Raw genomic sequence first — 71,656 nt, 5'->3', positions numbered from 1 at the left:
TCTAAAGAGAGCAAAAAGTCATTCATCTTGTTTTCCTCGTACATCAAACAAGACAGAAACTTCAATAATCAAGCCTAAAACTTTCCATTAATAGAAAATTCTCAAGAATCAAGCTCAACTAACACCAACTTGAACCTAATCAAACTCCAATAACACAATGACCCAATTCAAAATATTAAAAAATTACTTCAATTTCCTCTAAATTTCCTCTTTTTTTATTTCCAAAGTTACCCAGAAAACTTCACAGTAAAAACCGGAAAATCAAAGACCCAAATTTTAAGTCCGCAAACTGAAAAATCTTACTTATACAACAAAACCCACCCCAAATGATAGAAAACGAAGACTTGGGTCACGATGTCGAGTACAAAGTCGGGATTTTCGGGACTCCAAAGGGTGAAATCGGTATTTTATTGCCTGGTAAAAAAACCCAAAAAATTATGGCGGTAGACGACGGTGAAGTAACCGTGAAGAAAAATTTCAGAGAAGGAAAAGGAATTAATTGTGCTTTCCCAACCCCGTCATCGCCATCGTCGTCGTCGTCGTCGTCTTCTTCCTCTCACTCTCTCTGTGCTTTCTAAGAAACCACCTGGAAGTGAGATTGTCTACTTCAGTATTTATAAAGAAATCCTCTCAATTATTTATTTGTATTTTTATTTTATTTTGGACTCTATCGTGACACATTCGACGGTCACGATCTAACTTCTCTGTTCATATAGTGCGGCGGAGCATGGATGCTACTGTGCTCCTCCGATCGTTTGGCATCATCTCGAATTATGTGACTAATTAATGGGCTAATGTAAAATTAGGGTGCCTAGTGGGGCAGACTAGCGTCCAAATTTGTTGACGTGGTAGATCCAAGCCCAATCATTGCGCGTGTTTACGGCTCAACTTACCGACACGTGTAACCTATGTCAACCTGTGAGTTAATACTTCCTGGGAAAGATTAAGAAATCACCCTGAAAATGTACGGCGGACTTTGACTCTTTGCATTGAACTATTGAAATTAGAGAAATGGGTACTTTCTTAACGAATAATTCTTCATGAATTCTTGGTTATTTTCTAATTAAAAATTCATCATAAACAAAGGTATTTCACAATTTGAAGTTAATTTTGTATTAAATATTATAAAATATTATGTATAAATATGAGGTGATAGAAAATTTATAGAGAATTTCATTTGGAAATAGTCTCTTTTGAAATTGAAACCCTACCTTAAGAATCAATCTTTGGCTGAATTGGAGCGATGCGTGATAGATTTAGGAAATTCGGATTTTATTTGATGCATCCAGCTATTGCTTAACAATTATTTGTATGCAGAATGAGGTGGATCATGTAGTGTGTACTGTTTTATGGTCAAAATTTTTTTTTTAGGAAAGCTTTTTACAGTTAATCTCACTCAACGAGATAAATTTTTTTGTTGTTGTTGAGAAGCTTTTTAAGATAACGTTTTGGCAAGGCCACTATTGATTCCTCCTCTTGAATGAGTTTTATTCATTCCGGTAGAAAAAAAATTATTTTAGAGAAAATTTGAGTCGTTCTAAACTTGTAAGCCATGGGCCTACAACATCTAAGCATTTCCATCGAGCCGTCAAAAGTTAATCCACCATCAAAACCTTTTGAAAATTCTCATCCTAAACTAAACACATGGCCACTTCCAAGGAAAGAAAACATCTAAGCACACTTTTATCACGTTTTTTTTTATGCAAAATCATTTTGTAATTTGCCCCAGACAAGGAATCTTGGCCGTGAATGCATTTGGTTCATACCATTATTTCATTCAAGAAAGAAACAAAGATTATAGGGATGTTTAATAAGAGATATTTTTTTTGCAACCAAGATATATTTTCGATTGTATCATCTATTTAAGAGATATTTGCTTGAAAAAGTGAATTGCGAGTTCAATAAACGCTTGTTATGTGAAACCGAAATATATTTTCAATTGTATCACCCTTGATATTTGCATGAAAATGTAGACAGCAAGTTCAATGAACGGTTGTCATTGCAATTTGCATGGATCATGACACGATCAGAGACTCTTATGCACAGGCGCCTAATGGGTACAAAAAGGATGAGCAATCCAGTCCAATTTGCACGTTACATGAGAATCAAATATGAAAGGGCCCCACCAAAAGGTTGCCAAGAGAAAAACAGTGCTTTATATACAATACATACGCATGATATAGCTGGTTGTAGCAATTAGTCAATTAAAATTAGACTTTTAAGTTTCAACATATGCAAGGCCAACAATGCTTGGCTTCACAAAATTGTGAAAGAGTTCCTTGTCAAAAAGTTCAGGACATTTCGTGGTAGATCCACGTAAATTTGTGCTTATGCTTGAAATTATTCGTATTATAAATCGCTCTATAAAAATAACATGTGCAAAAAAAATAAAATAAAATTGTTTAGCCAATCAATTGTTGCGAATATATAAACCGATAGAGAGTTTGTAATACTTTTACAAATTCCAACTATCTGTTTTTATATAGTTTCATGACTAAATGAACACAAATTTATTGATTTTTTTAAAGATAATCTTTACAAAGTATTTATATTAATATTATGAACAATTTTGTTCACAAGTACGAAGTTTTTTTGCAAAGGAAAGCATTGACAATCTTTTGTGGAGCCCAGTATTGGTGATTCGTGTACGCAAGCAAAAGCATCTTTGAGTATTGGATACAATACTGTAAGAACAAGAGCCAGCAGCATGTCATGTGGTACAACTTGTGCTGTATGCCGCAAAAAAAGGAAATCAACGAGTTGCTAGTTGCTAGCGGATGCATACAAAATTACCAAACATAATATAAATTGAAATTATGAAATGGACCTTCTTTTGACACCAAAAAGTACACCACATGGTGAATGATCTTATATAGCATTCTTGTTCATACGGATGGCACCACCATGCCACCCACCAACTATAGAAAAATAATTGATAACTAGTTGATTTTTTTTTTTTTTTTAAGAGTGACAACTAGCCATGATTATCATCTTTTTTGGGAGCTAGGAGTTTCTCCTGATCACAAGTCAGGCTTCCACACTAGTAGCGGGTTTCAAACCCAAAACCTCCAATTTTTAGTTTTAAGGAAACCTCATAATCCACCATTTACTACTGAACCATTAGCTTATGGTTATTGACAACTAGTTGATAGGAAAATGCTTTGGGAAAAGAAGAAGGATAATAACAATTTTTGGGTAAACTTAACCCCTAATTTTACTGTTGTCGCATATTTTACTCAAGTGTATATGTATCGAACGCCCATGTTTAGTAAAGCGGTAAAAACACTTTCATATATATATATATATATATATATATATATATATAGACACACACACACTCAGTTGATTCCGCTTTCAATCTGTTTATACCAACTAGATTTTTAAATGGCCTAATCATTGCGCCTATTTTTCCGCATGTGTTTTGAATAGAAACAGGTGCTTGATTATTAATTGGGAAAGAAGGCCTTACTGGTTCTTCAATGTCATCTCACATCATGCGAAAGAAACAGAAGTAAGGAGTTCATAGAGAGAAGGAGATGGATGAGCTGGCCATTACAAGCAGATGCAGAGTCTCCTTCCACTCCAAAACATGCACGAAAACAATCTATGAATAAAGAAAACACGAGAGACTGATTAGTATTGAATTGCATTTTTACTTGATTTGATTAATCATGAGAGCATTTCTATTGAACCACAACGAAAGGAGTGCAGAAATTCACAGTTTTGTTTTTGGGATTAACAAAGAGATTAAGGAATTTTGGTTTTTGGCTTAAACCCTAACGAATTCCACTAAGGATTTAAATCTGATTTTTTTTACTACATGCGCTATTATCTTAATATCATATCATCACGAGAACTATTTATACAATTAAGCCTTTTTAAATTGATCGTTTCTAATTCATCATAAAATTCTCATCTCTGTCTGGTGGGTATGGATCTCCTGCTTTTGCTTTAAATCCCATCTCTTCCTATAAAATAATGGTTTTTTCTCGTTGGAATGTTTATTTTATTATTATTCTCGTTGGAATTGTTAAACTTTAAATTATATTAATCAATTAGTTAATTAATCGAATAAATTTGTATTGAGCTTTAAGCTTGTTTCAAGTTTCGTAGTCAAAATGGGTGTTTAGTTTATGAGGCCTATTGAGCTCAAGTTGTGAGACAACTTAAACAAAATGAACAAAAAGTCCACTAAATAAGGGAGGCCAGCCTTGATTAAGGTTATGGCTTAATATTGGAAGAAAGAATGGCAACTAGGGTTAGGTTAGGTTGCATGTTCATCGTACAAAGGATTTTAGGGTGATAGATAGTGTTGTCAATTCCCCTAATTCAAGGGATGTGTCTCTTGTTGTCAATTTCCTCAATTTGTCTTATTTGTCTTGTCAATTCCCTTAATTCAAGGGATGTGTCTTATTTGTTCTTTTTTGTTAGTTTTAGACGTAAATCAAGGAGGGATAAGTAGTCTTGTTTTCTTCCCTCTAGCACATATATATTGCTATCTCTTGTACCTGATTGTTTTATGATGAATATACCATTCACAAAATACAATACTTAATTTCAAGTTTGCCACTTAGTTGTGAGTGGGTATAAGAGTGAAGGTATTGTTTTAACCTCATTAGGATTTTTGAGGCTAAAAAGGGAAACATATCTCCCTTTTCTTCTAAGGAGGCTGGCCACCAAGAGGAGAAATTGCTAGCATTCTTTCATCTTCTAGGTTCATCCATCTTCTCTTCACACTCCATCCTTGGTGTAGACTTAAAGGCTTCATGGTGGAATCTTTGGAGATTTGATTTACTGCATCCTCAAGAAGCAAAGAGTCAAGGAGCAAGGAAATATCCAAGAGCTAGGAGTGACCTTGTGAACACAAATCTTTCTCTTTAACTTTGTAAAAAGCCTTGGTTCACCATTCACTAGCCTTTGAATTCCATGGGTCAAATAATTGTTTTTTAGTGCATGCCTACTTAAATTGTTAACATATATGCAAGTGTTGCTCAAAGAATTGTTTTTAGTGCATGCCTACTTAAATTGGATGTGTCGCTTGTGGTAATCCCACTAGTTTCTTTCAATTGGTGGCTGAGATCGGCGAGGTGCTCTTTGTTGAATGAAGGAGTCTTCTTTCCTTTCATCTCTGAGGTGTTGTTTGGTTGGGTTTATGGTGTTTGTTGGGAGCATTAGATCATGCTAATCAAGATGTACTATTGCGGCAGCAGTGGAAGCAGAATTCTCGATTATTCTTTTGGTTTATTTCTGGTTTTGGGCAGCAACTCTTGTTTGGTCTCTTTTTTGCTTGAAAGGTCCACTTTTTCTTTGTGCTTACTTATAATTGGGTCTTTGTTGTTGGTAATAAAATTTACCTTTTGACAAAAAAAAATAATAATAATGTATTACAATGGTACACAATCAATCAGGTGCAATTGCAGCACATTATAAAATCTTGATTGTTTTGGTTTGGTTGAACGTACAACAAGCTTTGAGTGGAATAGTACACTATTTTTCAAATAAAATAATAAACCTAATTGAAAAAAAAAAAAAGGGTACTTTTTTTGGTTTTTCCAAAATGAAAAGTAGTAGACCCAATTTTATACAACTATTTCGTTATTTTTAATTTTCATTTGAGAAAAAAAAAATTCTACTCCCAAAATTGCAACACTTCTTAACTTTCTCCTTCAAATTCAGAGTGCATTCTTCTACATTTTCATCATCATTTAGGAAGTAAGTAATCAAATGCCTAAACATCGAGCCTTCATGAAATTGTTCCAATGAACTCACACTCAAACACCCTCATTTATGCAGTTAACATCTTTTTGCACAAAACAAATGATGCTGAATTATTTGGGTGAAATCCATATTTAACGTAATAAACTATCGAGGGAACAAAGCAAGGTAAAAATTATCATCATGGTAATTTTGTTGGAAACTCCACTACTTCTCTAGAAAGAGTGCCTTCTTTGGATCAAATGAAGTGGAATGTTGAGTGGTCTTGGTGCAAGAGCAACAATAACAAGTATGAAGGATACATGATGTGGAGAAAGCATCAAAGAGAGTTTCATAGGTATTGTGACAATGAGGTGAAATTGACACCGTAAAGTTATATGTTAAACTTGGCCGATGGTCTCAACCAAAGGCCAATATCTCTTGTGTAAATGCATGTAACGTTCTAGCTTTGTTTGGATGGTTGAATTCATAATCTCGAGCTCAACCCAAATTTGGTCAAGTAGGCAATTTGTTAAATTCAGGCGTTAGCCGATACTCTTAACTCATTCATTTGGATTTCAAATTTCTATTTTAATTCGAGCAACAATTTGATTGAACCTTTCCAAATTACTCTCTTTGTGAAAAATAGAAGGAGATACATTCTTGGTATGTATACATATCCCAACAATCTTGATGTAATCAAATCTTGGTTAAATCTAGGGTTTCTGTTCTAGGTTTCATCCATTTTATCTTATCAGCCAAGAAATTATTAACCCCTTTTGTTCAAGTTGTTATCTAATTGTGCTAAATTCTTGACATTTCTTATAAAGTATGGTTCATCTTGTAAGGAAAGCAAAAGAGCAGAAAGAAAGAGGTTTTTTCGGTTCTTGAGCTTTCAAAACATGATTTGCCATTTCCAATGCTAACATTTCAAATACGTTGTTTTCAATTCATGTTGTCATGTGCCATACTATCCTTAGTATTAATGTGATAAGAATTTGGGATGTGTTAGATATTGAATTTTTGTTTAGGTTGCAAATAGGTCTTATTTGTTATCAGAAAGGAAAACTATGGAAACGGTTTATGAAGAGCTAGACGAAGTTGAAGCTGAGCTTGAGAAGCTTAGGGAAGAATATAAAAACAAAGCAAAACTATTTGAGAGTTGGAGGAAAACTCACAAAAAGCAGCTAAAATTTTCCAGAAGACAAGTTTCGAAATTGAGAAGCAGACTTAGGAAGTAAATGAAAAAGTTGAGGTGATCTCTGTGGCATAGCAGATGTGAAATGATTTTAAATGCAATTTGCAATATAGAGAGTCCATAATGCAACATCTCAAGGCTGCAAACAATAAACGTCGAATTAATTGTGTTGAGAAATGCCAAAAATTGGAAGACATGAACATAATGTTGGCTTTAGATGAGGCAAATATGAAGAAAATTGATCAAAAGCTTAACTGCTCATTAGCTTTTTTCTCATCACAACTAGCCAAGAAACAAGCAAAAATTGATATGATTCACGAAACTTAGGAGAAAATCACAGTTGTTAAGGTTATGTGAGCACTTGAATTAAAGAAAAGAAATTAATGGTTATGGAACTTGAGGAGGAAATCTGTAATATACAGCAGAAACTCGAATTGCAACTAAATTCCTTATGTGAGTCAAAACAGCAAGCATTGGAGGTTGAAGCTAAATCGGAAACAAAACAGCAAAAAGTGAAGAGACTGACTAATCAAATGAAGACAAAGCTGATAAACTTAGATGCCTTGATTGGGGAGCTCAAGAATGAAAGAAGAAAGTTATTTGAAGATGTGATTCAGTTGTCATCAGAAAAGGAAAACTTATTAGGGTCTATCGAAGGTTTGGGTCACAAGATGTGGAGTTCTCTAGTACAAATAAACAACTGATGGGAATGATTGAAAAGATAATACTCACTTTTGACGAGAAAGGTCCAGGAATGGATTTGAAATGGAATGATGCACTTGTTGACCCAAAACAAGAGAATGTTCGTATGCCTATCATCGTCAAGATATTTGAAGTAATTTCTGATAAAAAGATATCCGCTTAGTGGCCTCAACCATTAGCTACTAGCTATTATATGTTTCAGAATTCATGCAGTTTAGTTATATAGCATGGATTTTTGTAGCTTGTGTATGACGATCCACAAGTGTGCAAGTATTTTGCATCTAACTAGAACAAGTTTCCAAATTTCAACTAATCCTTATAAGTAAATTTAGTTTGCTTTTCCTCCCGCATCTTTTTCTTGAAATGAGAAAGAATAGGGTACACTCGAATTGTACTATTTAAGTGCTTACTACTTGCTAAAGATCCTACTTATGTGAATGTTTTTGAAATTTATTAAGGTTTTCTTCGAAAACTCGTTTTCACTATACTTTTTAAACTCGTTTGTAGAACAAAATCTCACAAATGATTGTACTTTAGTCAAACACTGAAAAAGATTGCTCGCATATGATGCATATGAGCATTCAAGTTACAGGATACCTCAATTAGAAAAGATCAAAAGGTTAGGCCTTGCGTAGTACTCACTATTTTGGTGTTAGTTAACTAACACTAGTTGAAAGGAAGAATCAACCTTTGACGGTCTTAATCAAATTTCGAGCTGAAAAGAATGTAAAGCCTGTGAGAATTATCACGAAACTTCGCTGCCTGACGTTCAATAAGCCTGAACCCTTAGAAGAACAAGAAGGTTAAGATCCTTTGGACATGGAAAGTCAAAGGCCTGGTCAAAGAATGTCATCCTCCTATCCCTAGTAGACCGACTGTCCGTGTTAGAAGTCCACTCTCGTTGGTGAATGAAGACATGTCTCTACCTATAAAGTTTTTCTAGACTCGATTCAAGTCTTATCGCGAAGATTCTAATCTAAACTATCACATTATGCATTATCAAAACGTTATGTCATTGTACAATAACAATATCATTTAGATGTGCAAGATATTCCCGTCCACCCTGGAGAGACCGAAGATGAGATGGTTATCAGAGCTGCCAACTAGATCTATTAACTGTTTTGAAAGTTTGGCTGACATTTTGACAAACACCTACTTGGCGATGTGCGCAAACGTCACACAGCCATGTTCAGAATGACTCATCAATCTAGAGACGAAAGCATTAGGACTTATCTGAAGCGCTTCCATTCAGAGCTGGCAGAGGTAGAGATGCCAGATGATAGATTGAACAATATGGTGTTTAACCAAGCCTTTTACGTCCATTCACTTTTTCCTAGAAGCTGAACAAAAAGAAGTACGATTACACCACTTTAGCAGAATGCTAGATATTAGGATGACAATACTAGGAGAACAAGAGCCAAACCAAGAGAACTGAAATAAGAAGGAACCATAAAGGCACTATTTCCTCTTGCCTACAACAAACTGGCAGAGGAGGTTGTTAAGACATATAAACCTTACCTAAACCAAAGTTGTACGCTAATTTAAACACCATTGTCTACATCCTGCACTGCATAGCATAAAAAACAAACCATTCATGCGGCACCCAAAACCACTCCTGAGAGATCATATTAAAAAAATTACTAGATCAGGGACATTGCTTGGAGTTCGCCAAGTACAAGGCAAGGAAGGAGGGCTTAGTTAAACCCAAAAACAGGGATAGGTCGAATAAGCATACCGACTATGAAGATCAACGATCGATGAAGAAACCCACTCTTAACATATACTACAACCATGGTGGACGTGAAACCCTAAAAGGTGAGGAGATAATAGGCGAACTACGAGAAATTCAACACCTATCATCGTAAGATGGACCCTTCGATAACGCCTTTAAATTAAATAGATAAAGGTACAATCTGAACTACACACAATTTAGTTCGCTTCTCAGGATATTTAGGCAGTCTATTCTGAACTCAATTGCAATATCGCGTCTCTCAATGCCCCACCATAGGTTTATCGTCAAAAGTATCCCTGATGTAACCTTACATTATATTATTTTTTTCTTCTTAGAACTACATCATTGTTTTGACTCTCATTCTTAGAGATATGTAGTCAATCATTCCTGGATTCAATCACACTTATTTATTAATCAATCCTATTTCCTTCACCAATAAAGCAATTATGAAGTTTATCTGTTTTATGTTCAATATTTGTTTCCTTTTTTTTTTTTTCCTTGGTGATGGAAGAATACCTCACTCATCTAAACAAAGCATAAACTTTGAAAACTCATATGATCGCAAGTCTAAAAATCCAAAGTAACACTGTCAGAGGAATCTCTTTTAGCCCATTCTGTGTTAGTCGGTTAACAACTTGGGGGCCTTGAACTGTAATAAGCTCAGCCATGATTGGCGGGCTACGGGCACAGGCACATGGCACCTTGACCCAAAAGTCTAATGCACCATCCGGCCTCTGAAAAGTTTAACAACTAGCAAAGTTGTGGGTTATCATTAAAATCTAGGCTCTACGCCATTCAAGGGAATAGTCGAAAAGGCGATTAGGAAATAATCCAAAGGTGGCTCTTAACTCCAACCCAGAGTATGACTACATCTATGACCAACTTATTAAGGCAAGTGTTGAATGAAAAAAATTTCACCTAAAAAATTAAAATGGGCTTCGTTTCAAGTAAAATCCATTAATGATGAAAGTTCCATGATGCAAAAACAAAAATGGTTGTGAAGATCTCAAAAGAGAAATAGTTATTTAAAAACATATCACTAAAAGATCTCACAGCTGAAAATGAAGAGTCGTCTACCTAGAGATTGACGTGTGTGAAGATTAGAGCGAATACCAAAAAACAGAGGCATTTGTCATTATTACGTTTGATTTTGCACATTTTAGAAGATGCATAAAGGAAATAAAAGCAACTTAACTTTCCCACTTTAATGTCAATAGTCAGGTCATCGCACAAGAAACTGAAGACTAAACGATAGGTAACCTAGCTTACTCCGAAATGATGGTCTTTGGATAATAATTCATCCTCAAGGGAAATAGGTTGCCTCTCAGATGGATAGTTATGGGCAATTTTGTAACCATGATTTTCTAGGGCCAAAGCAAGGTTGATCCGAATGCAGTTATCTCAAAAGTCCGATTATAGACTTATTAGCTTCGAGCGGAGCTGTATCAGATAGAGCAGCAGTGCCACCATCACTCTATTTCAGGGCAATAGGTGGAGTCCTTGCGACTCCAATGAATGACCATGCATATTTTGCAAGATAGTTGATCTGATCCGAATATAGAGTCAATCAGATCCTATAAGTCTTGGAGTTCCTACAATCTAGGAATTGGCTTAGGCCACCAGTAATCATAACTCCTCAGAGAGTGAAATATCTACTTCTAGATATCCTCCAGAATTCTCTTTGCTTAGAACGAGGATTCTATCCTAAAAAAGGTTTCTCTCCCACGATATAAATACACACATCTAGGGTTTATCTATGGTAATGAAATCTAAGTACTTCAATTTTTTATACCACTGCTTGCGTCTAAAATCATTTACTAACTTGGTCCACAACCACCATCCACAACAGTGCGTGAATTTGGGTCCAACATAAAGTGAGAGAGCTCAGTAAATAATGAGGAGAAGAGAAAAGAAAGAAAGTAATTGGTTGTCGTGGTGTGATTCGGTAGATACTTGTCTTCCCAATGTTCTTTTTATCGAGGTGAGTGGTTTATGTAATGTGTTCAAAATATTCTTAATTTCTAATAACTAAAACCATGAGTTATCATGGGATTTTACTCTATTTCTAAATACCTCTCTATTTCAGGTCAAGTATGTTTGATTTGATGTAATCGTTTTCAACTATTATATGTGTGTGGATTCTTGAGATTGTTCATGGAGCATGAGAACTTTGGTGTTAGGTTATCTGAGGAATAATTATATGGCACACGGGGACAATAGAGCAGCAAGGCCAATTTAAGGGTCATGTGGTGAGCTATATTATGAAGGAGTTAACCAATATGTGAAGGGACGATGTGATATGGAATTATGTGGTTAAAGCTTTGGATATAATTATAATATATATTTATAGAGTGGATTAAACAGCACACTTGATTGACATATTATATATTCTACTCGCTAGGCAATAATGGTTATTGCTCACCGTTCACCTTTTTATTGTACAGATGTGGTATTGGCAAGGCAAATGCTAGACAAGCTGAGGTTGTGTTACACAAAGGATTTCAAGGTTTTGATATATTTATGTACCACATGTAAAGATTTTTGGAGTTATTGTTATAAGAGAAGTTTTTTTTTTCTTTTTTTAACTTTTACACTCGCATCGGGCGTGGGGTTAATATTTCTACTGACCTTGAATCCAGGGCTTGATACTTTATCTATAGTAAACCAAGGAAAGAGAAAAATGTGTTCTCCATGTAACACAAGTCTAATAAGAAATAATCACCATCATAAAGAGTAATCAAATGTACCAAGGATATACATAATCATACTTACACTAGAATTTATGTTATAACATATTCTAATACACAAAAATCAGAACAACATATTGTGAGAACGAGTTAGAAGCAAGGCTACACCTTTCAAGCCTTATATATTTTTACTTTTTATACCTATATAATATAATATTATTATTTAAGAATAATAGATTTTATATTTTAAATAGAGTAGTTGAAAGTTAAAATACCCTATTCACCCCGTTTCAAATATAAACAAAAAACTTTCAGCACTTTTTGTCCTTCTTATTCGATCAATAGGGCCGAAACCTGTGAAGACCCAAAAGGACAGTTACATAGGGATTCTCCATTCTTGAAAATTAGGCATATTTGTAATAGGGAGGGGAATCTGCAAGGAACATAACCGCAGTCCTATAAAGTTCACAATGGTTTTGAAGACATATATGGAGTAGAGGTGCTCATTTCTAAACTTATGGCTATTCTGTTCCTTCCAAATGACATAGACAACAGCTTGGAGGCTCAACTTCTTAATGGTAACATCCAATGACTTACTCGTCTAACTATTAGTAGCCCAAGTGATAAACTCATGCCAATCTAAAGGAGGAGGAACACACCCACACTTATTAAGCACATTAGACCATATACTAGCACTATATGAACACTCAAAGAACAAGTGATTGTAAGACTCACTATCAGTCAATCAAAGAGAGCAAGTAGGCGAGCCAGAGGGATTAATGTCATTACTCGACCCATAGTAGATGTTAGAACCAATAAAAAACATATTATATAATACATGTGACGACCCTTCCTGAATTAATATATATTTTATCCTTGTATGTGTAGAAATGACGATTATAACCTCAAGTCGTAGTGATGTGAATGTACGTATATGGTTTTAAATTATTTTCCCGTTGACGTAATTAAATCATACTCGATGTCATGAGAGTGTTGACGTGATTTAGGGCCGAGTTGGGTACTTAACGAAAATATTACGAATAAACGATTGTGTAATTGGGCTAAGGAAATAGACCAATCACCACACCTCCTACTTTCTTGGGTCCAATTAGAATTTTAGGTTTGTTTTGGGGTCAATTGTTAGCCCTAAACATGCAGTCCAATTAGGGCTTAAGATCCCTTTTATCTATGCCCAATCCGGATCACACGCACACACTCACACACACGTACATACCCTCATCATTTTTCTCGATCTTTCCTTCGTCTGCACAGTCCGTACACACACACACCCAACCATCTTCATCTTGCACGATTGAACTAGTGGAGGTTGTTTTCGAGTTCCTTGCAAGGTTAGGAACCCAATCATACCTTTAGTTTTGTGAATGAACCTCAGAAACCCAGGAACTCGCAAGCTCTGGCAAGGTGCTCTACTACTCTATCATGATCGTGGATGTTTCACGAAGTTTCAGGGCTCAAGGGAGTCTTAAAACAATTTCACATAGATTATAGAGAAGTTTTGGAAGGTTTTGGATGTTGGGATAGGTCAGTTTCTCGAGTTGCAGTTTTGACCGAAATATTGAAAGATTTTCCGACTATTTTCCGTCGGTTTTAGGACTTCAAAGTGGTAAAAACATGTTTTACTCGTTCAGGGCCTCAGATCCATGTAGAGTTTGTGACGTTTGGTTGAGATTTGAGTGAGATATTTAAATTTGAAAATTTCCCAGTTTTCCGGTGATGCAGAGGCAATTGGTGTCGGAATCCGGCGAACCACCAGAGAAGGAAGGGGAATATTCTATCAACTTTGACGGAATATACCAACGGCGTCAGGTAAAGTTAACGAAATATTCTATTATTTAGCGAAATATTTCCTAATGGCGTTTAAAATTCCGTCTGTGTGCCAGGCACGTGCCTACATGTGGTCGGCGAGTGGAACGGCAGAAAATTATTTTAAAAATATGGGGATGCTCGTGGTGTTGAGTAGGCCACGATGGTATATTTAAACACCCTAATTGAGCAACGTATGAGAAGTTATTATATAGTTTTGGTTATGTACTTAAAATTAATGTTAAAATAGTGATTTCATCTATAGGTTTCGGAGGATGAGCGCAGTCAGGAGAGACTCGGGGGTTACGATCCAGCTACATACTAGTGAGTGGGCTTTTGGTTTACTATAGATATGTATATATGCATTGCGTTTTCCCAGAAATTTGTTTTAAATGAAATTACGTCTTAAATGCCATGTCAATTGCATTATGCTTTAGAGTATGCATTAGTATAGATATGCATATTGTTGCTTGATGCTGCTGACGCCCAGGTAAGCTTTAGGTGAGTATATATTGATGATAGTGGATGCATTGTTTGTGGTTATACGTAGATGCATTTAGAGCTCATTATCTTGCACCCCAGTGCTAGTGCTCCCACACCACACGCTTACCTTAGATCCAAGTTTGGTGCACAGCCCTGTCGTATATACCATATTAGGTGGTTCCGACTCATAGGTAACCTATGATTATTCGCACAGCCTTCACCTGATCGTAGCACTTGAGCGTACTTATTTGCACCTAGCCCTGTCGTACAAACCACATTAGGTGGTTCCAACACGTGTGCAAGCATATCTGATGAGTTATAGGTTCAACCGTACAGGTCACGTTAGGTGACTCTGGTTGACATCATTTTACATTGATTTATTTCACCTGGCTATTTATTTCCATATTAGGATACTTAACATGGCATATATTTGATTTTCATTGCTCTCGAGCATGATTTTTATATATGTATGTATTTTTATATTCTGGGAAACTATACGGATTTTACGGTGAGGGGTTATAATTTTTGGAAAGAGAAATGGTTTTGAAAAGCTTTGTTTTTGCCCATTCACGTTTTTTGTTTTGCACCCCTCCAGATTCTAGATAGAAGTGCGTGTTGGTGGCTCACGAGGACTCTATGGCGGTTCTGACAGACATCCATCAATGTAGGGTTTTCTTTCATACCCTGTATAATTAGTATTTAGCTTGCTAGATTGCACCTTGGCACCTACGCTTTGACTGTGCGTATCTACACTCTAACACTTGTTCCCGCACTTATTTACTTGTCTTGTGTGCATTAGTTAATTGATTTTTGATTTCTCACATCTTCGTATCACTGTCACTTCCATACTGCGCACATGGCTACGTCACCATCACGTGACGGCCAACATGCCTCGATTTAGGTCGGGGTGTGTCAATATATATATATAATTACACAGATTATATTGAAATGTAATTACAATATATAATCACACAATATGAATACAAACGAAGTTGTAAATAAATCATAACAATTACCACTAAATTGATTTTGGAAGAAGAGGCTTGTAGTAGCAATCTCCTAAGGCAGAAATACGCCCCCACACCACTACAGTAGTTCTTGCATGTGAACTTCAATTCTTGGCGAATTGATATGTGTTTCTCAGTGACAGAGTAAGAGGAAAGTTTTTTATTGAATGAATTTGTTTAACCCTGTAGCCATACACATAATGGCCTAATTTTGCAACTGTTGGATGCAGTTACAACCTTTTGAAATCATTCCTATCCTTTCGGAATTGTTGTAATTATTGATTGAAACAATTTTATCCTTTTCAGAAAAACTGAATCAAAAAACAAAATCGTGAACCCCAATACTTAGGTCATTTGCCCGAGCCCAAGAGCCCATATTAATATATACCCAATCCTAAGCCCAAGCCCAAGGTCACAAGGTCCAAGGATAGGCTTAAGCCATTTTGATTACATGTAAGGAGCCCTCACTTATAAAGTCTTATTGACTTAAGGTTTTGGCCGATGTGGGACTTGCCATCCCACATTAATTCCCAAAAATACCCCACATTTTCTATTTAAACTCTAGCAATACCCCATATTGGAATAGAAAAATAAGATACTAACTAATTTAGTAATATCTTTCCAGAGAACTGAGATATGATATGCATCGAATATGTGTCTTTCGAACTTGAACCTTTTCTAGTAAGTACTCATCGAATTTACCTAATCAAGCAGTGAATTTAATATCTTGAACTAATCATTCTTATTAGTAAATCAAATAAATAAGTATCACATATAACACATCTTGACACACTTCAAACTCATATGGTTGTGTTCATTTTGGTTTTGAACAAATCTTGATTTAATGAGACCCTTATAGAATTCTAGCCATAACAATTCTCAAAGATGCGACCCCACATCAATCTTACATAGGAAATGCTAATCAAGAATATCCTATTATATTCATCTTAACCATAATATATTAGCATTATTAAGAATAACAATTCACCCTCTTCGTTTACACGCAACACACTGTTTTCCATCATAAGAATGAGTAAGGATTATGTATTTCTTACTTTGAGTTTTCCCTAACTAGTTTGCCTATTGAACCTAGATGATGGGATCTCCAATTAGCTAGGTTAGGTTTCTGTTAAGTAATAACTCATTGAATTGTCTTTAAACTTATTCCTCTCGATGTAAATGCCACTTGATCCTTTGGTAGGCCTTTAGTTAAAGGATCGGCAATGTTCTCCTTAGATTTAAATTTGTGAATGGAAATTGTTCCATTCTTGAGTAATTGTCTAATGGTTCTATGTCATTACCTTATATGTCTCGACTTCCCATTATACTCATCATTTTTGGCTCGACCTTGTGTAGCCATGATGTCTTAATGTATACATACTACAATCACAAGCTCTGAGAATTGGCAACATTGACAGGGAATAAGCTTTTTTAGGTGTAGCTATACTAAAGTAAGTAGTCGGCCTAACCTTCGGTTACCGTAACCAAGTTTTTATTTCTCGTTTCTTATGTTATATACTGAAAATGTTTAAGTCATTCAGCTTCGTCAGCAACTGCATCTAAGGTTATAAACATTGATTCCATTGTTGAACGTGCTATACACGTTTTCTTAGACGATTTCCATGACACAACTGCTCCACCAAGTGTAAATACATATCCACTTGTGGACTTACTATTTGTGCTCCTTGAAATCCAATTTGCATCACTGTATCATTCTAATACTAGGGGATATTGCATGTAATGCAAACCATAGTTTATTGTATGCTTTAAGTATTTTAATACCCTTATTAATTAAAGCATTCCAATGATCTCTTCCAGGCTTACTTGAATACCTGCTTAATCTGCTTATTGAATAAGCGATATCAGGTCTTGTACAATTCATATTGTACATCAAGCAACCTATAACTTGTGTATACTCCAATTGAGATACGCTATCTTCTTCGTTTTTAATAAGTTTATGAATTCGATCAAATGGTGTTACTGCAGGTTTACAATCATAAACCCTTTCTACATAATGGGATTGAGTTAGAACATATCCATTTGAATTTCTTAGAATTCGAACTCCAATAATCACACCATCTATTCCAATATCTTTCATATCAAAACTAGAATTTAGCATTTTCTTTGTGGAGTTAATCACATCTTTGTTTATTCCCATTTTGATCATGTCATCAACATATAGACATACAATAACACAAGCATTTTTTGTTTACATAACATAAATGCATTTATCACTTTCATTGGTCACAAATCCATTTGTGATCATATTATGATCGAATTTTTCATGCCATTACTTAGGAGCTTGTTTAAGTCCATATAATGACTTAATCAATTTACAAACTTTCTTTTCTTGACCTTTAACAATGAAACCTTCAGGTTGTTCCATATATATTTCTTCATCTAATTCCCCATTTAAAAATGCAATATTGACATCCATTTGATGTATCTCAAGATTGTAAACAGACATAATAGCTATTAACAACCTTATAGACATTATTCTAGCTATTGGTGAATAAATATCAAAGCAGTCAAGTTCTTCCTTTTGACAATACCCTTTGGCAACCAGATGAACTTTATACTTGTTTATGGTACCATCCGGTCTCAATTTCCTCTTAAAAATCCATCTGTATCCAATTGGTTTATTTCCCAAAGGCAATTAACCAATTCCCATGTATTTTTTTTTTTTTTTTTTTGCATGATAGATTCCATTTCACTTTGAATAGCTACTTTCCAATAAGGTGCTTCATAAGATTCCAATGCAGCTTTATAAGTTTGAGGTTTTTCTTTGGTTAGATAAGTAAAGAAATCAGGACCAAAATCCTTTGCAAATGTTGCTCTTTTACTTTTTCGTGGTTCCAAATCTTGGTTTTCATTATTTCTTGTAGTATCATCATGTACTCTTTGATTAAAAGTATATGACTTATCGTTCTAAGGAAATTTGTCCTCAAAGAACTCGGCTTCTGCAGATTCAAGTATTGTATAGTGATGTTTGCAATTTCAAATTTATGAACCAAAAATCTGTATGTTGCACTATTATTGGCTTGACAAAGAAATAAACAATCCATGATTTTAGGTCCAAGTTTTTATCTCTTCAGAAGAGGTACTTGAACTTTAGCAAGACAACCCCACACCTTCAACATTTTATAAGTAGGTAACTTTTCTTTCCATATTTCAAAAGGAGACTGATTAGTTTTCTTCTGTGGAATTCGGTTCAATATTGTGTTGGCAACAAAAAGCGCTTCACCCCATAAATTATGTGGTGCACCAGAACTCTTTAACATGGAATTAATCATATCTTTCAAGATCCGATTTTTACAGTTAGTAACTCTGCTTTGTTAAGGAGTATATGGTGCTGCTATTTGATGTACAATTCCATGTGTTAAACAAAATTATACAAAGTTATTAGATTTGTATTTACCACCTCTATCTGACCTTAAGACTTTTATTCTTTTGTCTAGTTGATTTTCGACTCCGGGTTTAAATATTTTAAACATGTTTAAAGCTTCACCCTTACTATGTATCAAATAGACATAAAAATACTTGCTGCAATCATCAATGAAGTTAATAAGGTAATTTTTTTCCTCCACGAGTTGGTGTGGACTTAAATCCCAAAGATCACTATGGATTAGACCAAGTACTTCATTGGATTTTTCCACCGATTTATATAAATGTCTTGCATATTTGGGTTATGTGCATATCTCACATTTATATACTTTGTTTGTGAAACATTTGGGCAATAGGCCTAAGTTAACCATTCTTTGAAGAGAACGAAAATTAACATGTCATAATATTGCATGCCATAAAGTAGAAAACTCAATCAAGTAAGCAGAAGAAACACTAGGCTTATTATTATTAATAGCATCAGCAAAAAGTACATTCAGTTTGAAGAGCCTCTCAGCCAGGTAGCCCTTTCCCACATACACCTCACCCTTGGTGAGTACAAACTTTTCAGGTTCAAACATTAACTTGAAACCAACCTTTGTTGCTAAGAAGCGAACCAGAAATCAAATTCTTTCGAATATCAGGAACATGCAGAATATTGGTGAGTGAAAGCTTTTTCTCATAAGTGAGTTTGAGCGTCACTTTTATTTTCACTACAACGGCAAATGCAATTGCATTTCCCATGTACAGATTTTCTCCACCATCAATCGATTGGTAAGAGACAAACATATTCCGATTAGCACAAACATGCCTTATTGCTCATGTATCAACTCACTAGTCATTGGAATTGGTCAATAAAGTGACCTCAAATACAACACCAACAAACATGTCTTTTGCAATTTTTGCTTGATTGGAATTCTCAGCATTCTGATCCTTCTTGCTGAAGCAATCCTTTGCCCTATGACCTGCCTTTCCACAAACCCAACAGCCTCATTTGATTTTCTTAAAGGTTTTTCCTTTCACATTAATAAGTGTTTTCTTTGCAGCATCCTTGTGTTTGTTTTCTGATGGGGTTTTGCCTTGTGTGAGTCTCCTCCTTCCACAATATTAGCTTTTGCCTCCAGTGATGAGGCATCATACTACTCATTCTTGTGATGATTCTCTTCCACACACAGTTTGAGAATTAGTTTATCCATGCTCATGTCTTCAATTAGATGTTTTTGATAAATCTTGAAGTCATTTCAATTAAAAGGCAGTTTTTCTATGATAGAGCCAACCATGAAGCCTTCTTTCAGACCCAGATCTAACTCAAGAACAATCACCTAGAGTTCAACTTACTTGACAACAGACTTGGTGTCACTTATCTTGTAATTCATAAATTTTTTGATCACAAACTTCTTGGAACTAGCCACTTCAGACTTATATTTTTTGTCCAGAGATAGTTCCCTAGCCATCTTATATGATGAACAAATGTCATACAAGGAGTCATCCAAAGCATTCAGAATGTAGTTCCTGCACATAAATTCATTGTGAGTCCAAGCTTCTATAGACTGCATAATTTCGGCAGAGATATCTCCCTCTTCTGGTGCTTTAGGGGCCTCAGAAGTAATGACGTGACTCAAATTAAGAGTTGTCAAGTAAAACATCTTCTGTTGCCAACGTTTGAAATCAATTCCCTTGAATTTCTCAAGTTTCTCAACTTGTTGCTTGACAACACTAACTTTTGTTTGATCCATATTTCTGTTTTAGATTGTTAGAACTAATAAAAAACAGATTATATAATATATGTGTGTATATATATATATATATAATAATTATAGAGATGGAAAGCCAGTCACCAATGAAATGAAAGAAGAATGGTCTAACTGATGTGAAATATTCCAACACTCAAATTAAAACCCTATGATTGTAGTATATGAAAGTAGGGATCGTTTTAGGCCGGGGATTAGAAGGGATGCTAATCAACACAATTAAGACTCAAAAACACTAAACTAGACGCTATAGACTCTAAACTAACTTAAAACACTCAAAACAGCGACAAACACTCAAAAAGACTCAATTTTAGACCTAACAAGTGTTTTGGACGAAAATAAACCTTAACTTGACTCAAAAGACTCAAAGAAAACAGATTTTGACTCAAATAACAAGACTAAATGAAAGGGGGATTGTTTTTGACGAATTTAAAACTTAAAACAAAAACTTTGTAGAAAACACTTGGTAAAAACGAAATTAGGTGAATTAAATGGGTGAAAGGCTAGTTAAAGGGTCCTTCTCCACACATGATATATGCATATAAACCAATTTCCAATTATTATTCCTTTAGACTATGAATGACAACACCCCAAGTTAGTTGCATCGCACAACTAACCATCAGATTTTCCTTATTTCATTGAATTAGATGGAATACGCATCTACTATGAAACGCATGAGACTCATACCAAGGATTTACTTAACAGGATTGTGACTAGCAACCTCCACTACTTGTGAATATAAGTGAATAACTATTACGTGAAACCCCCGTATACTCTAGCATCAAATTCATGCATGCAAATTAAATGTCGACCCCCAACCCACATGCATAAACAAGTTTTAATAACTTAGATAAGCAAATCATTCATGCCTTAAGAAACAATAACTGGATGTAATCAATTCATATAAAACATATAATAATAGCTTCGAATTCACCTCTAACTAAAAAGGAGTTAGTTCCACATGTTCGCAAAACAAACATAACTAAACTTAAACATTAAAAACAAAGATAGAATACACCTAGAAACACTCCAGGTGGCTCCTCTTTCCTTCCTTGCTGCCAACAATGGGGATTTGTGTGAATTTAGGCTCTTGAGGTGTGGTGGATGGTGTGGTGTGAATTTGTGGTAGAGGGTGGTGTTTTTGAGTGTTGTGGCATCAAGTATTTATAGGGTGAAGGGGAGGCACAAATTTGGGCTGAAAAGGAGAGGAATTAGGACTCCAAATCACAAAAGAACAAGGATACTTTCAATTAGATTTCAAGGAAGACAAAGAATGGTCCTTGTGGCAGATTCTAGAACTTCTAGAAGGGTTACATGTGGCATAAACATAATGCACAAAAATAGGGCTTCTAGAACTTGATATTTAGGTGATTTAATGTGAAAAGGAATCCTCTTTGAAGTTGGAATTAAGATAGGAAAAGATTAGGATAGGATAAGATAAGATAAGGTTGGATAAGGTTTGGATAAGATAAGGAAATTTGGATAAGGTTCCTTATTTCTCTCTTTCCTTATCTTATTTGCATTTGGACTTCTTTCCCCAGATTTTTAGCTTTCCTAGCATCTCTTGACTTCAATTTCGTCCATCCACATTGCTCCATAGTTAAGCTATCCAATCCATGCCCAAAACTGCTCCAAATAGCCTCAAAATGCACTTTCTTGCTCCTTTTGCCATTAGGACCTAAAAACATACGAAAATAGCTTACAAGACTAAAATAAATAGTAATTAGCTCACTAAATGCAAGGAAACAACATAACTAAGTAGCCTAAATATGCTCCTATCAAATTCCCCCACACTTAGCTTTTGCTAGTCCTCGAGCAAAATAAAATAAATAAAACAAACAAAACAAAATCTAAGCCTTCCAACAATGCCTTGGGGATTTCCAATGCAACATGACATATTAAAGATCACCACTCACATAGATTTTAGTTATCCCTACCCTCGAGCATATACTTAACCATAGTTACCACACACTAGCTCCCATTTAATCAATTAAAACAACATTTTGAATGTAGTAACATGCCTTAGAGAATTCCCCAATTCCTCACTAGATACACTCTATTTTCACACAGATTTTCTGACTATACTCCCTACACTAGGTATATGTGAGAAGATTGATGTAAAAATGTAGACTAATACTCACATATGTATAATCAAAGAAGGCACTTTCGGGAATTATTAACATGTATATGATCTCATGAATGGAATGCCACTACTTAGACGCGAGAACCAAGGATACCATATGCTCAAACCAATTTTAAACTGCACATATTGAAACACATAACAATCAAGATCGAAGTCTAAGGTTTGTAACGGGGCTAGGGTATTGGCTAACAAAGAAAGGTAAGGATAAACAAAAGTTCTTAAAGCAATAGTAAGCAAAGTAATGAAATAAACACTTAGAATTCACTTTTGAATGCAGAAATCAACTTTGAACACCAAGGGACGATTCACATAAAACTTAGGATCAAATTCAAACTTTTGGACCCTTTCTTTCAACAATCAACACTTGTGAGTTCATTCTCACATATTTTCAACTCTTTTTTTCTTTCTTTTCTTCAACTTTTTTTTTTTTTTTTTTTTTTTTTTTCGTGCCCCAATCTTTCTTTGGCACACAAACATACTACTTCATAAATTCCTACAAAAATCCCTTCCCCCACACTAGTTTTTCTGCAATTTTTAGATCAAACGGAATTCCCTCTAAGTTATGCTTTACTATACTTTAAGAACAAGGGTATGGATAGTCCTATTCTAGGCTAGGTAGGGATAATGTGGGCTAACAAAGACAATAGGCTAACAAAGGCTCAAAGGGGTTGACATACAATATATATGCAAAGGGTAAGGCTTTTTGGCTCTGGTTTTAACTAAACAACTTCATCTTGTTTTATGTTATGCACTCAATTTTATGCTTTGAATGAAATGGGCATGAGTTCTAGTATTTGGAACTATAGTGATAAAACGCATTCTAAGTAGCAACCAAGCAAAGAATAATGAGATCATGCAACGACTTTAAAAAAACAAGAAATCAAGATTAATAACTCTCTAAAGAACGTTTAGGTTCAAGTCTCTCAGGGTTGTAGAGTTAGTTTGAGTTTCTTCCTTCAAGCATGTTACAAAAACTGATTTTTTTTCTTTGTGATTACATGTGAATTTGTAAATGTCAACTACAACTAAGCATAAACCAAAGAGTATATCAAACTTCCATCCATGTTTGTAACTTTCTTTAATAGTCATGCAATTAAAAACCAAATCCCCATCATTGTGTTGGAAGATATCCTAAGACACAAACAACATAAAAACAAAACGACTCTAAAGACAACTCTTTTTGGGTTTTTAAAACACTCTTTTTCGATTTTTTTTTTCAAATTTTCGGATTTTCTGTTTAAGACACATAAAAACACTTCAAAACACACTAAAAACACTTAAAAACAGTGAAAAACAACTTTAGAAATGATGGGTGATAAAATCCCACGAATTTGCATGAAAAACACTTTGTTTACCCCCCCACACTTAAACCAAACATTATCCTCAATGTTTTAAGCATAGACTCACAAACAAACAACCAAATAACACAACTAACAAACACGACAAACATGGCAAAATAAAGCAATAAAGAGTAGGGTTTAGGAACGCAAATCTGGTTGTGGGAGCCGGAGATTCCTAGGTCTTCTTTATTTAAATGCATGGGTTGCCTCCCAAGAAGCGCTTGCTTTAACATCTTCCAGCCGGACAATACCTCCTTTTAAACTCCCCTAGTGCCCACGGCATGGAGGTGATCTTTGAATGGGAGGTGATACTTGAAATGATCCGGTAATGGTTTAAATTCTAAAGTGGGTGCCTGAATCATTAACAACATATTAGTATAAAACAAAATTGAAATTTGGGGAGGTGGCTTACCTGTGTGCTCCGACATGAACGCAAGATTAAACACCCCTTCGTAAGTTGTAGGACTAGAAAATTCAGCTAGATTTGGTGTTTTGAGAGTTACGACTTGTCCTGTGTCATAAAATCCAATTTCTTTGCGAATTGTTGTCTCAAATATATCCTCTTTGATGAATTCTAGATATTCCCCAGCCACATCTTGCTCTTGATTCTTTGGAAAGGATTCGAAGATGCCTTTCTCACCCTCTTCTTCCTTGGATTGCATGATCCTGCAAGGAATAGGGACATTTGGTGGAACAGGGCTAGAAATAATTAAATTTGGAGCAACCTTACCTATGGTGGAAGAATTGGGGTCTTGAGGTGGCTGCGGCAAGGGTGGTTCTACCCTTGTCGTGGCTTTGTCCAACTCATCTTCCTCAAATTGTGATCTTTCATCTTCCTTGTAATTTGATTTTGATGGTTTAGGTTCTGTTCCAACCTCCTTGCTACTTCTCAATATGATTTCCTTGGCAGTTTCAAATCCTCCTTTCGGATTTGCAATGGTTGAACTAGGGAGTTTGCCTTGGTCTCGAAACTGTCCTACGAACTCCGCTATCTGCCCAATTTGCTTTTCCAAGTGGTCCAACCTTTTGTCTTGATTTTGCATTGCTTTGTCTTGATTTTGCATTGCTTTGTTTTGATTTTCTTGCCCCTGAGACAAATTGGTGAGTAACTTAATAACCGTATCATTATACAAAGAAGTACCTGAATTTGTTTGGGCAGGTTGTGGTGGCTGCATAGGTGTTGTATAGAACTCCTCATATGACTGCCAATATTCTCCTTGTTGAGCCTCCTTGACTTGATTTTGTGAGCCCTGCACCAAAGAAATTAATTCATTAAGAACTTGATTATAATCTATTGACGAACCTGAGTTTGGTTGGGCATATTGTATATAAGGTTGTGGTGGCTGCATAGGCATTGAATAGAACTCCTTATATGGCTGCCAATATCCTTTGTGTTCAACATTTTGAGGTTCCCACCACATAGAGTTTGAATGATCACTCCAATCTGCATTGTAAGTGTTGGAAAACACGTCGTTCCTTGATTGATTAGGATCTTGATAACCCCAGGTATTGGTATTATCCCAACCTCCGTTCTCAATTAATTGAGGATGTTGATTAGTTTGATATTCCTGCTTAGAGGACACACCAAATGTACCAACTCTTTGCATTTGGGACCTTTCCATGAGCTGTGTCAAAAGAGAAGCATTATCAAGTGCCATGTCGTGCTTCTCTAATACCTGAAATCAAAGAAATAAAACTAAATCAAATATCAAAAGAAAAATAAACAAACAAACAGAGGGATTAGCAATTTTACTAATCCCCGGCAACGGCGCCAAAATTTGATGTGAAATATTCTAACACTCAAATTAAAATCCTATGATTGTAGTATATGAAAGTAGGGATCGTTTTAGGCCGGGGATTAGAAGGGATGCTAATCAACACAATTAAGACTCAAAACACTAAACTAGACTCTATAGACTCTAAACTAACTTAAAACACTCGAAACAGCGACAAACACTCAAAAAGACTCAATTTTAGACCTAACAAGTGTTTTGGACGAAAATAAACCTTAACTTGACTCAAAAGACTCAAAGAAAACAGATTTTGACTCAAATAACAAGACTAAATGAAATGGGGATTGTTTTTGACGAATTTAAAACTTAAAACAAAAACTTTGTAGAAAACACTTGGTAAAAACGAAATTAGGTGAATTAAATGGGTGAAAGGCTAGTTAGAGGGTCCTTCTCCACACATGATATATGCATATAAATCAATTTCCAATTATTATTCCTTTAGACTATGAATGACAACACCCCAAGTTAGTTGCATCGCACAACTAACCATCAAATTTTCCTTATTTCATTGAATTAGATGGAATACGCATCTAAACCAAATTATCTTTCTCAATTTCCCTATATGAAACGCATGATAGAGATACATGTCAAAAGTCATTAAGTTCTATGAAAATCATAAGCATTGACAAGGCATTCATCACTATGAAACGCATGAGACTCATACCAAGGATTTACTTAACACGATTGTGACTAGCAACCTCCACTACTTGTGAATATAAGTGAATAACTATTACGTGAAACCCCCGTATACTCTAGCATCAAATTCATGCATGCAAATTAAGTGTCGACCCCCAACCCACATGCATAAACAAGTTTTAATAACTTAGATAAGCAAATCACATTCATGCCTTAAGAAACAATAACTGGACGTAATCAATTCATATAAAACATATAATCATAGCTTCGAATTCACCTCTAACTAAAAAGGAGTTAGTTCCACATGTTCGCAAAACAAAGATAACTAAACTTAAACATTAAAAACAAAGATAGAATACACCTAGAAACACTCCAGGTGGCTCCTCCTTCCTTCCTTGCTGCCAACAATGGGGATTTGTGTGAATTTAGGCTCTTGAGGTGTGGTGGATGGTGTGGTGTGAATTTGTGGTAGAGGGTGATGGTTTTTGAGTGTTGTGGCATCAAGTATTTATAGGGTGAAGGGGAGGCACGAATTTGGGCTGAAAATGAGAGGAATTAGGACTCCAAATCACCAAAGAACAAGGATACTTTCAATTAGATTTCAAGGAGGACAAAGAATGGTCCTTGTGGCAGATTCTAGAACTTCTAGAAGGGTTACATGTGGCATAAACATAATGCACGAAAATAGGGCTTCTAGAACTTGATATTTAGGTGATTTAATGTGAAAAGGAATCCTCTTTGAAGTTGGAATTAAGATAGGAAAAGATTAGGATAGGATAAGATAAGATAAGGTTGGATAAGGTTTGGATAAGATAAGGAAATTTGGATAAGGTTCCTTATTTCTTGCTCTTTCCTTATCTTCTTTGCATTTGGACTTCTTTCTCCAGATTTTTAGCTTTCCTAGCATCTCTTGACTTCAATTTCGTCCATCCACATTGCTCCATAGTTAAGCTATCCAATCTATGCCCAAAACTGCTCCAAATAGCCTCAAAATGCACTTTCTTGCTCCTTTTGCCATTAGGACCTAAAAACATACGAAAATAGCTTACAAGACTAAAATAAATAGTAATTAACTCACTAAATGCAAGGAAACAACATAACTAAGTAGCCTAAATATACTCCTATCACTAACCAGCCATTTGAGATGAAGGAATTTCATCCAATTCCAAAAGCAAATTGAAGGAAATGAGGCATTCCAATAATGTAAATAAACCTTCACCTAGTTAGACCATAAATTAAAAGCACTAGAAATTAAGCTCCTAATATGGCGGATCATAAGAGCTTAATTCCAATAATGTAATCTCTTTAAGCCAAGACCCCCTCTGCCTTAGGGAGATAGACGTCATACCAAGCCACCTTAGGTACACCTTTGGCTGCATAACGCCCTAAACAATTACCAGACCATAAGAAAGAGCAGAGCCTTCGCTCAATATCTAAAAGCATTTGTTTTTTTTTTTTTTAAGGATCAGATGCGAGCATCAAAAAACTTGAATATTGGAAAAGCACAGCTTGATGGGTTGCAACCTCCCAGCAAAGGAGAGAACATTGTTCTTCCAGGTTTTAATCCTTGCTTCATTCTTGTCAACTAAAGGAGCAATCATGAAAAACTTGGAAGTGATTAGAGGAACTCCCAAGTAATGGACCATCAAAGATCCTCAGTGAAAATTAAACAATTGCAAAATTAGATATTTAGAGATGTCATCCATTCATGCAATAAAAATTTGGCTCTTGGAGGCACTAGAGGCTAACGGGAAAGCAATTGAAAATCCCAAAGAGATTGATAAAGAACCCGAGCAGACTCTTCATCTCCGTAACACACTGTAAGAAGATCATCAGCAAAGCAAATGTGAGTTATAGCAATTCTCTTACACCACCATTGAAACCGAAAAAGAGGAGAAGTCTTACTTTAGCATTGATAATACAGGGCAACATCTCTATGGCAATGACACATAAGTAGCACGACAAGGGACCCTTGCCAAAGGCCACACCTGCTCACAAAATAACCCACAAGCTCACTATTCACAGAAATCGAGAACATAGGAAAGAGATGTTGCTTTTAATCCAACTAATCATTGTAGGCTGCATAGCAAAGGCAGCCAGAATAGCAAGAATAAAATCCCACTTCAGAGTAGAATTCTCTGTACTAAATTATGTTTGATTTATTGTTTGGTAATCGAAACAACATTGGGACAAAAAATAAAAGGACCAGAATGGAAACCCACAAAAGTTAGGGGTGAACATGAAATTAACCCAAAAGAATATGCCGATTGCGAATCTGGAGTTCCAAAAAACCAAACATTCCATGAAAAAGAAATAGAAATTTTTTGTTCTTCCTCTTGTCTTCATTTCGCCGCTCGCCTACCTTCGATTTCCGTACAGGAATACGAAACCCAGCCTCCAAATTGCATCGAGAACCCTCTGAATCCCCCGATATTCCAATCCGTCGTCGCTCTACGTAGCCTACGAGGTAATCTTTTACACTCTAAATTTTCATCCCCTTTTTTTCCTCAAATTATTGAGCTCAAATATTGCATATATCGTGTCAGTTAGCAGAAATTTTAGTGTTTATATATATGTATAGTTTACTTTTCAGCAATTTTTGTGTGTCTAAATAATTTTGAATTTTGGTACCTTGCCTTCCTTTCGTATTGATTTTTGTTAGAATTATTCCATGTAATTTAAGAAATCATGCCAAAATCGTTATATGGAGGGGGGAAATTTTTGGTTTTCGGTTTCAGTCAATGGAATTTATACTGTGAGAATTACTTTCGGACTGAAATTTAACATGTGGGTTCATTTGATTTTTCGAAGTTTAGCGTTCCCGTATGTAGATAAATTAATGCATCTACTAGTAGGGGCTGATGAGATTTAAGGTAGAGGGTGGTGTTTCCAGAAGGGAACACCCGCCAAAGATTAGCCACAGTTTAGAGTAACATGAAGGCTTGTAAAGAAACCAATGTGTGAGCACAAGACCGAATGGTTAAATAGAATGTGTATGGAATGGATTGCCCTACTCTTTTCAGTGATCATGTTACTAAAGTTGATTCAGTCACGAGTTTGGTAAACTACCATGTTTCCCGTTTAATATTTTCTCTATCATGTGGTTGTTCATGCATCAAGAATTTACTAATGTTTGAGCGATTACTTGATGTTATTTCATTTTTGAAGTGTTCATGTGTTTAGCTTTGAATTTGATGATATGCTTTCATGTTTCAGGGCTTGCTAGAATCTGTGACTAGCTTAAGCTGGTTCTGGGCTTGCAACGTTGTGAAAGACTAGTTGATCACTTTATCCATATCAATTGAATTTTGAAGGTGGCTTTGAGTTGTGTTATGATCTGACCTTCTAATTTCAACCCAATAATGGTTCTTGCTGGTTCATTGCAATTGTCCCATGGATTGGGACTTTGCAAGAATCAGAGGTACAGAGAACAATTTAAGGTACTATGAAACTTTATCATTTTAATTCGTATTTCAATATTATTGCGAGAGTGTTTTCAATCCTAAAGTAATTTTATTCTTTGCAGTGTGGAATACGAAGGGACAAGTTACATTCCTTAAACACCGGCCTTACATCAAGATTTGCAGTATGAGTTCATAATTGTTCCATTTTCTTTCCCATTGAGAAGATGGATATTTAGATTTTTTATATAGTAAACATATTGCTGAGTTACTTTTCTGGATTATTGTAGATGGTACATGTAGGGAATTGTTCTCTTACTAAACCATCTGGCAACACAACAGATTGTGAATTTTACCATTAATTAGGTGGATTCTTGATGTAGCTGTGGTCTAGATTCACAATCACAGTATGGCAACACAAGTTTGGCAAGGGAACATTACCCTATGTGTGTTTAAACATACATTTTAAGCACAAAAGAAGTTACATCTACTAAGTACTTCCCTTTCATCACATTATTATATTTCGTGCCTTATCTCTTTAGAGTTTAGGCTCCAGCCGTCCACCCTAAAATTAAATCTCATGATCAAGCGCTTACGATAACGCTGCTCAAGTCTGTTGGCAAACAATGCACACAGATAGAAAAAAAGGTCCGAGGCATGTTCAGTATTGCCAGTGCTCATTTTATGCTGCCCCCACCCCACCCCTCCCCCTCTCCCTCTTTCCCCCAAAGGCATTAAATTGGAAATGGGTTGGGCCTATTAGTGACAGAGATTGTGATTACATGCTATTGTTGCGTTTTAATACTACTGTTATCCTGTGATTTGTGAAATTTCATCATTTTGTTGATATTCATTCTAGTCGCTTGTTCGATTTTCTTATTCTCAGATATTACCAAAGTTGTTTTGTTCCCTTTTAACAGCTTGCCTAGGAAATACTATTTAGTGATGCTCTCTTCTTTAGAAATTTAGTAACTTTCAGGAAAAATCTTGAGATCATATCTTCTTTACAGTTTCGGAAGCAGGATTCTTGGAGTATCAGTTTATCAGACAATGTATACAGGCCCTTACATACTGTATCTCACAGATATCAAGCATTTAAGTGCCATTCCTTGCCAACATCAGGCCAACATGGATTGAATGCAGCTGCGATGGCGTTGACAAGGTTTTTCTTTTTAGTGTGTTATAAACATGTCATATGCATTCCTTATAGTTATGGTTTCTTAATTTTATTATTCTATGATAACACATGTAACTATAGTTTTGTGCATTATAATAATAGTACCCATACTTCTTACCATTTCAGATCTTTCAATCTTACAGTGACTTATGCATGACTACAGTTTGTTGCTTTACTCTATACTTTCCTTTCAATCTTTTGTCCTACTTATTTTTATTCTTTTAGTTTTGTGTTAAAAACAGTGTTTGACAAATTTTACTTGATTTTTAACATAAGCAAACATATTACCTTTTTACCAATATATAAGCATGGCATCATTTTACTTTGGAAATCAATGTCCATACTCCTTTCCCCTGATCAACCTGGATGAGTTTTTAGAACAGTATTTTGATGTATTATGTCATTAGTATACTTTGACTCTTCCTACGTATAAGCAGCACGTGGGCTGCTCAAAATGCTATTTCAATCTCTAGGGGTGATGGTAGTTTACAATAAAACTACTTAGATATGAATACTAAAGTTTAACAAGTACATCGAGTTTGGAAATCTTGGTGCTTTGGCTTGCTTAGTAATTTTTCGTATTCCTTGTCTGTTCAGCTGGTGATTTTGTCTGGGTTTTTATGTTTCTATCATTTTATGATGTCAAATGCTGTTATCTTAAGTACTCTATATTTCTGATTTGTATAATCTTCTTCCTAAAATTTATAAAGAGATTCATATTATTATGCAGATCATATAATGCTTTGCAAGGTTGTCCTCTTGTATTCAAATTGGTTCCATCAGTTGGCCTCATTATTTTTTCCGTATGGGGTATTCCACCACTTATGCGCCTGATCAGAAATCTGGTCCTTCATGTATGCTTATCTTCTTATGTGTTCTTGGTTTATTTTGTATAATACAGTATTTTGCCTGTACTTCTGAATTGGACAGACACTTGATGATGCTATCTAAAATCTTTCATGCTGTCCTGCAGAAGAGTGATAGTAGTTGGAAAAAGAGCAATACGCATTATGTGACAACCTCATATATTCAACCTTTGCTGCTTTGGACAGGAGCAATTCTCATTTGCAGGTGTCTCGATGTTGTATTATTATGAATAATTATAATTTTTTGTTATATCTTTTTCACGGTGAGTGTTACAAAAGATCCAAACCCCTAGCGTCCCTTAAGCAAAATTTGCAGTCAGAAAAATGTGAAAACTACAAGCTCTGAAGAAGATAAGGAAGGAATATTGTCTCAAACGGATGTCAATAGTGGATTTGGACCTTAGAGTCTTTAAAGAGAACACTCAACACCATCAAAAGTTGGACTATTGTTTTCCCTTCGTCTATGGGATCAGCACTGTGAGGTGCAACAGACCATTCTACTTTGCCACCAAACAAGTTTCTCCTTCCAGCACTACACCTCCAAAACTGCAGTAAGGCAGTAGTGTCTGTATCCCAGAAAGAGAAAACACAGGTGACTAAGGGACGGGGACGGAGGTAGAAAATTTCATAAGTGAAGGCAACCTTAACATCTAGTTTTACTTTGGAAGATTCAACATAATATGGTATCTTCTATACTAATTTCATGGCTAATTTTTAACACAACTTGGAGTGATTGTATTTTCATACATATGAATTGAGTTGCATCTCTCTTTATACTTGATGTCAAGGAGGGAGGAGGGAGGAGGGATGAAGAAGAGTGGAGGAAGGTGCAAGAAATGCATACAGAATGGTACATAAAATGAAAACTAAAAACCTATTTGAAGTAGTTTCTTCTTCTTTTGAACTTTCGTTTCATGCGTTCTTTATTTCTCCCTCCACCCTCCCACCACCATCTTCATACTCCATTCCCCCATATATTTTCCTCATCTTGAGAAATAAAATAATAACTGAAGTAAACATGAGAAAAGGTACCAAACAGGCCCAAAAGTTCGGTCGTAACGTAACACTAGAGAAATAGTTGTGAAATTTTAATGTGAAGCCTGTATTGATCATAGTGGCTTTCTTGTAGGGCATTGGATCCAGTCGTTCTATCTACAGAAGCTAGCCAGGCTGTTAAGAAACGGCTTTTGGATTTTATAAGATCATTGTCAACTGTTCTGGCATTTGCCTATTGTTTATCAAGGTCAGCCTTTTTTGTGGTTTAGTCTTCTTGCTTGATTGTTATATGCAAACTTTAAGATATTTACTTGGCCTTTTTATTTCTTGATGTTTCATTGACCAATCAACAAGAAGCCTTCACTGATATATTTGTGCTGTACTGATTTGTTCTTTTCAATGCAATTGACAATCTATAAGTTGTAACGCTTATTGACCTCCTTGATAACTAATTGTAATATATTCATGCAGTGCGATTCAACAAGCACAGAAATTTTTTATGGAGAGTAGTGACTCCAGTAATACAAGAAATGTATGTGTTGTGTGCCATAATTGTTCCTTAGATATATTTACTCTCACTCTGTTTGTGTGTGAAGAATTGTAGTTGTTTTCACAAAGAATGAGAGCTCTTTTTCTTTTGTTTTTTTGGCAGATGGGTTTTCAATTTGCCGGGAAGGCTGTTTACTCTGCAGTATGGGTTGCTGCTGTTTCGTTATTCATGGAGTTGCTAGGTTTCTCTACCCAAAGGTGGCTTACTGCAGGAGGTCTTGGGACAGTATTATTGACGCTGGCTGGTCGTGAGGTGAAATCCAGAAATTCTTTACCAATTTTTCTTATTTTCCTTTAAATATCTACGCTTGTTTAATTTTTAACCTATTATTTTTAAATCTAGATCTTCACCAATTTCCTGTCAAGTGTAATGATTCATGCGACTCGCCCTTTTGTTGCAAATGAATGGATTCAAACAAAAATCGAAGGCTATGATGTATCTGGAACTGTTGAGGTTTGTATTAGAATTATGAAAATTCATGCACTAAGATAAAGTGACAACAGGACTAAGACTAAAGATAGATAGTATACATTCTTTCATGGTAAATTATACTTATTCATAACTGAAAACTATGCAGTTATATGAAAAAATTTATTATATTGGTTTGCTGAAATATTTTTTACTTACTGAGTAATCCGTGCTTGTATTGTTGCTTGCAGCATGTGGGTTGGTGGTCACCAACAATTATAAGAGGTGAAGATCGTGAAGCAGTTCACATTCCAAACCACCAGTTCACAGTGAATGTTGTGAGAAATCTCAGTCAAAAAACTCATTGGCGTATCAAAACTCACCTTGCCATCAGCCATTTGGATGTCCATAAGATAAATGTAAGGAGTGACTCCAGTCGCCGAATTTTGGTCGTCTCCTCTTATGGTTCAATGGCTGCTGTGGTTTTCAGAACAATGATGTAATTGCATTCACACTTAGTGTGTTAATTGCCCTTATCTTTGTCCAGAATATTGTTGCGGACATGCGCAAAGTCTTGTCCAAGAACCCTCAAGTTGAGCAGCAGAGGTTGCATAGAAGAGTATTTCTGGATAATGTTACCCCTGAAAACCAAGCTCTTTTGGTTAGTATTCACATTTTTACGTTCTTACTTATTTTGTAAATCCACGTTGTTTAGTTGCGAGTTATGTATTGATTCTGTTTTTCAAGTTAATTTCTCATTTATGTGGGAAGGAGCTCAGCAATATATAATTTCTGTTTTAGATCATTTTGAGCTTTGAAGTTATGATACAACCTCTTTATTCTGAAGTAAATTGACGAAAGGTTGGTGAAATTAAAAAACCAAGTAGCACCTTAGTCTTAAATCAGTAGATATGCAACAGATGCTTGGCTAACTTTCTTTTTTTTTACTTAAGAGATAGATGCAAGGAAGAAATGAGGGAGGATAACAGATGTCTGGCAATAACTTTTGTTGTTTTACTTAAGATAGAAAGAGGGAGGGAGAGAGATGTGAGGAAGTGGGGGAGAATACACAAACCTGCAAATAGACCTGTCAATGGATCAGATTTTGACCCCGTACCTGAATGGAATCCAATGTAATTAATAGGATATGGATCACAACATCCAATCTGTTTATCCGGATAAGATATGAATCTGAGAATTCGATTATAAATGGATCCGGATATGGGTCAAGGTGGATCCGATCCGATAATGATCCGATTCAACTTAATATAACGTATTATTTGACTTTTATATTATTTATACTTTTGTATAATGGTAGTTTAAGTTGTTTATGCAATAAAAATGCACTTATATTCTATTTTCTTATTATTCAACATAAAACTTTAAATTAAAAATAGAAAAATATAATAAAAGATCGAGGTTAGTAATGATATTTTAATCTTTTCTATGTCTTAAATTAAATCTGATAAGGATCCGATCATATGCTAATCGGATCTGGATTGACAAGTCAAATAAAATGATCCAAATAGGATCCGGATCCATTAATCTAATTATGAATGGATACGGATATGGATCAAGGCTGATTGGATCCGAATTCAACCCGTTTACAGGTCTACCTGAAAATAAAAATTATTTAAAAGTTTGTTATAGTTTTTAGGGAGTTGTTACTATTGCCATTAAAAAAATAGTTACTCTGCAGTCCTGTTTTGTTTTGTATTGTTTAAAATAACAGCTCCTTATGAAATGAGACATTAAAATAAAAAAGATAAAGAAGTGCATGATGACTATTTTGTAGTGCCAATAACAGCATCCAAATAAGGTGTTACCAAACAGATAACAAGTAATTGTTTAATTCAAAATGCTTGAATATGTATGCGGAAGTGTTCTTACACTGAACAATGAGCATGTGTTCATAGTCTCGACAACAGAAGTATATGTTGAATGTGTTTTTCTTGACAATTGTATGTGTTTTATCTTTTGACAATTATATGTTTAATATGTATATTTTTGGCGTATTGCAGATCTTGATTTCCTGTTTTGTGAAGACATCACATTATGAAGAGTATCTGTGCGTTAAGGTAAGGACATTTTAATTCAGAAAAAAATTGTTCTACCTTCCAATTAGCTGACCTCAATTTACCATAATCAAGGCTTAATTACAATATGCTAACATAAAAGGAAAGATGACAATTTCTTAGCCACTTACTCAAATTAGAAGCCCTTTTTCCCTGCATGTTTCACCCCAAACCTTGCATGCACCAAAAACCTCATACCTGAGATACATTTTAGTTCATAAGGATATGGATACAAATGTTGTTCGCGAAGTATGATTGAAATGCATGCTGTTACAGGATGATCACTTCAGAGAGTTTATTTTTTATTTTTTTATTCTTTATTCTGGGCTTTATGCTGTTATATTGATTATATAGATGTACTAGGAGTGTTTAGTGTTACATCACATGATCTGTGTCCCCCAATCCTGACCCTATCGTGCGCGCGCGCCTCTGTGTCTGGGTGTGTGCGCACGCGCCTCTGTGTCTGGGTGTGTGCGTGTCTCTGTGTGTGTGTGTGTGTGTGTTAAAACATCTTTAACTACATTAACCCCCACTACATAATGATTATACTATGATCTATAACTCATACCACCGCCCCTCAACTAGAAGTGTTTAGTGTTACATCACATGATCTGTGTCCCCCAATCCCTGACCCTATCTGTGCGCGCGCTCCTGCGTGGGTGTGTGTGCGCGCGCGCCTCTGTGTCTGGGTGTGTGCGTGTCTCTGTATGTGTGTGTGTTAAAACATCTTTAACTACATTAACCCCCACTACATAATGATTATACTATGATCTATAACTCATACCACCGCCCCTCAACTAGGAGCATAAATAACTGTCATGTCAATTATTTTTAAATCAGAAGGAATTTCTTTTCCCTAAATCACTGGTAAAGACATCTCCCCACTTTACATAGACTTAAGTTTTTCTTTGTATACCTGTCTCTCGCGAAATAACAATCCATGCTGATATGTTTCGTCCTCTCATGAAATTGCAGATTACTGGTAGTCCATAGCCTCACAATCCATGTCTTACAAAATATAATCCATGTTGATGTCTCGTCCTCTCTTGAAATATCAAAGTACTTATAGATGCATATAGTCTTTATTATCCTGAAACATTCTCACGGAGTACTGTCACACGCACCTCTTTCTTGTTAAAAAAAGGTTTCACCACAAATTCTCACATGTCGTGTGAGCCATAGCTCTGATGATCTCACAGCCACAGTTTTCTTCTTAATTTAGGCCAAGTGAGATCTTCTGCACAGTCAGCATCTGAACAGCTAACATCTGGGTCTCATGCCTTGTCAAATTTGAAGTTAGGATGAATGGAAGTATCCATTGGCTTAGCTTCCAAACACTCCTGTTTCATTTAATAGATCAATATATTTTTTGTGAGAGACAGTCACATTGCAGATCTAGAAACCTCCATCACAATAGTTATCTCTAGTGAACCAATTCCTTCATCCGAAAATTTTATTAGATAGGATTTTAAGTTTGTTGATGAATTTGCCATGTGATGATGCTGCTGGTAGACTAAGCCTCATAATGGAGTTATGGAGATCACGACTTGAAATCCCAATAACATAACTGGATAAGTGTCCTTTTTCTTCTAAGATCCTGGAAGCTCAGAAGGTAGCACAGAAGATGTCAAAACAGTTTGAGGGTTTTATCAATTTACTTACAGATACAAGATAACAAACTGGTTGACTTCATTGTGCCACCACCAATGACGACACAGAAATGGCAGCCGATGTTCTTGCCATACTGTGATTCTGGACTATTATAACTAGATTCGTTCTTGCCTGAATGATTGTTACATAATAATCTGCTATCATGATTTCTGTTTCCTTGATATATTGAAGGTTATGCTCATTTCAAGTGTACTGAATGTTTGACCAAACAGGAAGCTATAATGTTGGATCTTCTTAGAGTCATTAGCCATCACAAGGCCCGACTTGCCACACCAATTCGTACAGTTCAGAAAATGTATAGCGATCCCGATTTGGACAGTGTGCCATTTGCAGATTCAATGTATAACCATGCTGAAGCAAGATCCAGACGCCCATTCATACTGATTGAACCCTCATACAAAATCAATGGAGAAGATAAAAAAAGGAGTCGTACGCAAACCAGTGGAGAGCGAGATGGGAAGGCCACAACGCGGCCATCTCCTGACTCCAAGGCCAGAGAAACACCAACTTCTGACACCAAGTCAGATTCTAGAACCGGAGCAACATCAGCATCTGACTCCAAGACCAGAGAAACACCAACATCTGATACCACAGCAGATGCCAAGGGTGGAGAAACGCCAAATTCAAACACAAAGGAGGACCCAAAGGGTGCAAAATCATCTACATCTAATCCCAAAGTTAGTGACAAAGAAACAGTGAAGTCAACATCTAATTCTGTCTCCAAGTCAAATTCTAGAGACACTGAAAAGTCTGATTCTGACTTGAGAGCAACGGGCATAGCATCTGATAATTCGATGCAGAACTCTGACAGAAAGAAACAAAAGACTGCAAGTGGATCAACGGCTTCTCCAGTGAAACAGGAAGGTGAAAGGGCGCCCGTTCCTGAGCCACCAATATCAAGGCCTGCTATAGAGGAAAACATAGTGCTTGGTGTTGCTTTAGAGGGCTCAAAGAGAACCCTTCCGATTGAGGAGGCGATGGCTTCCCCTTTAGCTCATGCAGAGGCAAACGATTTGGCTCCTTCCCACAATGGAACTGCATCTCCTATTAAGGGTAAGAAAAATGATCAGGTTCCGGCTGCACCAGGGTCAACATCTGGAAATGATTGAGTGTAGGAAGATCGAGGGAGTCGTAGCTTTTGCGCCATGCAATTCCCTAGTCTCTTTAAGAACAGGGCACTGTACATTGTAATTTACACACGCTAGTTTTCGTAACTCTTGCCAACAGGGTATGGCATTTTGTTGGCCCTTTTCGGTGAACCAACCATACATCAAACAGAAATGTAGGCTTCCATCAAATTGATAATATTGATCCTAGTAGGCCGTTTGCGGCGGGCTGATTGGATTTCATTCTGCTTCAATAAAGTATACTACGATCAGTCACTCATGCGTGCATTTGATGATTTTGACCATATTACAAGACCCACCCATTCGATAAATGTTAGCAATCACACACGTGCACAACAGATCACAGCAAAATCCTCCACACTTTAGTGGAGCGATGTACTCGCTGAAAATGGTGTAGTAGTAGAGAATGGCCGGGGACTTTTGCAAGTTGGCATGTTCTTATTGGACTGGATAAAATGATTGCTTGCGTATACATTACATGTAAGTCGGAACCAGAACAAACACATTTGTTTCTTTGTAACACTATTGCCCGTAAAGGTCAATTACATCCGAACCCGTCAACAAATATTACAAGTCTACAACTCCACTTCTACGTTATTCTTCCACCTATCACACCCACTGCATCCTATCGAAAAATATTAGCTATGTAGTTTTACGAGTAACGGAAATCGGCATTCTTCTTTATTTACCAATAAAGAGATGTCGAACTCGCTTTAGCCTCCTCCGCTATCACAGTAAACTCATGCCTCACACATGCAGTCGGGAGCAGGATAGGTGTATATGGACTTCTTAGGCTTTCTGATCCTGATTTGCCCTTGCCTGCTTTCGTGCCCCTTTACTACAGACTGCTGGAATTCCGACCAGCTAAGGGTTTTGTTTAGGAAGAGCTGGCCCAGTAGCGACATACTCGGCCTGATGGTCTTCAAGTTCTCGTAAGTTCGGTGCCCTACCTGTTGACATAAATTTTTTAGTCAGCATCTTATGAGTTGCAGAACATTATCAAATGGAGAGGATGTGAAAACAAATATATGGTGCTCCCAATTGCCTTAAAAATCTCGTGCCTTCGTGTAAGGATGGGTGCTCAAAGACATTATGCGGGTGAGAGACAACCCTCACGAGTTGAAAGTACCGACCATGGTATTGGGAATACATGACCTCGTAGAATTGATAAAAAGATTTTTAGAAGTCTTACCAGTGCATTGTGCATGTTTCCTGGAGAAGCAGAAATGAAGATGTCACTGTGCATGCTAACGTAGTAATCAACCGCCGCTAACAGAGAAGCCTTTCCTTTGATTTGCGCCCGTTCTTCTGAAGAAGCAAGGCTCTTTTTATCTTCCATAAGTGGAAACAATTTTCGCAAAGTTGCAATCCTAGCTTCCCCACCGTATACCTGAAGAAAACAAAACGAAATTGACTTTCCTAATTGAAATTTGCCAATTCACTCGGATGAGAGATGAGTTGGACAGAAGGAATTCTAAGAACCTTGTGGGAAGCAAGATAGAGGCGAGTATTGTTGTCAAATCCCAAAGCTGCAAGCAGCAATCCAATCTCTTCAGGAGTTAATGGACAACGCCCCTGACTCCTCAACTCTTCGTCGGTGAACTGGGAGTTAAGGACCCTTCCCTGCCAGATCACTTGTCGATATTTGGCCAGAGCCAGTTTTTCAGCTTTTCCACCACCAAAATCACAGGCCGAATGGGCTGCCATATCCTGCAGAGTGAATTTTTTTTTTTTTTTTTGAGCAGAGTGAAAATAAACAGAACATAATTTTCATATTTTTCAATAGTTACAACTAAAGTGTAAGTTAGGGAGTGACATATAATGTGTTACAATCCGTCCATTGTTTCCGTCCTCCAGAACATAAAACACTCAAGTCAGACATCACTAGTTTACATAAAGCAGTTCCTCATACCGGTTATGCCAAAATTTCTCTGTATGCTCCAGAACTTTTGTGGAAAAATAAATCAGACAAATCAAATGGATGTATATCAAATTTTATGAATATCATTACCTTATCGAACCGTAAATGTAGCACAACAAATTTCCCAGCCCCTTGCTTTTCTTTCACATCTGGCATCTCCTGCAAGTAGTTGGTACCAACTCCCCCACTTTTGGTAGAAGGATATCTAAGGCGGCTGATCAGAGCATCTCCAAGAGCTCTAATATGAGGGACAAACGCTAATGCTTGAAAGTTGACCTTACAGCGTAGCCGTTGGATGTCCATAGGCAAGTTGTCAAATGTCAGGCGGTGGGAGAAAGGGGCAATCGCTGCTATTCCATAACTGAACCACATACAATTCAGCATATAAGAAATCTAAGATATGAAGCCATAATTTTTCATTGACTTCAATAGCTACTAAGGTCTGAAAATTATACAACAAGAACACTAAAATTTCAGTCAACAAATTCAGGTGATACTGACCTCTGAACTACGGGCAATACATTCTCTAGATACCAGTGGGCTGAAGCATGGACAGGTGCTGTCTTAACTCTCGTAGCTCGGATTGCTGTTGCATAGTACTCCCTCGTGCTCCACGAGAAATCAGAAGGTAGCTCTTTAACTATTCTAATATCATCCTTCAATACATTAATGAAATGATCAACGTCAAATATATCCATGAAAGAGCTGCAGAGGAAGGAAAAGAACCAATCAGAATTCAAGAGATCAAGAACATGAATAACCAGTGCAAAGATAAAATCAACATTTCTTCTACAAATACCTCGAATCTCGCCATACAGGATTTACTTCAAGGTACGGGATCACAAGGGTTGCATTCAGTATTCTAGCGACTGCTACTGCATCACATATCTACAAATAAAATAATTTAAGAACTAGCCAGGTAGTTATACAACTTTGAAACAGATCTTTATTAGATGCATCAGAAACTTTTAAGACCTACCCCCATCCTCTGCTGGTTCAGCCCTCCATCAAGAAACACTTGGATGAATCCCTCAGATTTCTCCGGTAATGCTGCATGAGATAAAAGCATCAATCACCGAAAAAGTAGCACTTGCAAGTATTACATTGTAAAACACATTAGTTCTGCAACCAACAGTAAAACTACTTTAGAGACAGGGATATAGACAAAGTAACACTATTTTACTCACAAGGGGCAACTGATGATTCTGCACAAGGTTTCCATGATTCGCTGGCCAATGGAGCCCATAGATCCGAGAGTTCCCCTTCTGACTACACAAGGTAAGGATTTTTTTTTTTTTTTTTTTCATTTTCAGTCGAGAATTTTATGCAGTAAAATCAGTCAACTACTTAAGAAACAAATGTGCTTCTTCTTAACCAACTCTTACTCACCGTTTGGCGTTGTAAAGCACTCCTGAGAAGGCGTTGGTGCTTAGATTTTGGAACATTCCATTCCTGAAAAGTCGACTTCGTCATCACATTAAGCCCCTAAAAGAAAAGCAGTATTTAAATGTGAACGTGAAGGTCCATACTATTCTTACAAGTCAAACAATGTGTTCATGATCCCAAGCATACAAAAAAAAAAAATTCCATCTTAACCTCACTTTGTGCCATTTTTTTTTTTTCATATTCTTTCATAACCTAAATATTATTAAGATTAGGAGCCTCCAGGCGTGAAAACAAAAGAGTTTGTGACGCTGAAATAGGCCTCCCGAAAGATTACTAAATATTCATATTTCATACAAGGCGAAGGTATAGTCTTTTTTTTTTTTTTTTTTAATCAAATCAAATAAAAAACTCACCTCTCTGAAATTTTCTAGCGGATTTTATCAAATTTCAACAACTTTTTTATTCAGCTTAGTGACTAATCCTAAAAGACCGACTCACGCTCTAGCTCTACTACGTATGCTTTAATTGCTTATGATAATCTTGGATACTCAGTTTGTCGGTGTTCAAATCTACTAGAAAAATTCCAGTAAACAAATCAAAGCAAAAACATGTACGCACTCTGACCCATGCTTTTAAGTTTGGCTAAGAAATCACCATCTTACATTAATTTTACGTTTACAGCATTAGTAAATTGAACAATAACGAAAACCACTACAAAAAGGTCAGAAAATCCACCAGAAAAAAATGTCGTTGCGACTACTAGCCGTCAAAACAAGCAGGTAAAAAGTAAGTACAATCCTAGGGAAACAGGTAATTAAATAAGAGGAAAAAACATACCGAGTACATGGAAGGAGAAGCATGGCCCAATGGACTGAACAAAGTGGGCAAGAAAACTGGAAGGAGAAGCAGCAGAAGAGCACCGAGTGCTCCTCCTCTGGGAGAAAACAGAAGCTCGACCGCCATTGTTCCAAAGCTTGGATCCGAAAACTAAAATCTGGGTTTTGCTCTGCAGTGGAAACTACAGAGACCCAGAAAGAAGAAGGGGGGAATAACGCAGCTATAAATGTAGCGGCTTAGAGAGAGAAAGCAGCCATTATCGTCAGTATATAATAAAAAGAGAGAAAGCAAAGGTGGGGGTGTGGGGAGAGAGAGAGAGAGAGTAAAGGCACTTTGAGATGGACACCTGGACTGTGTGCTTTGTATTGATTCTGTGAAGCGTGTCGTTGTCAGAGATAAAAGGTAAATTTGTAAGGATTTTGGTACCAAGAAAAAGCAAAGCAAAGCAGAGTGCTTTCGTGTTGTGTTGTGTAACTGTGTTAATTAAACACAGTTCCGACCGTTGTTTGGTTTTGTAAAGGCGTTTGACGGTGGTTTTAAGTGTGAAAATAATCCCCGTGAGTTTGATTCATATTATAATTTAATTTGTTTATATTCTCCGTTGAGTTTGATTCGTATTATACGTAGGTATCGAACACTATAGGTTTGATTTATATTATATGCATTAAGAACTGTAGTGATAAGAGTGAGTTTTATATATTAATTGCAGGAGAAGTTTATTCTTCGTTTTCCTTATTGGATGATTAGTTACCTCTTTTTTTTAATCTTAAATGATTGATTATTCTTTTATAAGAATCGCTTTCTTTTGTCACTTGTATTTTCCGTCTTAGGGAGGAGGGTAGGATGATTGTGATTCCCACATCATTGGCATCACACTCAATTATGTATTCTCTATTGGAATTTGTACGGTACAAGGAATGCAAAATTGGACCGTTGCGTTTGTGGGTGGGTATCTTTATGAATTCGTTTTCGGTAATACTAAAGAGATTAAATTTGTAAACGAAATTTACAATTTAAATGACGTGTCATTAATGGGAATGAATATGTTTATCAACGTTCAATTCATAATTTAATCATCAACTTTCATGTCATTTAATTTGTAAAATTTTTATCGATAAATTTAATCCCTAACATTACCGGCTGGCTCTTGGTGCTCAGGCAGCACCGACACTACAGTGACTCACTTTTGACCATCATTCGGTTATGCACATTCTACAAGAAAAAGACTTTTTTTTATGGTTTATATCTATCTTCCAACGGCTTCTAATATGGCTGAATGTTTAGGTAAACTAGTCATCTTTTACACCTAAATTTTTTAATGTTATTTACTATTACGTTAAAGTTATTCCTTTTTTGTTTTTTATCAGGAAAAAATGGACTTCATGCAAAGTCACGGGAACATTTAATTTCAATACGATTAAAAAAAAGTTAATACATAATACATCAAAAGATATTTAATACTAAAGATCAAAGAAAGAAAAGGAAAAAAAGATAGGGTGTGGGTCTCACGCAAAGGAAGAGTGCAGTTCCAAATAAGATAGTATTGAGCTACTAATCTCGTGTTCAAAAAAGTTTGCTTCTCAAAAAATATGCTTACAAAAGAGGCTGCCGACTTGTAATATTTGCAATAATGCTTCTGATTCTCCAAGTAACTCTAGACCTCCCTTCAATCCGGATTTGGATCCTCTCCTGAGCTAATGGAGAGGATCCTCCTGATCCATCATCATGGGCCGTTGGATTTTTGTCCAACGACTACAAACAGGAGGTTTTTTTTAAGTTATAATAATTATAGTTATTGGATAAAAATCCAACAGCCCACGATGATAGATCAGGAGGATCCTCTCCATTAACTCAGGAGAGGATCCAAATCCCTTCAATCCCATCAATTACTAGCTTTGAGTTGCCTTGCATGCAAATATTTCTATAACCTTGCTTCCGAGCCATTTTCAGTACATCTCGTAGACCAATTGCCTCAACCATGAACTTGTGTTTTCTCCTAAGCTTCTGGTTCCCTGCAACCCCGATCATTTCCAATAACAAGCCCTGCAACAGCTTTTTGATTGACCATTTACCCATCAAAATTAATCTTTAAGTAATTTGGTTAGGACGAGTCCATTTTATGATTTTATTTGTTTTATCCATATCTATTTATTCCTCTTTATTTGAAACTAAGAAATTTTATGTTCAAATATCGTAAATGGCGAATTCAATATTAATTTGTTTTCTCACTACTCTCAATATGTTGTTGTACAGAAAAAAAAATTCAATAGACTAACTTGTTCAAGACTAGAAATTTAAAATCTGAAATTGATGATTATGTAGACACAAAGAACCAATCATGCTAATACAAAGAACCTAAGCTGAAGAAAAAAAAAAAAACTGAAAATAATTAAGTAGAAGTGAGATTTTCTCAACCTGATTTCTTTGATGTATCCAAATGTTAGATCAATTTGTCTAATTTCTTACTTATTCGCCAACTGTCGTCTATCAAACTTAAAAACAAAATTTTATCCGACAAAGTGGAAACTAAATCCAACTAAACAAAATGATCATGCTCTAGATCACTTTGCTTAAACGTTAAAACACTGGTGAAACAATTGGTGCTATTTTCTTTCATTATTTTGAGCTTGAGTAGTCTAAAACAAGATGATTCGCTCAATTTACTCAATTGGTTTTCTTCTTCTTTTACTACTTTGGTATTGGTTTTTCTCCAAATGTCCAAGTTTTAGATCCCTCTGGAAAGTTGCAAACCTCCCATCGATATATGCCATGATGGGTTGGTTAAACCAAGATAAGGTACCATAATAGGTTTGGTTATACCAGGATAAGGTGGTTGCTTGTGCTTGCTGGTGGAGGAACAAGAGATCTATGCTGATTTTCTCCTTTTGCCTTCCCTTACCACAAAATCTATGCCTTCCCTTACCACAAAATCTAGAGAGATTTTTCAGGAGATAGTACTATTCACACATTTATTTTTACTTTGCATGCACTTTTGTTAACATTGGTCCATTAATATTTTTCTAATTCATTCAATCCATAGGTCGGAAATTGTGAAGGTGGTGTAAGAGATAAAAATTAGTGTGTGGATAGCACCATACTTTTTCAGTGTATCAGGAACATGGTCCGGTACACAAAATGTCATAGTACAAGTAAATAAACACTTGAAGAAAAAAACTTCTCCGGACTAATATTATAACACTTGGTGTACCAGATTGTGTTTCCATTACACTGAAAAGTCTTTCCACAACCCCCTCTTTTGTACGATTTGGGTTTGTAGAGAGTTGCGTGTAGCCAAGGGAATTTTCACATAAGAGAGTTTTAAGTGCAAGAGGTTTGTAGTGCAGTTAGGTAAGAGCATCTGCCCATGCACTCAAGGTTCAGTCTTCGAATCTTCCTCTCGTAGTTTAAACAAATTTAGTGTAAATTATCCTATCATTTATTCAAACCTACAAGTGGGAGAATGTAAGTTTGTGAGCTTAGTGTAAATTCTCCTTGACACTCACAAACTCACAAACTTACATTCTCCCACTTAAGGAGAATCTACACTAAGCTTACATTCGCCCATACACTCAAGTGGGAGAATGTAAGTTTGTGAGCTATTGACAGCTTGGTTAAAAGTGGTAGGATCGTCTTAATGTCCAATATTGTATTCAGTCTCTTGTAAATAGACAAAATCGGGTATGATCAGATGTTTTCTTTGCCTATTTGACTGTCTTATTGGCAACTGCTCTTGGTGCAAAGGCTGAGCAACAACAGGCTCAGGGATTTGTTGCTCAGGCACTTGTTGTTCACGGTTGTAATTGTGCACTTGTGGCTGTGCAGTTACTGGAATGAACATGGTATTCTCTAGTTGAGCATTTTGGAGAACAACGGGAAGAGAATATGAACTTTCTTGACTTACAAGCAATGGTGCATGCATTGTTGCAAAAGCTTGACCAAGATCATCTCTTATTTCTTCAAAATCTGAGCTGCTGTGTTGCACTATTCCTTCTTCCAAATCTTCAATGAATTTTGCATTATTGGTTTCCTGAATTCTAGTGTGGGAATTAGGACAATAAAATTTGAAACCTTTGGACTTGTCAGCATATCCAATAAACCTGCAACTTACAGTTCTTGGATCTAACTTCCTTTCTTGAGGGTTGTAAAACCGAGCCTTAGCCCTACATCCCCAGACATGGAAATGATTGAAACTTGGCCTCCTACCTGTCCAAGCTTCAAAAGGTACAACTTTGATAGACTTGCTTGGAACCCTATTCAGTGTATAGTTAGTTGTTTTGAGTGCTTCTCCCCACAGAAAAATTGGAAGCATGGACCTTGAAAACATGGATCGAATCATGTCCTTCAGGGTCTTATTTTTTCTTTCTGCCACGCTATTTTGATATGGAGTACCTAGAGTAGTGTATTGTGCGACTATTCTTGATGCCTCAAGATAAGATGCAAAAGCTCCCTTATGTTGTCTAGTCTCTGTAAACCTGCCAAAATACTCACCACCCCTATCCAATCTCACTATTTTAATGTTCTTATCAAGTTGTTTTTCAACTTCAGTTTTGTATATTTTAAAACAATCAAGAACATAAGACTTCTCAGCTATAAGAAACACATAACAATATCTTGAAAAATCGTCAATGAAGGTGACAAAATATGAATTACGACATATTGTTTTATTTGGGAAAGGACCACACACATCTGTGTGAATTATTTCTAAAAGTTGGTTGCTTCTTGTGGATCCTAATTTTCTGGTATTCGTCATTTTCCCTTTCAAAAAATCAATGCAAGTTGGTAAGCTTTCAAAATCAAGTTTTCGTACGAGATTTTGTTTTGATAAAATCACAAGTCTTTCTTTGGATATGTGTCCAGTCTTTTATGCCAGAGAGTGGGAGAATTTTCATTTTGAAATAATCTTTTGGAACCAATATGACAAACTGTAAAACATTCATATAAATAATCACATTGTAACTGCCACATATGAACATGGAGAGAAGCATAACCGAGCAAAGTATCCAATTTATTTGAATGAAAAAGTCTTACACTTTCATTGTCACCAATAAAAGTATAACTTTATTTAACTAACTTAGAAGCTGAAATCAAATTTCTTCTCATAGAAGGTACATAGAGTACTAAACTTAAAAACAAAATGAAACTAGAAGAAAGCTTTAATGAAACACTGCCAATGGACTCAACTGCTACTTTGCTCCCATTTCCAAAAAAACATTGTAAACTTCATTATTTCTCTCCTTTAGTTTTGAGAAGCCCTGCAAGGTATTTGTGATGTGAATTGAGCAGCCAATATCAAACCACCAACTAAAAGGAGGAACATAAATCAAGTTTGATTCGAAAACTAACTAATTGAATTACAAGTTTGTCGAGAACTAGAAGTCATTCTCCTTGACACTCACAAACTTACATTAGGTCCTTCCTAAGCTAAAATCCTGACTCCGTCACTATCGTGTATATTTTCGAATAGCTCGTACCACACCTTAATTTAATGTTTCAGCAGTATGCTTAAAATCAGACGGCATCGACAAGCCCGTCACCTTCTCATTGTGGAAGTTGTCACCTTCAAAGAAAAAAGGCCTAAAGCCCATATTGGGCCCGAATTAGTTGAGATGATGCCAAGCCCACGTAAATATTGTGAAAATAAAATAATATATAATAAATAAATAAAAGAAAAAATGAAAAAAAAAAGAGCTGCATCTAAAGGTGAAGACGAAGAGAGAGGGCTCAGAAATTTTCCTGTTCGGAATTCAGAGAGAGGAGCGGAGATATCCCCATAAAACCACAAGCTGGGAAATATGGATCTCAGCCAGGTGAGTTGTCTCGGTTCTTCAATTCGTTGCTTACTATTTGCAATTTCATTTACTCGGATTTCTGTGCCATTCATTGCTGCGTTTAATGTTGGGATTGCGAGGGTTTTTGGGTTAGTAACGGATCTGGATTATGGGTTTTGCATTCTTGTTTGGTTGCTGAGAAAATAATGGGGAACGATTAGAATATTCGTCAACATTTTCGTTTGGAAATTTTCCATGGTAGATTTGGATTTCAGATTTTGTTTAGGTGGATGTTTTTCTTCAAAATTTAAGTAGAAAATTGTGCAAACGAAGAGGAGATTAAGTATCCTTCTTTAGTGAGGCCTCGAATCGGTACAATTTATATTGTGATGGATTATTTTCCGTAAAGATCCGTATGGTGCCTACTTAGAGGAGGCCTAGCATTGTCCAGGTACTTAATTCTAATCCTGATATAAGATCGGCAGCTGAATGCAATTTTTGAATGGGAAAGGGTTTGTTAAAGAGAAACAAAAAATAAGAAGAGGGTTTATGTTGTTATGACACCCGAAGAAAGAGTTCAATTTTCGGAGGAGTATAATATGTCACAAGAGGATTGCATTTCTTATCAAAGGTGTTACATTATTTTCCCTTAGCAGATAAAATAATAATATGCACGTTGACACCGAACTTGAAAACTTCCCCCTAATTTTGGTCATTTCCGATGAACTTGGGAACTCGTTATGTTGTAGTTGTTTAGCAAGCTTGGAGTTGTTTTGAACATGAGCCTATTATCTTGTAGCCATTTTTCATTTTTGTTTCCATTTAGCTAATTCTACTATACTTTCATGTGCAGCCACAAGGGGAAAACTATGCCAACCCAAAGACATGTTTCTTCCATGTTCTTTTCAAGGTCTAGTATCTACAGTTTTCTTGTTTATTGTTTCCTATAAACGAACGACTGTCACTTACATATGTGGTGCCTCCTTCTCTAAGTAACATTATGTTCCTTCTTTCACAGGCTGGAGCATTGGCTTTTTACATACTTTCTGCCCTCTTTTTTGATAACTTTGTCATCATTTTTGTCGTGACTGTTCTTCTTGCCGCTCTTGATTTCTGGGTAGTTAAGAATGTCAGTGGACGCATCTTAGTTGGTTTGAGGTGGTGGAATGAAATAAATGATCTTGGGGAGAGCGTGTGGAAATTTGAATGCCTTGACCAAGAGGTTTGTATTACCATCACAAAAATTTGTATTATTGGTTTCTCTTCCCTTTACTACTAAGCTCAGTGGCATAAGATTGTTTACCATTGACTCTGTCACTACCTGACTATCATCCATGCTGATCCTTACTTGTATGCCTTTAGTCATTGGCCCGGATGAACAAAAAGGATTCATGGCTCTTCTGGTGGACACTTTACATCACGGTAAGCAAATAGGCTTCAAGTGGTGCGGCACCAATTTTTTGTTTGTACGATTTTTCCTTAAAGAGGTAGCAGATGCATTAGGTGGTCTATGGTGATCAGTTATATGCATTAGGTTATAGAAGTAGATATTAAAAGCATTGCGTTACTTATGTGTTCTATAAGAAGCTGGACAGATCCACTTGGAGTTGAAGATGATATGCATAATATTGAAACTGAAAAGTCTTTTAAAAATATATAGCAAGGTCCTGTATGGTTTCATGCACTTGTAACCTGGAAGATCTGGATGCATGTGTGCATGTATGTAGAATGTGCACATAGTTGTGGACAGTTTCATTTTGACGTCTCAAGTTGCTGTTTTCATTTTTGGGCAGGCTGTCGCATGGATTGTGCTTGGAATATTTTCTCTAATAAAGTTTCAGGCAGATTATCTCCTCGTTGTAGGAGTTTGTTTGACCCTGAGCATTGCAAATATTGTTGGCTTTACCAAATGCCGCAAAGGTATGGAAGCATTGATTTGATTTTTTTCGTTAGATATATTGATATATGGCATATTTTTCTGTGTTGAGTGTCATAGGATGGATGTCTGCTTAAACCTTAGCATTTCTAGGCCTTCTAATAGTGCATTGTGTCAGCTATTTTAGTGAAACATTCATATTGAAAGCTGGGGTTTTAAAAGTTTTTTGGACAGATTACACGAAAAGCACTTTAAATATATATATATATATATATAAAAAATTGAAAAAAAAAAAAGGGGGGGGGGGGGGGGGGGGAGAGGTATATATTGTATGAAAGATATTTAAGTAGATGATAGTGTACTGTAGCTATTAAGCGCTCATTCTTGCGAGTAATAATATGCATGTTACTCATCACGTACGACTGTTAGATAACATTGCATACATCCTCCCCTTTCTATACACACATATTTCAATGGGGTGGATTTCCCAACTGAGCATATGTTGGGCGGCCCCTAGCTTGATAGGTTGCTCACTTTAAATTTGGCCTTTGGTAATATATTGAAATAGTTTCATATCTATGGGACAATGAGGTGGCTTCCTTATTTATTTATTCAATCTGTTCCCTCTCCCTGTAGAATGCGATGGGATATTTGTTTATGTATTCTTGATTAAAAACACTTTGATGTTGGTTCCAGATGCGAAAAAGCAGATCCAACAGTTTGCGTCCCAGACCATTGCGTCGCGGTTCTCGTCTACAATTCAGTCAGCATTCAGTGTGGTCTGAGCGACTTGCGCAGGATGATAGGAATATTTTGGAACAATTGAAACTTGTGTAAGAGCGTGTACATGTTCACCATATTGACCGGCAGTATCCTGCCTTCTTATTCAGCTTTTGTAGAGATATTACGAAGTTTTTGTATGAAATGTTTCATTTCTCCAGCCTTACTCTGTAATTTATATATATAAAGTGATGTTCAAAATTGGACAAGTAACTTTTACCTTTTTTAATCAGTTTGTGTGGTAAAACTGTGTCTAATGTAAAATTTTGAGTGAATTCCCTCAAATTCTTAGGAGGAGTGGTGAGATTTGAGAATGCTTGAATTACTTTACGAAATCTCTCCAATTCTTTGGAATTCCCCAACTTTTTAAAATCCTTTAAAATCAATTCCTAATTAAATTCATCTGGAATGTTATAAATTCTTTTAAAATCTCGGTTGAACACATCTAGACTTTTAAAGAATTACTTAAAATCCTAATTGAATACCCCCTTTTAAATAGTTGTATGATCAAAACAAACAGGTTTTCTTTAACGGCCTTGTTGAGTTTATTAGTGCTATATGGCTCCGTCAATTATGTCAGATAAGGCCACCTGCTTGGAATTGTCACTCAAACAAGAATCTTATCCACATAAACTGTACTGGACTTGGTAATTGATGGAGAACAATTTAGAAATAAACAAAAAATAACAGAAATAAACAGAAATTGAAATTCTAATATTTTATTAACCAAAAGTACTTGATGTGCAGAATGAAATTATAAAATAAATACAGAAACTAATATAACAATGTCAATGATACTAACTTGATCACAGAAGGTAAAGGCTAGCGTAAAAGCTATGTCCTTCGAACAGTATTTTCGTCCCACTCTTGTGCTTGTGGTTCTACAACGTCTGCTCGACCAGGATTCAACTACCTAATTCTACAACCCGCACTGGATTCTAGAATTCTAGCGAATTTGCTTTGTGTGCTTACTCTCTGGAAATTTCGTATGGAAGAAAAAGAGGAAGAAAAGATGACTTCACTTGGATACTGTGATTGCAAATATATAGGCTGTTTCACACCATTTCAAATACCTGTTCAATGTATTTGAAAGTACACAACTCTTCCTAATAGTTGTGTCTTTTAATCAAAACGTTTTTTAATTAGGGTTTAGTTAATTAAAAAACTTAATCCAAAAATTAAAATTAATGAATAGCCCTTGTCTTGATTAATTAATATTAATTGTATTTAGGCTATATTATATTCAAGCCTAATCCACACAACCATAAGGCTCAAATCTTCAATCCATTTCCAAATAGTTCAAGTTCTAATTACTAAGAAGAGGGAATAAGCCTATATAAAGACTAGCGAAAAAATACTGTTGACCAATGTGAGACAAGAGGGTCTCAAACTCCTACAATACCCCACATTTGAGACGACGCAATTATTTTGATCCTCCTTGAGCAAACAACTGTGTGTACTACTTTCTTCCTACGAAGCTTTATAACTGTCTCGTATGACAATATAACCAAAACGCTGTTATAACTGAAATAGTGCACTATAACTTTAGAGCAGATAAATATCAATATTGTCTTATAAAATTCATAACAAAAACTGATATGGATATCATAATCACGCTTATAAACCTTCAAGCACTCCATTTTACCTTGACACTTTCTTGGACTTGAAATTTGGAAGAAACATTTGGGGAGGAAAGTTTAACATCTTAACATCAACTCCCATAACCTTCCCTTTCACCCACCTCCCAAATTCAGATAGGTTTTCAGGAAGCAAGGCTCAATACATGTACTCCGTAGGCTGAGTTTATTGGAACTTGAATTACAAGGTATTGAGACACAATTGTTGGGAGTCACTTAATTGTACTTTCGCTATAATTATACTGATTAATTTAATTGTACTTATGCTATAATTATACTGATTAATTTAATTGTACCCAACCAAAAATAAATATGGCCCCATGTGGAAAAAGTAATCCACTTATATTTACTTACATGGTACGGGGATAATAAGAGATTAAAAAGAATGAGAATGTGAAAGATAGGGTATATCCGATAAACAATCTTCCTATGTTAATGGGTACCTTCATTTTGAGTTATGTCGTACCTAAATTGATGGGATCCACATACCTAATGTCTTTAGGTGTTAGTAATTGTTAGGAATCATATTCATTCCTTTTTTTGCGGCTTAGTATTACAGTCTAGTGACATTTTTTTTGATGTCTTAGGTTCAATTATCAAAAAGGTGTTTGGTAAACACTTAAAAATAGCTTATTTTCATTGTTTTGGGTGAAAAAAAAAGTTGAAAACGTGAAGCGGTAAAAATGAGCTTATTATTATAGTACAGTAGAAGCAATTTTTTTTTTTTCAAAACATATCAATATCAAACCAGCTCGCAATCTGTTGGAAGAAGGCCTTGCGAAGAAAATACCACATTCTTTCTTTTATTTATTTAATTATTTCTTAGGGTTTCAATGGGACTAAAGCCCAACAGACTCACAAAACTACACATTGCCCACTGGACCTGCACCTACGCCTGGCAAACGGGTCGTGTCTGTCGTGTTCGTGTCGTTTTCGTGTAACACCTGTTATCTTAACGGGTCGTGTCGTGTCACACCCGTTATCTTAACGGGTCCTTAACAGGTCGTGTCACTTTACCCAACGGGTAAAGTGACCCGACCCGTTATGACCCGTTAAGAAAAAAATATATTTTTTTACAATTTGCACATACCACACATTGCGACATAAATATTACTTGAAAACATTAAAACATTTCTCGTTCAAATACTATATCTACACTCGAAAATGAAAGCCTAATAAAAAAAATAATACATACACTACTAATCTATTACAAATATTAAATGTGCAAGGATAAAGAGTTTTTGTTTTTAAGATTGTAAGTCTTTCTTAAAAGTTTACACCTCCATTTACAAAATCTTCAATTTACATCGAACATCATGAAATTGTATTGGAACATGCATTCAACTAGTAAGCAAACAGAGGGCGAAACAAATAGTCTGCACTCAGCACCTTCAAAACGGCAGGCTTCTCAGACAAACAGAGGGCGAAACATGCATTAATTCAGAAACATGCATTCAACTAGTAAGCAAACAGAGGGCGAAACAAATAGTCTGCACTCAAACAGAGGGCGAAACATGCATTCAAATAGTCTGCACTCAAATAGTAAGCAAACAGAGGGCGAAACATGCATTAATTCAGAAACATGAATTTCAAAATCCCTAATTCAGAAACATGAATTTCAGAAATTTCGAATTCCAAAAGCCCTAATTCAGAGTCCCTATTCATAAATCCCTAATTCATAAACTTCAATTTCAGAAATTCCTAATTCCAAAAGCCCCAATTTAGAAACCCTAATTTAAGAAATTTCGAATTCCAAAAGCCCTAATTCAGAGTCCCTATTCAAAATCCCTAATTCAGAAACTTCAATTTCAGAAATTCCTAATTCCTAAAGCCCCAATTTAGAAACCCTAATTTAAGAAATTTCGAATTCCAAAAGCCCAAATTCAGAGTCCCTATTCAAAATCCCTAATTCAGAAACTTCAATTTCAGAAATTCCTAATTCCAAAAGTGAAAAGCCCCAATTTAGAAACCCTAATTTAAGAAATTCCTAATTCGACAAGCCCTAATTCAGAAACCCTTGAGTTTATTGCAAGAATTTCTTACCTTGTTGACTTGTTGTGCAGTGAGGAGGAGGGCAAACTGAGGAGTGAGTGAGGGACAGAGTGACTGAGTGAGGAGGAGGGTGACAGTCTGGGACCTGGGTGAGGTCGAGACTCGAGGACGACGAGGAGAGTGAGGTCACTGATCTGAGACTGAGGTGAGGTGAGAGGGCCCGTGAGGCGCCGCGTCCGCGTGACGGCGTGAGGTCTCGGAGAGTCGAAGACGAAGTCGATCGAGGATTCGAGTATTTCGAATTTTCGAGAGAGAGAGAGACAGACAGAGAGACTGAGTCAGTGTTTGATTCAGGAGGAGCTGAGTTAATGAGAGTGTTGATTACCTACACAATGGACGGCTGAGATTAAATCTCAGCCGATCCAATGGTTATCAATTTTTTAAATTTAATAAAATATATATATATAATTATGAAATGGACGGCTGAGATTTAATCTCAGCCGATCCAATGGTCATCAATTTTTAAATTTAATTTAATATATATATAATTATTATAGTTTTTACTTTTTAGGGATATAAAATTATTAAATTAATGTATATAATTATTAATATGATAGTTGATTCATACTTTTATTAAGTATATAAATTCCACTAGTGTAAATATTTTAAATTGAAGATCGAATTCATTCATTGTATTCATATAGGGTCAAGGAGTGTAGTTATAAAAAATCATCAAAATCGGAGTTAAAATAACCGTTAAATCTTGATTTTTCGTTTATAACCGTCGAAAAGCTTTGTCCCGTTACTTGATCTCTGAATGTTTTTTTTTTTGTGATTTTTTGCTGATGTGATCTCCAAGCATATACAAACAATTTTGACGGTTTTGATCGTTGAAATTAGTTTTGGAGAATTCGTAAAATGATAGATTGACTAACACTTAGAGTTTATTTATACTTTTATTAAGTATAACATAAGATTTTGTGGTATCCACTTGTGTAAATATTTTAAATTGAAGATCGAATTCATTCATTATATTCATATAGGGTCAAGGAGTGTAGTTATAAAAAATCATCAAAATCGGAGTTCAAATAACCGTTAAATCGTGATTTTTCGTTTATAACCGTTGAAAAGCTTTGTCCCGTTACTTGATCTTTGAATGTTTTTTTTTTTGTGATTTTTTGCTGATGTGATCTCCAAGCATATACAAACAATTTTGACGGTTTGGATCATTGAAATTAGTTTTGGAGAATTCGTAAAACGATAGATTGACTAACACTTAGAGTTTATTTACACTTTTATTAAGTGTAACATAAGATTTTGTGGTATCCACTTGTGTAAATATTTTAAATTGAAGATCGAATTCATTCATTGTATTCATATAGGGTCAAGGAGTGTAGTTATAAAAAATCATCAAAATCGGAGTTAAAATAACCGTTAAATCTTGATTTTCGTTTATAACCGTCGAAAAGCTTTGTCCCGTTACTTGATCTCTGAATGTTTTTTTTTGTGATTTTTTGCTGATGTGATCTCCAAGCATATACAAACAATTTTGACGGTTTTGATCGTTGAAATTAGTTTTGGAGAATTCATAAAATGATAGATTGACTAACACTTAGAGTTTATTTATACTTTTATTAAGTATAACATAAGATTTTGTGGCATCCACTTGTGTAAATATTTTAAATTGAAGATCGAATTCATTCATTGTATTCATATAGGGTCAAGGAGTGTAGTTATAAAAAATCATCAAAATCGGAGTTAAAATAACTGTTAAATCTTGATTTTTCGTTTATAACCGTTGAAAAGCTTTGTCCCGTTACTTGATCTTTGAATATTTTTTTTTTGTGATTTTTTGCTGATGTGATCTTCAAGCATATACAAACAATTTTGACGGTTTCGATCGTTGAAATTAGTTTTGGAGAATTCGTAAAATGATAGATTGACTAACACTTAGAGTTTATTTATACTTTTATTAAGTATAACATAAGATTTTGTGGTATCCACTTGTGTAAATATTTTAAATTGAAGATCGAATTCATTCATTGTATTCATATAGGGTCAAGGAGTGTAGTTATAAAAAATCATCAAAATCGGAGTTAAAATAACCGTTAAATCTTGATTTTTCGTTTACAACCGTTGAAAAGCTTTGTCCCGTTACTTGATCTTTGGATGTTTTTTTTTTTTGTGATTTTTTGCTGATGTGATCTCCAAGCATATACAAACATTTTTGACGGTTTGGATCGTTGAAATTAGTTTTGGAGAATTCGTAAAACGATAGATTGACTAACAGTTAGAGTTTATTTATACTTTTATTAAGTATAACATAAGATTTTGTGGTATCCACTTGTGTAAATATTTTAAATTGAAGATCGAATTCATTCATTGTATTCATATAGGGTCAAGAAGTGTAGTTATAAAAAATCATCAAAATCGGAGTTAAAATAACCGTTAAATCGTGATTTTTCGTTTATAACTGTTGAAAAGCTTTGTCCCGTTACTTGATCTCTGAATGTTTTTTTTTTGTGATTTTTTGCTGATGTGATCTCCAAGCATATACAAACAATTTTGACGGTTTGGATCGTTGAAATTAGTTTTGGAGAATTCGTATGCCATCAATCAAGTTCCGTGTGTGTGTGTGTATATATATATATTTATTAAGTAGATTTAAATCTATTTATTTTGTACGTATAAATTATAATTGACTGGTACACAGAATAGTACATACATCACGTGTCACGTGTTCATTATAAAAATAGTGAGATATGTCATGACAGTCATGTGTGTGATAAAAAGTTAATAACTTAAAAAAAAAAAAAAATTTTCTCACCACTTCTATTAATTTTCATTTTTCCCTCTCTTTTTTGTTTCCTTTTCAACTTTTTCTTATCATATTCACTTTTCCCTCCAACATCTTTCCCTAATTCCCTCACTTTTTTGTTTTATTTTCAACTTTTCTTAACATTTTCATTTTCCCTCCATTTTTTTTTTCAAAAAGGACGGCAAGTTGGCAAATGCATGATCATGCATATTAAATTATTAATTAATATGCATTATAGTTTTTATAAAATTTAATATATATATATATATATAATATAATTAGTATAGATAGACTTAATATTTTGGGGGTATAATTATTATAGTATATATAATTATTATAATTATTATAAATTTTATAGTTAATTTAATATATATATATATATATATTTATTATAATTTTTAGGGGTATAAAATTGTAAAATTAATGTATATAATTATTACAATATTTTTTTAGGGTTATAAAATTATAAAAATAATATTCTGCTTATCGTGTATCGTGTTTACCCACGTGTATACCCGACCCAACCCGTTATCTTAACAGGTGCTTATCGGGTTACCCGATAAGACCCGATTCGTTATCGTGTCGACCCAAACACCTGTTAATTTCGTGTCGTGTCGTGTCAGGTTATCGGGTCGTGTCAGAAATTGCCAGGCCTACCTGCACCACCACCAACCTTTTTTAAAATATCTTTTTAATACATACGATATTATTTATACTAAAGAGTGAGAGCATAACTAAACCTCACACAATGATTTAGTTTAAATTCTTCTTTTGTGAAAGTTGAACCTATGACAGAGACTTACAAATGAGGATGAATGAATACCAAAAAAAAACCATTGTATTAAGTAGCTTCATTGGAGAGTTTGAATTAAAAAGTTCAAATTTGGGAATAAAATTTTTTATTGTTATTTAAAATGTGTTTTTTAAATATATTTATTATATATTTTTTCGTATTCATACTGTATTTTATATTTTACAAATCTACATATTACTGTTTCATATCATATTGTATTACCATATCCGTGATTCATAGAAAAGCCCATTGTCATCCTTCTCTGCTCAAAAATAGGTCTCGGTTTCTATACGTGAAGCTGCAGGCGGGTGAGGATCTTCGCTGCGGCCTTCGATTTGCCTTCAAAAATAGCCTTCACGAGTGAGCGTTTGGAACACGTGGAGGTAGCAAGAGACGCCACGCCATGGAGGATAAGGAAGACAAGGAGGAAGTGGATGACATTGGAATATTGTATACCCACCAATATTTTTCTAAAAAAAGAAAAGAAAAATGGTGGAACTCGATAAAAACTGATTACCTGTTATAGGTAGCATTATAACTCGTGTAATTGTATAAATTTTAAGTAGAGATTATGTAGGAATTCTAAGAGATTTTAAACTTGGGAATTGTTATTAGCATTCCAAAAGTCTCATTCTACACTCAAAACTTTCTATATTTGGAAAGAAAAATACACTTGTGAGGAGTGTAGAATGAGATTTTTGGAGTGCTAATAACACTTCCCTTAAACTTTTCCTATTACTGTTTGTATTATTTGGAGAGTAAGTTTTTCTCCCCCTTTAGACCAACTCCAACCATTAGAATAAAACTCAAATTTTAGATTCTAAACAATCTAAACCTACCCCAACTTGCTCTAACCTTGAGCCAAATATGAGTTTTAACCTAAAACTCATTTTTGGGGCAGATTTAGGCCAGAATTTACCCTAGATTAGTGGGTTGGGTCCACCATATATCTATATTTTTTTTAGTTTTATATTTATAAATACATTGAATCAACTGACTAAGATCTAATATGATCAAATCCAACGATAAAAAAAAAAAAAAAAAAAACTAATGAAAATGGCTTGAAAACTTTGAGTTTTAATGATAAGGACAAAATAAAAGGTAAAATGAATAGTACCATGATTGACTTTTTAGTGTAAAAATGTGGTTTTTCTTTAAAGTGAACAGTACCGTGGGTTTTTCGTTAAAACTCCCTAAAAAAAAGATATAAAAGTCCAAATTTAAATCCAATGACTAAAATAATTTTAAAAAAATCTTTCATGTGTTCATGTGTTTCATATTTTTTCAATTTCATAGTGTTCCACGAGTTTGATGGTGTCAGTTCACTGATTTTTTTTCAATATTTATTGGAATCTAAATATTTTTAGATTGAAATTTTCATAAAATTAAACTAGGATAGTCTACAATTTTTTTTAAAGTTACTTTAAGAAAAAAAAATCTTCATAAATTCATTCTTTAATCATTTCGGGCTAAAAATTCAACTCAGAAGGTAAGGGTGGGCATGGTGCGGTTTGGTGCAGTTCCAACCTCAAAAGGGCATAGAAACCGGGAAATATCAACAGTTCGTTGCAGTTCCGCTTAAATTTTTTACTAAAACCATATCGTTCGGTTCAAATCGATCCTCGTTTAGTTCATGCCACGATTTCATTTATACTGGTTCTTGTTCGGTTCATGCCGGTTTACAGTTCCAAATACTAAATCATTAGTATGCCAAATCAAAATGTTATTCAAAGTTTACTTAATATTTTGGGTAAATTACAACAAACTACCTCAACTATTGGTCTCATGACACTATCATATCTCATCTTTTAAAATTGACAATGTCGTACCTCATCTTTAGAATTTGGTCCAATGTTATACTTTCCATTACTTGACCGTGTATTTTTCAGTTAAATGCTAACGTAGCTTGATTTGAGACCCATTTTCTATTAAAAAATTATTAAAAACTAATAAAAAAAAAATAGGGTAAAGTACAAAAAACTACCTCAACTATTGGAGTCACGACAGTTTCATACCTCATCTTTTAAAATTGACAATGTCATACTGCATCTTATGAATTTGTGACAATGTCATACCTCTGTCAATTTTTCTGTTAGTTTTTCTGTTAAGTGCTGACGCGGCAAGAGACAGGAACCACTCACTAATCCAGCTGGATTAAAAAATAATTAAATATTAACAAAAAATTAAGAATAAAAAAACAAAACGAAAAAAAATTTCCTAGGAGTGCGGCATGCCCTTTCCCCTCTCCTTCTTCTCCTCCTTCCTTCTTCTAGGTTTTTTTGTTTTGTTTTTTTTTTTTTCTAGGTTGCAGTTTCCATTTTCTTTTTCCTCCTCCTCTTCTACCTCCTTCTTCTTCTTCGGTTCTTTCTCCTTCTCCCGGGGGGGGGGGGGTTGGGTTGGGTTTTCAAAATTTTTTTTTTTCCTCCTCCTCTTCTTCTTCTTATTCTTCTTCTTCTTCTTCTTCGGTTCTTCCTCTTTTTTTTTTTTTCCTCCTCCTCTTCTTCCTTCTTCTTCTTCTTCTTCTTCTTCTTCGGTTCTTCCTCCTTCTCCTGGGGGGGGGGGCGGGTGAGGTTGGGTTTTCAAATTTTTTTTGTGTTTTTTTCCTCTTCCTCTTCTTCCTCCTTATTCTTCTTCTTCGGTTCTTCCTCCTTCTGGGGGGGCGGGTGGGGTTGGGTTTTCAAATTTCTTTTTGTTTTTGTTTTTTTTTTTTTTTTGTGTGTTAAAGATTAAGTAGAAGAAGATGAAGATGGGGAAGAGAGAGAGGGGGAGGGAAGGGACGACTAAGGTTTTTTTTTTTTTTTTTAATTTTAAATTTTACTTTAATTTATTATTTTAATATTTAAAAAATATTAAATATTTTTTTTAGTTTTTAATAATATTTTATTAATTTTTTAATAGAAAGTGGTCCCAGTCTCTTGCCATGTCAGCACTTAACAGAAAAACTAACGGAAAAATTGACGGAGGTATGACATTGTAACAAATTCGTAAGATGCGGTATGACATTTTTAATTTTAAAAGATGAGGTATAAAGCTGTCATGATCCTAATAGTTAAGGTAGTTTTATGTATTTTACCCAAAATATTAATATTTTTTAAATATTAAAATAATAAAGAAAAGTAAAAAAAGAAATTTCTTTTTCTTTTCTCTCTCTTCTTCTTCTTCTTCTTCTTTTGCAGGTTGGGTGGGGAAGGGGGGAGGGATGGATGAACTAGGTTTTGTTTTTTTTTTTGTTGAAGATTAAGCAGGTAGGGGGAAGAAGATGAAGGGGGAGAAGAGAGTAAGGGGAAAGGGACGAACTGAGGTTTTTTTTTTTTTTTTTTTTAACTTTTCTGTATTATTTTAATATTTAAAAAATGTTAAATAATTTTTTTTTAATTTTTAATAATATTTTATTAATTGTTTAATAGAAAGTGGACTCCGAATCAAGCCACGTTAGCATTTAATTGAAAAATTTACGGCCAAATAACGGAAGGTATAACGACCATTCTAAAGATGAGGTATGACATTGTCAATTTAAAAAGATGAGGTATGATAGTGTCATGAGACCAACAGTTGAGGTAGTTTTTTGTCATTTACCCTAATTTTTTCTTGTTTTTTGCATACTTGCATTCAAATATGACTTCTAAAATGGTTATACAAAGTTACAAACAAAACATATCCTTTTCAAATACTAAATCAAAATGCAAATGTCCTTAACACCAAACAAACAAAAAGAAACACAATTCAAATGTACATATACATTCATAATACAAATATACATCCACACGTACAAATACATTTAATAAGCAGCAAGAATGTTAGTACGAATTCAATAATTCAAGCCCAAAAGGTACTTATCAAGAGATTAAAAAGGCCCAGGAAAATGGGAAAGAAAAAAAAAGTACGATGTAACTGAACACCTTAAGACCATTCTATGTTAAAAAAAAAAAAAAAAAAAAAAAAAAGAAAAAAAAAGAAAAGGGAAATCAAAACCTGAATGTCAAATTTGGAGATCTATGAGAGAAAATGACCTCATTTTTTCAAATATGTGCCTTATCTCAATAGGTGAACCATGCAAATGAAAAACTAATTGAGAAATGCTCCCATGCAGTCGCACTAAGTGAAACCAGTTTGGTTTTCACCACTCATTTAGTGACACTTGTATACAACTATTAAATTTAATTAATTATTTATATTCACGATTCGGTCCGGTTCTAAACAGTTCTACCAACCTAAAAACCAGAACCGTTATGTATAGTTCGGTTAGATTCTTGAACCTAGATTGACTTTTTTTTATCAACACGGTTTTTTACAGTTTGTTTGATTCGATTTTGCAGTTCCAAATTTTTTATGTCTGCCCTTACTGGAAGGGTTAAAGTATAAAAACTATTTCTTGGTTAAAACCTAAATTTTTTAGGTTAAATTTTAAATTTTAACCTAAAAGTTGGAGATGGACCTAGTAGTATAAATAAAATCACAAGGCATGAGAAATTATCTACCATTCAAGCCCTTCTCTCCTCTCTCCATATTTCTCTCTTTAGTCTCTAAATTTATACAACATTACCTCCTGTCATTTTGTTATCAAGTCACCATTTAAACGAATAAAATTCTTTTTTACGAACAATAATGGCATTTATAGATTAACCTGTTAGTTGTTAAGAGAGACAAATCGATCGGGATTGATTCCGCATCAGAATACATATGCATGATTACTTTCCGTCACTGTGGTAAAATGCCACCTTCATTTTTGAAATACAATAAAATGCGTACCACTAAATTATACGTAAGTAGGTTTTTTTTGCTAAAATAATTTGAGATTAGTATAACTCCTCCCTTTCATGTGATCGTTCATATGACAATTTAACAAGAACATTGCCAACTTTGCATAAAAAAACCAAAATGATTTACGATAGGCAAAATCAGCATCCACTTCTATCAGTTTTCATTTTTAGGATCAAAATAAGGGATTTATGTTAATCTCAAGAACCGTTTTGGTCAGAAAGACTAAACAGTATGACATTGCTTAGGTATGGAATGACCTTTGAAAGCAATATTAACCAAGATGGGACTCAAAATTTAAAGTTCAAACCCCTCAAGATGATTTTTTGCATTCAAAACAATTAATCTTGTCAATAAGTTGGCAGAAAATAGAATTTCAACCCTTCATACTTTAGCCGGACATTAATAATAAACGTATTCAGATTCTCAAATGAGTCCAAATGTTAGATCACTTTGTCTAACACCAGACTGAAAGTTTGACTCATGAGCCCAAATACTTCAAACTTAAGCTACATTATAAATTATAATTCAAAAAAACAACAGACAATAATTCAATAAAACAAGCTCACTACTAATAATCGGTCACTTGCAGTAACCCCGAGAATTCCACAATCTCTAATAACCTCTGCAGAACGCATCCTATCATCATCTCTACAAGTCTTGAACCCTCCAGTAGTTAAGTTTCGGGTTTACGGATCAAACAAATATAAGTAGAATTTTGTGCAGGTAGCAAGTATTCAATTATCATACATCTCTCGACAAACTCGCATCAAATCGAATCTACTTGAACCAATAATCATGAAGCGAAGGCAGTGGAAAATTCAAGTTGAGCAGGACTTACCTCTGCGACAATCAAACACAGCTTTCCTATGTTCATCCTCCTGCAAAGATCTCTACAACATTTATCAGCTGTTTCCAATCTCCACTCAGAAATCAGGTCAGTCACTTAAAATTCTTCTCCTTTCTATTATTAAATTGTTGCTGGAATACGAATTTAATTTATTGATCATTAACTATACTATACCACATTTATTTCATATATGTTAACATGTGATGCTAGGGAACTCGTACAGTTACTACTTTACATGCTAGAACACTTGTATTGCCCTTTTGTAATTCACTCATCACTGGGACAAGATTCGAGAAACCGTCTTATTTTCAGTCGTTCCTCGGTTGTAAGATGAGGATCATCACCAGTCAACCTCTTCCGTATGGCCGCACTTTCACTGTTAGGGTCGTCCTCAACAACCTGCAAGAGAAGCTCAGCCAATGAGAAGAAATATGGTGCGATCTGGACAATTAGAATCCGTTAACCATGAGATCAAAGGTTCCTATTCCCACAAAGTATGCAGCAAATTTATAACTTCCTTTCCATTTTCCCTGAAACATATCTGGCATTTTTTCACAAAGAGAGAAAGATATCCGGAAAGTTTTTTATGTCCAGTGGTCACATTGCCTCCTTAAGACTAAAACTTATGCGCAAACAAAATTTTCCAAAAACAAAGCCCTGACGGGCATTATATCTCAAGATTTTACTGTTTTATTCTTGCCCACGATAACAAAAGAACCTCAAGATTTTCTTATAAAAGAACATATATTTATATCTTCCTTTTATTTTTATTTATTTTATTTTATTATTATTAAGGGTAGGGGGAGGGTTCAAAACTATTACAATAATTTAGGGAAGGGAGGAGTTTCGAATCCAGGACGCATGAGTAGAAACCCAACACCCTATCCGCTAGGATATCTTCCTTTTATGTTCTTCAATATTTACGAAGTACAGACTCAAAGCTGAACCTTACATGAACATAATTGTTGACATGGCCATCCTTGTTGGGAGAGGTGAAAGGCTCGTGCTTATTGTGTGTCCACCCACCATCAATGACGTATTTATATTCATATTGTCCTTCCTGTAAAGCATGAGTTTATTTTAATAAGCTGGTCGATGAATGCAACATTCAATGTGTTATGAAAAACCCATGTTGAGCCTGAAAGACCAAACATAAGCAAACTTTTGATTCAAAAAAATGCTCACCGGCAATTCCCTCTTGAGAATCCACGAATCCTGTTCCTTATTAAACTCTAAAGGAATCCTCTGGACAAGCATCACAAGAGTAAATCATAGATTGAAAAGAAAACATTTATCACCGAATTTCCAACAGTTTGAAATTACAATATCTTAAGCATTCAAAAACACTATGTTTCACTTGTCCACCATAAACAAGAAATGCAAATGGAAAACTTCTTGGCCATTACCCAAAGAAGAAGCAACTATTTTTCACAGCACTATTCAAGTCAACAGCAGTTCTGTTCTGATGAAATTTGAACTCCATGGCACAGAAACAATCAATCTAATGCACTGCTTGTCATAGGTTGCACCACAATGACATAATTTATGTTTTAGTGACCAGCAATGAGTTTACAAGTGACATCTGTATATCGTATCTAATTAGCCGCTACTAGGACCTTGTCTTTACAAATAGGCCAGACAGCTATCATTCAATTACTTTACTAAGATATGCAAAATCTCCTTTGAACAATATGTATGTGGCAACTCTACTCGCTGCTTGGTCATGAAGAGAACGACATGTTTTCTTAAGGTGCAAGCATCTCTAGTACATGATTATATACATCCACGTTTCTTACAAGACTAATCTTCCCCATCATCTCTATCACATTAATATGAAAAACGAGCATTGGGAAGTAATACCCAAGAGTCAATCCTCATTGATCAAAACCGTCCATACCATACTACGCATTTAGAGATAGCATGCACTATACATTAAAATCACAGTTTGAAGCTATATCAAACATTAAGTCTGCTGCTAAGGTTGAAAAAGGTTATTACCTGACCCCATCCAATATCAAGTCCTGAGATTTCCACTGTAGAGCAATTATCACCTCCCCAAGTCAATGTGACAACCCTTTTTGTCATGCCTGTAAGCTTTATGATGAGAAGATATGTGACATATGAGTTTTTAATAACTTCATATTTATATAATAAAATAAGACAGATATCAGATCAAATGAACTTTGTTTCAGAAATAGATGGAGGTGGTAAATTAGGCACCAAATCTAAGCCTAGGTGCTAATTGTTAAAAATATTTCTTTGGGTGGCAAGCAAATGCACACCCTGGAAGTTCAGGTGGTTGCTGCAAATTTCAGTAATACAAAAGAAGAAAGGGAAAATAACCACCCTACAATAATTTAGATTACTAATGAATTCAAACATCAATAAATTAAAAGGAAAACTAATGAAAAGAGCATGAAAACTTTGAGTTTTAACGATAAGGACAAAATAAAGGGTAAAGTGAATAGTACCAGGATTGGCTTTTTAGTGTAAAAATATGGTTTTTCGTTAAAATGAACAGTACCGGGAGCTTTTCGTTAAAGTTCCCATAAATTAAAAGTTTAAAACAATCACCAGCAGGCATTTACCGCCTGGCAATTTTGGGAAGATATTTTTGTTAAGGAATGTAAATTAATGGCTTGTAAAAGAATGGATGTATTACTGTGTTGTGGGTGAATATTGGTCTAAACTTTCTATTAAAGAGAGAGTCACCATGCACTTGAATGAAGTAACAACATGCACCCTGAAACTTCTTACTATATCATCATATTTTCAAGTTGAAAATTGATAAACTTGAAAAACTGGAAGACAACTTGCGCAATTATATATGAAATGACATTAAAGAAAAAAAAAAATAGACTCACAATATCTGCGGTAGCATTTTTTATAGCATCCAGTTTTGGGAAGCACGAACGCTTGCTCTGCATTAAATCCAGAAAAAAGATACTACTGAGACGTTATGAAGTTCCACATTAATTTATGCAGTACAGTTGCCCACTTTCCCATTTGCTCAAATTAGCTATCATATCACTGATTCGAACTTTCTGAAACTTTTTTCTTCAGAAAATAGCAATGTCTTACAACTGCATAAAATTCATGAGTGGTTTTAAAGATTCATATTCAAGGTTCTCCTGTCATAGTTTCGTGAATCCAAAACTTGTCCAATATCAATGACTGGTTTTATGTTAGAACGATCTCCTGTCATACGAAATAAGCTTCAAGTTCAAGGTTCTCCTGGCATTTTTTTTTTCTACTTTTGAGAAATAACTTGGAACTTTCATTTTCAATAAATAAAATGTACAGGAACTCTTTACCAACAAGATATGTTGTATTGAATATTGATAAATTAACCATCGGAATATGTCAAAGAAATAGTTACCAGCAGTAAATTGACAGCATCTGTAAGTTTGTATCCCTGTACCCAGGACATGTAAGCCAACTGCCATCATAACAACATTCAGGAACAGTGTTAAAACGAAATAACTGACACACCACACTGATCTGTGTAATAGACAATCCAACAAGTATATGAAACGAGAGTCACTGCCTGGAAGTTAAAAACAATTTGATGTTACGACTAACGGGAGCCTTCTCAACAGTTCTCACTGTTTTTTCTCACATTGAAGACTATTTGGATATGCATTTACTTGTGTATGCCCGTCTATCACTGCAGGCTTCATATGACTTAAAATGATTTTCTAACAAATTTTACTAAATTCTTAACTGCGTACATTAGCATTTCACCAAGCCTTCTGAAATAAAACCAATCATTGTCCATTGGGCAAGAAAGTCAGCTTATTTCGTATTCACTTTATAGATTTCTGAACAGGATTGGAAGCAGTCTGTCAAGAGGGCTCAAGAAACTGCAAGGTCTGCGGATGGTCTAAAAGAAAAAACAAAATTTTTAGCTGAAGGGAAATATGAGACCCCACACAGAAAACACGTCACATGGGTTCACTACAATACAGGAATCAGCTTGTCAAATATCAGTGTTTTGCATTTATACTCCCACATTTTGTCCTTATACAAACAGTATGTGCTTTCCCTTCTACATAATCTACTAAACGTATGTTTTGGCTTTGACCAAAAATATTCCCCAATTTATGTTAATTTACTAAAACCTTTTCCCCTTGTTCATTTTCCCTGGTCAATTTTCTAAAAGTATACCTTGGATGTCAAACAGATTAATTTGAATTTATATTGAACTAAGCATTAATTCTGGCTGAAAAATAAAAGAGGAAGAAGTCTCAAAGTACTAAACACAAACACAAATGTTGATCGATGAAAATATACATGCCATTGATGCCAAAAGCACAAACACAACACTAATTTATGTAAGTAATATAAATTGATAAGTAGGTGGGTGGGCTTCCATGTGAATGGTTTAATCCATTAGTTCCATAAGGTGTTTGCTATTTTGCGCAAACATTGGGAAGAATAACATTACTTTCAAAACAATGTATTAAAAGCGTGAGGCGTGGGCGAGGCGTCCAAGGGATAGCCTGGCCTAGGTGTGAGGCAAAGCCTCACGGGACCTAAATTTTTTAATATATACACTAAGCGTACACATATATTATATTAAAAAAAGAAGATTATTAATCAATAATTACCCTGAGCACACACATATATTATAAATATATACACACATATATACCTATATATATATATATATAATAAAGGATGAAAAGCACAATGAGCACACATATAACAATGCACACACACAGCACACACATCCAATATATAAAAAAATAAAAATCAGAAAAAAAAAGGCAGAGAGACGATAGTGCAAGGAAGAGGTATGAGGCAGTTAAAACCTACCCAAAATTTGGGTTTGGGAGTTACAAAAAAAAAAAAAGCCCTGAGGCGCGCCTAGGCGGCTCCGGCGACCCCCTCCGCTCACACCCTCAAAATAGAGGCGACAACCCTCACGCCCAGCCTCAGAGGACGCCTAGGTGCGCCCTAAGGCAAGCCTTTTAAAACATTGTTTCAAATACACCATTAACAACATACCGCAGCTGCAGGAGCTCTTCCAAGTCCAGCAGTGCAATGCACATAAGTGACACCTCCATTTCGATTTATGGCTTTATATAATTTGCTAACAACAACAGGAAGCCGGAGACGTAGATCATATGAATCAAAGTCCCTGCAACATCAGACATTAGCAGGCTGCACATATGAAGCAACTATATATGAATGTGTCATGTGTCCTAATGTGCATGTATGTAATGGAAATAAAAACCTGTAAGTGAAAGTTTATAAGCTGGTTATTGATATTGTTCTCCAAACAGAGCAACAACAAAAAAGATCATTCCAAGTAATTGTCACAGAATTGGGAAATAGAAACTGAAGTTAACTGCTTCAGAAATTCATTCTAGAAAATGAACGAGAATAAGAGAAACACCAATAATTTTGCAAATAATGAACCTTATTTCAGCACGCAAGTGTTCAATGTCATCAAATGTGTTGGCATACTCTCGAATGGCACCGATGTCAACACTAAAATATCTGGAAGTTCTAATTAAGGAAATTATAGTTTAATTTTCTTCTAACTAAACTTATATTGTCACAGTTGCCCCAAATGGCGAACACATTACACATATTACCTCATGCCTAATGAAGTGAACCATGTGAATATGCTTTTTTCCAGTAATGAGTTCTATATGTCAAAAGAAAACTTTGAAGACAACATATTCAGGATACTCCAAATCTGAATCTTGTTGCAAGCAAAAAATGGTCTTCACGCCGATGCTTCGGAGTTTGTCAACATCTTTAGGTGTCTGGTTAAAAGTAAAATAAAAATACTCAGACTAGGAAGCTTTAACAATGGATAAAAGTTGTTCATATGGCCAGTTATAAAAAAAAAAAAAAAAAAAGGATCACCTGTAGGCAAGACCCCACAATCAGATCTGGACGTATGAAGTTGTAGTTCATACCTAGCTCATGCCTATAGGTCAAGACTGCATCAAGATTATATGAGAAATTGTTAGCTACAATGACAAAAACAAAGTAACATTGCCAACACTCAAAAATCTCACATTTTCATATCTTGTTTCTCATTATATCGAGCCATGCCTACAAAAATTTTAAGCATTTAACTTACCAGCACCCATGGCTTCTGTCATGTTATTACTATATATCTCAGACTTTTCCTCTTTTGCTTCAGCACCACTCGTCTCAGCACTAGAGGTGGAACCAGAAATTGCCTACAGAGTCGCACCAAGTAGCATGATCGACGACAGATACAAGACAACAACACGTCTCAAAAATTGAACAACTAATCGAATTAAGGCATGCATACTGCTCATCCCAATTACTCTACAAAAACACACACAGATCCACAGAAACTACTTAACATAATTGGGCCATCACAGACAAATGATATTATGTCAAATGAACGGTGTCTATGGCTTCCCCCTGTTGATGTTTAGTAATGCAAATAGTTCATACCCGATCATGTATTACCGCCATAACTTGGAGGTACAAATTTTGGTGCAAACGCTTAAAACGTATGCGGGTTAATTTCATAGCGCATCGACCATGAGTCCATTATCTACTTCTCCTAAACCATAACAATTCACCACTTACTTTAGCAGCTTAAACCAGTAACACCAGGCTGTTAACTACACTTATTTCCGGAAAATGATACAGCTGAAGTAATCTCAATTACAATTGACACAAACTACATACATAACTATTAGTCTACTTCCATCTCCCATACTCAAACTTTCATTAACACGAGAAAAAACAAATTACCCAAAAAAGAAACCAAGCCAATAGAGTAAAAAACAAGACTATAAGATCCAAGCATGAAAATATCACACAACTTTTCAAAAATCTTAATCTACCTTCACAGCCATGCTTCTGGGTAGATCGATGCAGCTCATCGTTCCCTGCATTTGAGCGAGAGAAGTTCATAAAATCTGCAAAAAATTTCACACCACGCATGCATACGCAGATTATACGTAATGGAGAAGGATGAGCATACCAGAGTTGCGATAGAGAAGGAAGGCCTCCTCGTGGGATTGCTTCTGAAGCTCCGGAGAGGCAAAACAGAGGATCTGAAATTTGAAGGAAAAAAAAAAAGAGAACGAAAAGAAAAAAAGATCAATTAATTGGTAAAGAAAATTGGTGAATGTTTACGGAATATATGCGTAGGAAATGGATGAGAGACCCTGTGAGATTCTGGAGACAATTCATCTCTGATCACAGGAATAAAAAGATAGATCTTCCTTCGAGCAGACAGAGAGAGAGAGGAGAGAGAAAGAGCCTAGTGTTGGAACCGGGGATATATAGTTGGGTTCACATGGGCGTTTGATTGGAGGAATAAAAAAGGATCACCTTTTCGGAGATCCTCAAAAATGCCACTACCTGAAAATGAAACGTCGATACATGAAACAAATTAGAGACTGTTGCAGTAACAAATTTGTTAGTTTTCCTTTGACAGTGATCCCTATTTTTAGATAAGACTGGAAGCAACTTTTGCATTTTTCCTTTGACAAAAGCAAATTGCCATGTGTTATATTTCACATGAAAAACCAAAACTATTAAATGTCTCCGTTTTTTTGTGTAAAATTTGACACATGAGGTTTGTAAAAGTG

At 35.3% G+C, this 71,656-nt stretch overlaps 5 protein-coding genes across 9 annotated transcripts in view; 2 read left to right on the top strand and 3 right to left on the bottom strand.

The window, feature by feature from the left end:
• LOC103954718 overlaps window positions 1-602 on the bottom strand; it is a 3,105-nt gene extending 2,503 nt beyond the window's left edge. For all 3 annotated transcript variants that reach the window (XM_018649281.2, XM_018649282.2, XM_018649283.2), the window contains exon 1: window positions 322-602. The gene's annotated coding sequence lies outside the window, so the exon portion shown is untranslated. The remainder of the gene's footprint in view (window positions 1-321) is intronic.
• Window positions 603-28,665: 28,063 nt separating this feature from the next.
• LOC103941875 (mechanosensitive ion channel protein 2, chloroplastic) lies at window positions 28,666-38,864 on the top strand. Of its 2 annotated transcripts, none has more exons than XM_009352075.3 (14): window positions 28,666-28,838; window positions 29,588-29,811; window positions 29,898-29,957; window positions 30,789-30,934; window positions 31,680-31,803; window positions 31,923-32,020; window positions 32,945-33,058; window positions 33,283-33,343; window positions 33,464-33,613; window positions 33,704-33,814; window positions 34,021-34,188; window positions 34,317-34,430; window positions 35,791-35,847; window positions 37,728-38,864. In XM_009352075.3, the coding sequence occupies exons 2-14, from the start codon at window positions 29,734-29,736 to the stop codon at window positions 38,622-38,624; spliced, it is 2,178 nt and encodes a 725-aa protein (XP_009350350.2). In that variant the 5' UTR covers window positions 28,666-28,838; window positions 29,588-29,733; the 3' UTR covers window positions 38,625-38,864. The 2 variants fall into 2 exon arrangements, with proteins under 2 accessions (XP_009350350.2, XP_009350348.2); XM_009352073.3 differs by having other exon boundaries at window positions 30,783-30,934.
• Window positions 38,865-39,060: 196 nt separating this feature from the next.
• On the bottom strand, window positions 39,061-42,954 carry LOC103941874 (O-fucosyltransferase 31). 2 transcript variants are annotated; one of them, XM_009352071.3, is made up of 10 exons: window positions 42,787-42,954; window positions 41,953-42,048; window positions 41,751-41,832; window positions 41,543-41,613; window positions 41,363-41,451; window positions 41,065-41,268; window positions 40,654-40,924; window positions 40,125-40,352; window positions 39,835-40,032; window positions 39,061-39,592 (listed from the first exon to the last, which is right to left on the bottom strand). In XM_009352071.3, the coding sequence occupies exons 1-10, from the start codon at window positions 42,910-42,912 to the stop codon at window positions 39,383-39,385; spliced, it is 1,575 nt and encodes a 524-aa protein (XP_009350346.2). In that variant the 5' UTR covers window positions 42,913-42,954; the 3' UTR covers window positions 39,061-39,382. The 2 variants fall into 2 exon arrangements, with proteins under 2 accessions (XP_009350346.2, XP_009350347.2); XM_009352072.3 differs by having other exon boundaries at window positions 41,953-42,015.
• Window positions 42,955-48,437: 5,483 nt separating this feature from the next.
• Window positions 48,438-51,439, top strand: LOC103937494 (Golgi apparatus membrane protein-like protein ECHIDNA). Its single transcript, XM_009347443.3, has 6 exons — window positions 48,438-48,593; window positions 49,408-49,464; window positions 49,573-49,776; window positions 49,917-49,976; window positions 50,348-50,474; window positions 51,127-51,439. Exons 1-6 carry the CDS (start codon window positions 48,579-48,581, stop codon window positions 51,213-51,215), a joined length of 552 nt encoding a protein of 183 aa, XP_009345718.2. The 5' UTR covers window positions 48,438-48,578; the 3' UTR covers window positions 51,216-51,439.
• A 12,711-nt stretch (window positions 51,440-64,150) lies between these two features.
• LOC103937493 (phosphoglucan phosphatase DSP4, amyloplastic) lies at window positions 64,151-71,382 on the bottom strand. Its single transcript, XM_009347442.2, has 14 exons — window positions 71,230-71,382; window positions 71,044-71,116; window positions 70,904-70,948; window positions 70,159-70,261; window positions 69,939-70,015; window positions 69,759-69,835; window positions 69,483-69,563; window positions 69,069-69,201; window positions 67,438-67,497; window positions 66,923-66,979; window positions 66,057-66,152; window positions 65,244-65,303; window positions 65,011-65,118; window positions 64,151-64,457 (listed from the first exon to the last, which is right to left on the bottom strand). The coding sequence occupies exons 1-14, from the start codon at window positions 71,253-71,255 to the stop codon at window positions 64,326-64,328; spliced, it is 1,128 nt and encodes a 375-aa protein (XP_009345717.2). The 5' UTR covers window positions 71,256-71,382; the 3' UTR covers window positions 64,151-64,325.
• Between the last annotated feature and the right edge of the window lie 274 nt (window positions 71,383-71,656).

This window comes from the organism of the source record quoted next, unplaced genomic scaffold (genome assembly GCF_019419815.1).
Source record: "Pyrus x bretschneideri cultivar Hongxiangsu unplaced genomic scaffold, Pyrus_bretschneideri_v1 Contig18, whole genome shotgun sequence".
Classification (NCBI taxonomy): Eukaryota; Viridiplantae; Streptophyta; class Magnoliopsida; order Rosales; family Rosaceae; genus Pyrus; species Pyrus x bretschneideri.
This window is presented reverse-complemented; position numbering and strand designations above follow the sequence as displayed.

What these genes read in the sequence shown, in the direction of transcription:
- LOC103941874 (XM_009352071.3), bottom strand. Translation starts at nt 42,912, where the DNA reads ATGGCGGTCGAGCTTCTGTTTTCTCCCAGAGGAGGAGCACTCGGTGCT. An exon ending in CTTCTCCTTCCATGTACTCG is followed by an intron (nt 42,049 to 42,786) that starts GTATGTTTTTTC and finishes CTTTTCTTTTAG; the next exon opens with GGGCTTAATGTGATGACGAA. An exon ending in AGAATCATCAGTTGCCCCTT is followed by an intron (nt 41,614 to 41,750) that starts GTGAGTAAAATA and finishes TATCTCATGCAG; the next exon opens with CATTACCGGAGAAATCTGAG.
- LOC103937493 (XM_009347442.2), bottom strand. Translation starts at nt 71,255, where the DNA reads ATGAATTGTCTCCAGAATCTCACAGG. An exon ending in CCAGAAGCATGGCTGTGAAG is followed by an intron (nt 70,262 to 70,903) that starts GTAGATTAAGAT and finishes GCGACTCTGTAG; the next exon opens with GCAATTTCTGGTTCCACCTC. An exon ending in TTGTGGGGTCTTGCCTACAG is followed by an intron (nt 69,836 to 69,938) that starts GTGATCCTTTTT and finishes ACTTTTAACCAG; the next exon opens with ACACCTAAAGATGTTGACAA.
- LOC103937494 (XM_009347443.3), top strand. An exon ending in TCTTCCATGTTCTTTTCAAG is followed by an intron (nt 49,465 to 49,572) that starts GTCTAGTATCTA and finishes CTTCTTTCACAG; the next exon opens with GCTGGAGCATTGGCTTTTTA. An exon ending in CTTTACCAAATGCCGCAAAG is followed by an intron (nt 50,475 to 51,126) that starts GTATGGAAGCAT and finishes TGTTGGTTCCAG; the next exon opens with ATGCGAAAAAGCAGATCCAA.
- LOC103941875 (XM_009352073.3), top strand. Translation starts at nt 29,734, where the DNA reads ATGGTTCTTGCTGGTTCATTGCAATTGTCCCATGGATTGGGACTTTGC. An exon ending in GGTACAGAGAACAATTTAAG is followed by an intron (nt 29,812 to 29,897) that starts GTACTATGAAAC and finishes TATTCTTTGCAG; the next exon opens with TGTGGAATACGAAGGGACAA. An exon ending in CTGAAAACCAAGCTCTTTTG is followed by an intron (nt 34,431 to 35,790) that starts GTTAGTATTCAC and finishes GGCGTATTGCAG; the next exon opens with ATCTTGATTTCCTGTTTTGT.